This window comes from Desmodus rotundus, chromosome 3 (assembly GCF_022682495.2).
Source record: "Desmodus rotundus isolate HL8 chromosome 3, HLdesRot8A.1, whole genome shotgun sequence".
In the NCBI taxonomy this organism is placed as follows: Eukaryota; Metazoa; Chordata; class Mammalia; order Chiroptera; family Phyllostomidae; genus Desmodus; species Desmodus rotundus.
Genome location: NC_071389.1, coordinates 195,447,037 through 195,507,984, shown reverse-complemented (window position 1 = coordinate 195,507,984; position 60,948 = coordinate 195,447,037). Strand labels below are relative to the sequence as shown.

Sequence of the window (60,948 nt, the reverse complement as noted above, 5' to 3'; positions counted from 1 at the left end):
CTTCTTGAAGACTGGGGACAGGGGCTGTTACCGGCGGGGCCGGGGCCCAGCGGGGTGGGAGGCCTGACCGGGTGTTGGATCCCAGCCCCACTGTGTCCCAGGGGTCTGCATCCTCAGGTGAGCAGCAGTCTCGGGGTAGGCCTTCCAAGAGTGGCAGGACTCTTGATTGTTAGTGGTTGCAGCCCGCAGGCCACCTTAAAGCAAGGGGGGTGAGCCTGGGGAGGCTGGAACCTGCTACTCAGCCCTTCCTCTCTAAACCCTCACCTCTTCCGGAGTCTCCTCCCAGCTCCCCAATTGATCAATCCCTCTGCCCCATCGTGGAGGGAAGCAATCTAATTGGCTTGATCACTGAGACAGTAGGACCTATCAGCCTATGAAGGGGAGGTCTGTGGCTCAGGTGTTCACCTCTGTCCAATCAGAGGCCTGGGGGCACTTCCCATACAGGATTGAAGGCGGGACTTGGCAGATGGACAGGCACATGGACACGCCCAGCACCATGACAGCAGAGAGGCCAGAGGTCTCCTGCGCCCCCCACCTCTGCCACGTGGGAGTTCTTTTCACACCTACCTCACCCCCCTTTAGTCAGCCCATCACTTACTGATGGGCACTTCCTCAACTATATCTTGGCCTCGACTCTTCCCATTGCCATGGTGAGCTTTCTGTTTGAATAGCAGGCAGCAACCTCTTGACTGCCATCTGACCACCGGTGTGGTCTTTCAAAAGCTCACGCCCGGATGCTCGCTCACCCTTCTGTGGGCGTCACATCACCAAGTAGGGACCAAACCTCCTTCCGAGGCCTCAAGGCCCTGGCGGTAGGACCCGAGTGCCTTCTTGGCCTATCCCTCATTATCTCCTTCCGCCAAGCCTTCCCCGGGCCAGGGACCTCCTGTTTGCTCCTGTCTCCAGTACACTCACCAGCCCACCTCCTTGCCAGTAAAGTCCTGCTCATCCTGGGGAGCTCAAGCTCCTGGTCACTTGCCCCGGAGGGGCTACGTCCGCGCCCAGGTTTGCACCGCTTCTGCTGGCGGTCTCTCCGCACTTAGCACGATTTACGTTTTGGCTTGCATGTGAGCTCACCGTCCGTCTCCCCTGCGAGAAACGTCCCTCAAGGGCAGGGCTGTCTGCCTTGTTCATTGTTGAACTCCCGGGGCCCAGCGCAGTGCCTGGCACTTTATAGGGTCTGGATGAATGTCGTGCCTGCTGGAGGTAACTAACTTTAAAAAAGTGTCCTGCAAACATGCACCCGTAGAAGCACAGGAATGGTCTCGAAGGAATAAGGTGAGGCTCCTCATCTTGGTGGCTCCAGGGGGTGGGGAAGAGACCAGGGTAGGGAATGGTGATGTGTGTGTACACGTGTGTATGCCTGTGTGTGTGTGCACACCTACAGTTGGGGGCGTGGCCATTGGCTTCAACTGAAACGATCTTACATGTTACTAAACAAAGCACGTCCTAGGTCAGTGGAGACGGCAGATCGGCGATCCCAAGCCACACCCCCAAAACAAAAACACCATCACACACTGCAATCTGCTGGTGGGTTTTGAGTCTTCACTTTATTACTGTCACCGGAAGTCACCACCTTCACTTGGTTCACCACAAATGGACGGATGTCATAAAGGGGGTTGCCACGGGGCAGTTGGATTCACTCTTGAGAGACTTAACCAGGCGGTGGGGGAGTCCAGAGTAGGGGCCCAGGACGGGGACCACCAGTCACCACCACACACACACACACAGAGATATATTTGTGGAGCCTTATATTATACATCTTATATATAGAAAATATATATATTTATACTATACACAGGCAGTAACGCTGCAGGAGGGGCCAGGGCACCCAGACAAGGGCTGTGGGCACCAGAGGATGGGGAGTGTCACGTCAAGGGGCAGCGCTGGGAGGCAGCTGGACCAGCCCATCCTCACACAAACTCTTGGGAGGGATGCTCCCCCTTCATGCTCCTTAGAGAATCGGAAGGGATCTTGGGTCAAGGTTGGGGGCCCCCATGGGGTAACAAGTGGGGGCTCTTGGTTACATGGGGGAAGCCTGGGACCCCGAAAGAGTCTTTGAAGATCAAGAATGACCAGGGAAGGTTGGAGGAGGGAGAAAATGCCAATCTCCCAGGAATTAGTCCCTCCACTGCTGCGCCCTGGGTAGACCGAGAGCCACACCCAGGCAGGCGGCCTGTGACTACATAGGATGAGTTCAACTCAGGGACAGGAGACCTGGATCCTGAACCTCTGTCTGTGCTTGACTTTGGACATGTCACTGTCGTCCTGGCCTAGACTCTTCTGTGTCTAAGGGCCCCCGCAGCTCTCAACTTGCGTGGAACCCAGTTTTCCTGAGCTGTCTCTTGTGCTTGACGGGAGGACAAGACCCAAACTCTGCAAGGTCAGGAGGCTGGGGGGCCCTTCTCCAAGGAAAGGCTTAGAAGCAAGGGAGAGGTGGCGGCGGGCAGCAGGGAGGGAAAAGGGGATTCTGTTCGCCCGAGAGCACAGGCTTTCAGCTTGGGCCCTCCAGGGTGTCCGACAGATGCAACAGGGCTTCCCCACCGACTTCCCAGGAGGGAGTCAGGGGCCTTGGGTCTCATCCGCACCCTGCCCACTGACATCGCTCGCTCTGTTTCTCACACCCAACAAGGGCTGGCCTCTGCCTGATGGTGGGGTGTCTGGGTGGTCCCCCAGACAAGCGAGGAATGCTGAGTGAGCTAGTTCAGCAACTCTCACTCCTGGTCGGGGTCATGTAAACTTCCCAATCTGGGGTGGCAGAGAGAGTCCGCAATAAACACCCAGGGACTGGGTGCAGCTTAAATGTGCCCTGTCCTCTGGCCCCGTGCCGCCAGAGCTGGTTGGTGCTTGGGCAGAACAGATGGGTGCCCCCCTAGGGCCTCCCAGTGTCCATTAGCAGGGGAGGCTTTGGGTGAGGAGCGGGCGAGGGGCAGCGCTTCTCACAGCCTCCCACACGGACACTGAACCTCTGCCAGGAACACACCCATACCCACCCATCCCCTCGCCTGCTCCGCCAACCTCTGGTCTGGTACAGCCGGGCGGAAACCACCACTTGGACTGCCCAGGGGGGAGAACCCTCCCTCAGATGTGGGAAACTACAGCCAGCGACCCCCGGCTGTCGCTCGGGGGTCCAACCCCCTCCCTGCTGCCCCCTGGGAGGGCTTGAACAGACCTGAGTTCAGATCCACGCCCTACTGCTAACGCAGACTCTCTGAGCCTCAGTGTTCCCATCTGTTAAGTGGGGACAGTGATGCTCCTTTTCTGCCTGTGAAGTTCCTTCTCCTCCCCTCACCGCTGTGCCAATTGCTGCCGTCCTCAGCCCCCTCCTGGGGACCCTCAGCCTGCCGTGCATCCCTGGTCCAGCTATGGGCTGAGTGCTCATCTCTAACAGACTGCCAGCTCCCGGACCCCACACAGTGCCCCAATCACTGGTGCATATCACCTGCCTATCCGGGGTTTTGTGGGGGCATGGGGTGCCAGTGGTGGGAACACCCAGCACCCTGCCGCTCCACCGTCCCCTTGTCCTGCACGCCAAGGCACTGGGCCCCAGGTCTTCCCGTACCTCTTCCCACTGTTTAAGGCCTGCCTGTTCCTTAAGGCTCAGGTGGGCTCAGTGAAGAGCCCACCTTGGGCTACAGCCCCCCCCCACCTTCCCTGAACCTTGGGGGCCCCTGCTACCCTCTCCACAGCCTGTGGCCTCCCTGAGCCTATCATGCTCCAGGGGCTCTCACCGCTCGCCTCGGGGTGGTCTATACCACAGCAACAGCTCCCAGGCTGGCCGTGCAGGGCCCGAGTCCTTATCTTCTCCACCCAGCCTCCCACAGGGAGACCGGCCCCTCGGTGGGTCTTGGGGAAGACCAGGGGAAGGGCCTTCCATTCCCTTGGCTACTGGAGCCCCTAGGCTGCTGGCTGACCGCAGAGAAGGGAAAGAGGAGACAGCGTCCCAGAGCAGTTGTTTTCTGGGAGGCCACAAGAGAAGGGAATTGGGACACCTGCTGGGTGGTTGGGGCCAAGAAACACAGGCAGCCAGCCCAGCCCTGCCACTCACCCACTGGGACCTTGGGCCAGCTGCTCCCCCTGTGGGCCACCTTATCGCCTAGCCTGGGGCAGGGTCTTAATGGGCCTCTCGTAGGGGCAGGGACATCGGTCAGTCCTTCGGGAGGCCACAAAGGGGGTGCTGAGCTCCCAGAGGGACACATACAGCACAGTGTGGCATGCAGGGGAACTCCCACCCTGGGAGGGGCCGGTGGGGATGTGGGCAGAGGGCCTGTAGGCAGGGCTGTCCTGCCAGGCGGAATGGGCCCCTAGCTTGCAGTAGAATCAGGGTGTCTCCTGGGCTGAGGTCCCCAAGGCCTCCCAGAGCCCTGGGAGCACTGAGCAGTGGAGCCCCCACTGCGGGGTGCAGGAAGGCAGAGACGGGACAGCAGGTGCTCTGCAGTCAGGCAGCCTGGGCTCGGCCCCACCTCCACCGCTGGCTGCCTGAATGACCCGAGACGAGTGACCTTGACTTGTCCAGGCCTCAGTTTCCACAACCATAGAATGGAAACAGCCCTGACACTTCTAGCAGGGCAGTTGTGCCACTCCTAGCAGGTGTTAGCTCCCAGGGTGGCAGGGGTTCACCCTTACCCTGCGGCCACACCTGCCCAGTGTCACCTCGGTCTGCCCTTCCCTCTGTTCCTACCTCTGGCACCAACAGGGCCCCCTCCACATCTCATCTTTCCCTTCCCAGAGACCATTTCTCTTCCACACCCATGCCAAGCATGGGCTGAACACACAGTAGGTGCTCAATGAATGCTCGATGACACAATGAATGAATGCAAACAACCCAGGCACCTGCTGAACATACTTAAACACACATGTAGACACCCTCTGTAACACCTTGCTGCTCCCTCCCGTCCCAAGCTGCCCTGGACTCAGTGGAACAATTGGGAGGCTGAGGTGCTGGGCACGGGAGCAGGGGGCAGGGTTTGGAGGGAGGGGGAGGGGCAGGGGCAGGCAGGGGCAGGGGTGGGGAGGGGAGAGGAGGAGGCGGTCACTGCGGCTCAGTAGCCCTGCGACTGGTAGCCCTGGGGCTCGGTGTCGAAGGAGTTGGCCGGCTGCTGGTAGGTGCCGCCCATGCCGGTGGGGTCCGGCCCAGCGCTGGGCTCCACGTAGGGGGCATAAGGCATGCTGGAGTCCTGGCTGGGGTCCATGTAGTCCTGGGAGAAGAGGGCTGAGTCGGCGCCAATCTGGTACCGCTGGAAGGCCAGCACAGCCTGGCCTGCCTGGGGACGAGGGCCGGTGGGGACAAGGACAGGAGGGAGGGGGTGGTTAGAAGAGAGACAGACAAAAGCATTGGGTTAGTGGTGGTTAGTTCACTGGACACAGACAGAAGAGGGTTAAATATCCTCAAAGCACCAAAGACACCCAAACCCAGTCCTTGCAGCCAGCCCGTGAGAGGCCCAGAACCACATCGTCCAGTCAGAAAGGACTTTGGAAGTCACCGGCCCTGTGCCCCTTCATCCCGGAGGTCACACTGAGCCACTGGAAATTCTAGTCTCCACTGTGGAGTGTTAAAATGGCTCAAAAGCCCACAACTTCCTTTTCAAACTGTTCTCAGAAGTGTTGCAGAATGGGGAAAAAAAGTTTCTTGGTGGGACAGAGAACTGTCGCTGTCTCCTAAAATCGCCTGTCTCTCTTGTAGCTGTGTGCAGCCATACGACTGAATTCTGGCCAATGGATCACCCCAAGTTCTTTGTTCACCCTTTGACATGATGCCTGGAACATGGGTGTGATAGCTGGAGCTGCCATGATGGACCATGAGGTCCAGGAACCAAATTATAGAGATGAAAGAGGCCTAGGTCACTGAAGACTTCTAGAGCCTATGCCAGCCTTGCATTGTCTTCCCAGCCTTGGACGTCACTTAAACCACTGTTTTGCAACTTCTGTCATTTGCTGCCGAACCTAATTCTAACTGAGACAAGTTGGTCTAACAAGTCTGGGAAAATGAGTTGAACAGAGTGAGACAAGTTTCAGGACCATAGGACTGGTCAGAGCCTCGACCATTTAATGCACACTGGGTCCCCAGGGGGAAACTACAAGCCACATCTGCCAACTTATCTGACCTCTGAAGCCCCTTTTTCCAGCTGGGAAAAGCTTCTCTATGGTGTACATGCATAGGTGGGAAATTCTTTTTCAGTAAAAGCAATTACACTGTTATTAAGGACAAGGACATTAACCACACCAGGCTAGGGAGTGAGTTAAATCTGTCATTATGAAAACAGCTCGCAGGTTTACACTGAAAGCCTCTCCAGGGATCTTTCCAGCCCAGGGAACGTGACAGAAACATGCTAATGCCCCTCACACCCCTGGTTTTGAGCTGGGAGGATGGCAGACTGGAGCAGGGAGGCCTCAAGGCAGAGTTGGCGCCAGAACCCAGACCTGAACCCAGACCTTCCCAGGCTGGGGCCCTTCCCCACCTCCTTCCCTTTGATCAGCCCCCTAACAGGGCACCAAATCAACCAGGAACCCCAAAGGGCCATCAGGTCAGAGGCATATGCTTGGTGTTTAATTCCAGAAAGTTCCAGAAGCCCAGTGACTAGGCATTCACTTTCGATTTGTGTCACTGGAGAAAGCTGGGAGGGGCAGCCCTGGGAAGAGGAGTGCCAGGGGCCTGGGGAAGGCGGGCCTAGGGGAGTGGGCTGAGAAGATCAGGTGGGCCTCTTGTGTTTTCCACTATGTTGGTGCAAGGTCCTGGCTGCCCGGGGCTCCGACACAGGTGTCTGGAGAAGCAGGAGGGGAAAAGCCCCCTGGGGTGGCGGTCTTCGGAACCTGGAGCCACCAGCAAGCCCATAAGAGCACATGGGGAATGAATGAATGAACGAATGAATGAGTCCCTGAGAGAAACGTCTGCAGACGTGGTTCCCCGAGCTCCCCAGCTCCACTGCCCAGGCTGGTTCCCTGCACAGAGACAGAGGGCTGGAGCAGGTGGCCTCCGTGGGTGCTTTCAGGGAGAGGCCTCTGACTGCAGACACCAAGAGCTACCTCTGTGGGCACTCCTCTGTCCGCACTGAGTCACGGTCTCCCTGGCCATCCGGTTCAAGGAGCCACAGACCGGAGCAAAGGAGGGACATGGGCCCCTGCTGGACTGGGATGCAAGGGGGAGGCTGGGAGCTCTGCTCAGAGCCCAGGAACCTGGTGGCCCACCTGGCCCCGCTCCTTCAGATCAATTGCCCTCTCCTGAGCCTTTCCACCTTACCAGAAGTAGCCTGCACTTGTATGCCTCCAGCGTCAGGAAGCTCACTCTATGTGCCCTGCTCTGGGGCCTGCTTGTGCTTTATTACCTCCTCAATTGTTGCAGAGAGTGGGGGGATGGGTGGGTTCCTGCCCAGGAGCTGAGGGCCCCAAGGAGGGAACCTATGCAGGACTAGAGGCCAAAGCCCTTTGGAAGAACAAGGACTGGCCACATAAGAATCACCCTAAAGTCGAGACGGGAAGTGTCCCTGACTCCTACGGCAGAATGAGTGAATATGTGAACATGTGAATAAATGAATGCGTGAATAAATGAATGTGTGAATAAGTGAAGGAGTGAATAAATGAATGTGTGAATAAATGAATGCGTGAACAAATGCAACAACAGAAGAGCCTACATTTATTGAGCATCTCTGTGTCAGCCTTATTCTCACCCACACAACAGCCCTGAGAGCTTGGTCTGTCATCACCCCTCAGCCCAGGGATCGGACTGAGGCTCATACAGGCGCCGGGATTTGCCTGGGTCCCCTGAGACAGCACACGAGAGTGGAGCCAGTCCAGGAGTCCTCTGGTGTCCTCGGCCAGGCCCTCCTTGGCAGCCAGCCTCCACTGGGACTGTAAGATCAGCCTTCATGCCACAGGCATGCGACAGGCTCTCACACCGCGTCCACGGTTCAACGTCCTGGCAGCTCACGTAGGGAGCCACCTCCAACCCTCTAACGGCCCATGGCGGTCCTTTCGGGGAGATTCCCGTTTGTCTGTCTCCCCTCCCCAGCCTATGGGCTCCTGGGCCAGGGACCCCATCTGGTTCATCACTAGGCACAAAACAGCTGCTCAATAAATGTTTACTCAGTGAAGGAACAATGGAGAATAAACAAAGGAGGCAATGAGTAAGTGGCGAGTCTTAACTGGCCTCTCAAGCCAGCCTTCCCTGCCCTGGGTGCCCTGGCATCCTGGCCAGTCCAGGCAGTGGGCTCCCCCCCATCCTCGCCAAGGGGCAGGGCACAGGGCTCGCCGCCTCTGGAAGCCGGGCGCGCCAACTACGGCTGTGCCGAGGTGGGAAACAGCGTGTTGTATTCCTCCTGGAAGGTAAGGTCCTTGAATCTCCGCACGGCCAGGGCTGCGGTCAGGCTCTGCCAGGAGAGAGCAGGGGTGAGGCCCGCTGGGAAGGGCTAAGAAAGGCAGAGGGGCCAGCAGGGGGCAGGCTTCAGTGGGCCACGGGGGCACCATCACCTGCCCCTGAAAGCCCTGATGTGCAGCGACCCACTTGTGCTCTGTGAGCCCCAGCCCTGTCTCTGGGCTTGCTGCTCCTGGGGGGCTGGATGGCCCCCACTTCCAGGGTGTCTTCTCTGGCCTGAGATACCCTGGGGTCATCTGGTTTTCCCTTCCAGCCTTGAGGGCACAAAGATCTGGAGTGACTGTGGCTGGCCTGCTGGGGCCTGAACCACAGGTCTCCTCTTCCAAACTCCAGCTCCTGATATTATATTGGGGTGAGGGGTCTCACAGGGAAATGGCCATCCGGGGGCCCTCAAAGAGAAAGCAGCACAGGTCCAGGAGGGTGCAGGCACAGGGCTCCTCCTTGCAGAAGGCCAGGCCAAGGATGGCTCGAGGGCCTGGAGGAGGGGGGCTGCAGGCAGCAGGGGAGAGCCCTGGGGGTGGGAGCCGATGGGACCCCAGATATCGGCAGGAGGGAGATGAGGAGAGAAGAAATAAATTGAGGTGACATGGACCCTAATTCCGGGGGCAGCCTTGCTGTCACTCTGGTGGGCGCTCGGACCCCTGGGTTCGGAGCCCACAAGAGCCGTGCTCTGGCTGGTCCGGCCCAGAGACAGGCTCTCCTTGCCCCACACGAAATGCGTTTTAACTTCAATACACTGCTAACACATAAAGATTGGATTTCACACAGAAATGCAGCTTTCTGGCTTCTCTGGATAATGGAAGCCCTGGCCTCTGTAGGTCCCCATTCCTGCATCTGACCAGGGCCCGAGGACAGGGTGCCCGCGTAGGACAGGGCGGACGTGCCACCTGGCCTGCCCGCGCCTCCTCCCATCTTGCCTGCCAGGTGGGCAGCTAGGTGTGTGACACCTTCCTCCAAATCCAGTCTCCTGCCGTTACAGACGGGAAGACAGAGGCTCGGAACCTGACAGGCAGCCCTGAGGTCTCCCGACTCCTAGGCCTGGGCTCCTTCCCAGCCTCAAACCCTCAAAGCCCTATCTTGCTGTGTAGGCCTCAGCTTCCTCATCAAGGATAAATACCTGTCATTGATAGTGAATACCCACCGCCCAGCTTCTGTGGCGGGTGCTCTGCCCCTAAGCAAGAGTCCGCTGTCACCATGTGACTGTCCTCTCTGGCAATAGCAGTAGCCTTCTTGGGGGCCAGCCCCACCATGGGCATCGAGGACAGAAGCAGAACGGAGGCGCCGGGAGGCCCCAGCCCCGGGGCCCAGTTGGCAGGCCGTGTACTCACCCACGTGAAGATGGAGAAGAAGGAGAAGGCGATGGCGGCCCGGGCCGCGTCTGTCCCTTCGTTCAGTGGGTTGTCCTTGGGCTTGGAGACCTGCCACTGGTTGGCCAGGTAGCAGAAGCCCACGAACCAGAGGAAGGCCCAGAAGGCTGGGGTGTCCGCCAGGGTCAGGCAGAATGGTCCACGTGTGGGGATGGGGGCAAGTTGGGAGGAAATGGGGAAACCGAGGACCAGGCAGAGGTTCGAGAGCACATCTCCCATGCTCCCCCACCCCCAAGGGGGGGCAGAGAGGGGAGCACAGGGAAGGTGAGCGAGAACAGAGAGGCCAGTCCAATGCACAGCCGGACAGAGATCGTGGACAGGAGCCAGGAAAGGCCAGAGGAAGTGAGGGAGGAAGGGAGGGAAGGACGGAGGGAGGGGCAGACAGAGAGAAAGTCAATCAGCCAAGGCTGGCATTTCTCTAACTTCAGCCAAACAAAGATTTCTCAGCTATCCCTGACTGGCCACCCCGAGGCCTGCAGCTTTCTGAGAGGAGCACCCCAACACCCTCTCACTCCCGACTGCAGCCTCCCGGAGAACTGGGCCGGGGGAAGGTGAGGGGCTAGGACAAAGGTGTGTAGCTCAAAACCAGTGGGTCTGAGACTTGACCTCGAAAGTCTGTGCAGCCCCCCAAGTGCCCGAGGGCAGTGAGAGGCCCTGTGAGGGCCCGGGGCAGGAAGCGCAGCAGTGGGAAGCACCTAGGGTCTACCCTGGAGGACCAGAGCTGCTTGGGAGGCGCACGCGTGTGCCCAGAGGATGGGGTGCCTGGAGCCCGGCCCCTGCAGAGGCACTGCCGGGGAACCCTGGGGCTCTGTGGAACACAGTTTGAGTACTATTGACTTTGTTCTAGTTCCTTCAAGTCTAAGGGACCCCAGGCCCTGCTGCTGGGCTCATCCTCAGAGTCTCAGGCCTGGAAATGGGGGAGGCCCCTGCCACAGGCCTGACACCATGGCCTTAGGCTTGTGAGGCTGAGTCTACTACCCCTAACCTGCCCATCAGATTCTCCACACTCGCGGGATGGAGGTCGGGGCACCTCGGCCGAGGCCACTTCGGAAGGCAATGACAGTGGGTTGCCTAAGCTCCCCGCTCCGGGTTCTGACTCCCAGGGGCCCCACCAGGGAGGTGGCCATGGAGAGTACAGACGGCTCCCCGGGGTGCTGCACTCCCCTCCCTGCCGTGCCGCTGGGGCTACTCCGGGGGTGCAGGAGGGCTCAGGTCCCACCTGCCCTGCTGCCAGCTGTGTGAACCGAGCCTGCCCCTTCACACGCCTCGTAGGTGTGCGTGAGGATTAAAGGGACCAGAGCTGGGACAGCCCTCTGGGGCTGGGAACTCACCCGAGACCCCGATGTCCGACAGGACGGCTTTCTTGCGGTCCTTCACGCTGCTGATCTGCGGGAAGTACACGTCCAGGGCCAGGTAGAGCAGGCAGGTGAGGAAGGCGAGCACACCCACAGTCACTCCGTAGCTGCAGGCGCTGGGGTTGCGGTTGTAGATGCAGAACTCCTCGCCCTCCGTGGGGGTGTTGAGGTAGCCCTCGTTCACGATGGAGCCGAACACCACGATGGAGAACACCTGAGGGGGGAGGGGAAGGGGCAGGGGAAGGCCTGAGACCCAGGCCACCCCCACCCCGTGCGAGCCCCGTGTTGGGGCGAGGGGGCATCCCAACACCCCTCTGCCTGCTGCCTGCCTTTCTGTGGGCCCTCTGCTCCCCAAATAGCAGGCATTTCGGAGGGGGGGGCCAGAGAGGGAGGGCAACTTGCTTGGGGTCACACAGCACAGAGCAGGGTCAATCGCTTCCATCTGCAGCTCAGGCACTGAGAACCCTCCCGCTGCAGATGTGGCCCGCCCCCGCCAGCCCAGTCCTGAGAGGTCTCCCTGGGCCCTGACGCCAAGGTTGCTCTCGGACTGCAGCCGGCCTCCCAGAACCAGTGGTCTCATGTGCTCCTGGGCCGTGAACCTGCTGAGCCTCCACCCCCATCTCACGCACCCCTTCCTTCCGCAGAGCCATGGGCTGTTGTGGGGGCTCAGGGCCCACCCTTCCCTGTTGTCTAGGCCCTGAGTGATGAATGAAAGAATGACACCAGTCACAATCCTGCCAATCACAGACCACCCGCACCACCCTGCCCCTGAGTGAGGCACACGTGGCACCCCCTTTAACCCCACGACTACTTCGGTTCAGTAGGCAGCCAGCTAAGATGGCCCCGTGGCCCCACCTCCTGCTATCCACACGCTGGACTGTGGGCTGAGTCATGTGAACATGGCAAAAAGTGGCGGTGAGTCACTTCTGCGAGGAAGCTACGAAGACTCTGGCTCTTGGCCCATCTCGCCTGCTCACTCCAATGGAAGCGGCTGCCATGTTTTGAGCTGCCTCATGGAGAGACCTACCTGGCAGGGAATGGCAGGGATGCCTCCCACAGCCCGCAAAGAGGTGAGTCCTGCCAGCACCATGTAAGTGAACTTGAAAATGGGTCTACCTTCAGCTGTCAGATGAGCCCAGAGCCCTGGCTGCCACCACGACTGCAGCCTGCGACGGACCCTGAGGCAGTGGCACCTAGCTGTGCAGACCCTGACCACAGAAACTGTGGGACAACAAATGTTTGCTGTTTGAAGCTGGTACATTTGGGGGTAATTTGTTACACGGCAATAGCTAACTAATACAAAATCAGTATCATCAGCATTTTGCAGATGAGGCGGTTAAGGCGCAGGTATCAGTGAACGGGCCCAGCGTCACACAGCCGGTCAGTGGCAGAGCTGGCTTCAAACCCGGGGACCTGACTCGTGTTTTCCTCCTGCCTCTTGCCTGCCCTGAGGCTGCGTGAGGATGAGGAGGCCCAGCCCCACGGACACGTGCGCACGAAGGCAGAGCCTCTGCTGGAGGGGATTTTCATCATCCATTCCCCACTTCTCTTTGCTTTCCAATCGTTCTACAAAAAACTGTAATTTCAAAATAAGCCAGACATATTTGCATATTCAGCTGACACCCAGGACAGCCAGTGACTACGGGGCAGATGTGGGGGAAGTTTGAGAAGCAGTATTATCTTTCTCATTGCATCTTCTTAAGATATCTGCACTTTACGTGGGTTTTATAATGTACTGGATATATTAATATCTACATGTGTATATATACCAAATAAATCTACATTTAACAGGAGAATTGAGTCAGAAATCTTTCCTGAAGGAGGGCATGGGACCCCTGGCTCGTCACTCTGTGTTTGGAAGGGTCTGACCCGAATGTCCAGTGGGTGAATGGGGAAGCAAGTGACAGCACAGCCACACAACGGAACCTCACTGAGCCATAGGGAGGACCCCAGTTCTGATACATGCCACACACGGATGAACCTTAAAACAAGTGAAAACAGTGAAAGAGGCCAGACACAGGAAGTCAGTAGTGTGTGATGTTTTTCGTGCACCGCATCTGGGATGGAGACGGAGAGCCTCGGGGTTACGGGGGGGAGGGGGGATTACCTAATGGGTCCGGGGTATTTTATGGGGTGACAAATAGAGAGAGGTGGTCTGTATGCAACATTGTAAATGCACTAAATGCCACTAACTGCACACTGTAGAATGGTTTAGTATATGTTATGTGAATTTTTCTGCAATTAAGAACAAAGAAGAAGGAAGGATTGTGGACCTGTGTCCTGGCTTGGCCACGGGCGCAGAGACGGGCCTGAGCTGCACATTGGCCAGTCCCGACTCGGGAGGCCCGCAGACCCAGTCCATCGGACCAGCAGCCCCCGGTTCACAGTGCAGCCCGGCCCAGGCGCTCCGTACTTCACGGTCGCGCACCCGAGAGGGCGGGTTGTGCTGCCCTTCACGTACAGAGTGAAAATCGAGGTTCAGAAAGAGGTGGCGCTGTCCTTAGCAGTCCAGGCTGAACTTGAACCCAGGTCTCCTGATGCTCAGCCCTGTGCCCTTTTCCCCCTGACCGAGCTGATGCTGGGCCTCAGGAGGTGGCTCCTGGAGGAGGAGCGGTATTTCCTGAGACCTGAGGGGTCAGGCAGTGTGACACAGTGCCAGGTCTGCTGCTCAGCGGCACAGGAGGGGACAGCAGGGCGTCCTGACTTCAAAGCAATTCCCAGCACACACTCCCTGAGGTCTGCTGCCAGAGGTGGGGACAAGGATGGGCCCCTTCCAAAAGCAGGCAGAGATGGGAGGGGAAGCAAAAGGGCAGAAGTCCCTTTGGGGACAGCAGAGGAGGAACCGTTTAGACAGGGCCCTCTTGGGGGACAGGAGCAGGGAGTCCTCGGAGAAACCAGGAGGAAAGTGCTGGAGATCATGTGTCCCCGAGAGGGTAAGGAGCAAGATCAAAACACTCTCCGAGGGACATGCATGACCCAGCGCAGGGCAGAGTGGAAGAGGGCTCCGCACCAGCTCCCCGCTGCCTGCCCGCAGGCCCCCAGCCCTCCTCTCCACCCCATGTCCTCTGGCACACACGCGCCTTGGTCAGGTATCTGTCCCAGGTCAAAGGCCTCTTGGTGCCTGGCCCTGGGCTGGGAGGGGGCGCCCAGGGCTAACCACACCCATGGTGACCCTACTGTGGGGAGCAGACGTCTGGAGGGGTAGGGCGGGAGTGAAGGAGGGCGAGTCCTGGGCAGACTGCCTGGGCTGGCTGAAACCTGGCTGGGCCACTTGTCTAGCAGGTGCCCTTGGGCAAGTCCTCAGCTTCCCTGAGCCTCAGTTCCCTCGTCTGTAAAGTGGGGCGACAACAGCACCTAAACCACCGGCTGTTGTGAGGGAAGACTGAGGCCGAGGCACGCATGAGACGCGGAGCAGCACCTGCCTGTGCTGGGCTGGCACTGGACTAGCGGGATGGGCGCCCGGGCAGTGACAGCAGGCCGTGGCAGACACCGGGCAGGAGGTGGTCAGGAGGGGCCCCAATCGGTGGTTTCCTGGCCGAGCTGAGAAGGAATGCCCTGGACAAAGGGTAGGGGAACACGTGTTTCGGGCAGAGAACAGAAGGGGCAAAGGCCAAGCACTGCAGGAGCGTGGCTGGGGTGTCTGGGGGGGTGGCATGGGAGAGGTGCAGAGGACAAGGCGTGGGGGGCCACAGCGGGGACACTGAATTGAAATGGAGTGAGAAGTCATGGGGGGAGGGAGGGACAAGATCTGGCTCTGGGAACATGGACCCGCCTCTCCTGCAGCACTCAAGTCACTTCAGTGGCTCCCCACTGCCTTCTGGGTACAATTCAAGCTTGGTGGGGCTCAGGGGGGTCAAGGCCTCACCTCCCTACACTTCCCACCAACCACCTGCTCCTCCACCTCCTCACGCCCCAGGCTCTTGTCACTAATGGTTTCCACACCGCAGGTCCTGAGCTGTAACGAACTTTCCTGTTTAAGTTCCATGGAGGTGCGGGGAGCTGCCAGGGTGCCCCTCTGCTGGGCATGCCCTGTCCAACTCAGCTGCTCTGTACCCACGGGCGCCCTGTGTCCGGGGCCTGGGAGGTCTCTTCGGAGGCCAGAGAATTAGGGCTTGTCTGAGTGGTTCATTCACTCTGCAGTATTTCCCGAGCACCTAGTGTATGCCAGGCCCCAGGCGGGCGGCAAAGGAAGAGGCAAGGTCCCTGTTCTCACCAAGGCAGACAGACAGTAGCTGATAAATAGGAAGTCCTGAGAAGTGTCCTGAAAAGGCACAAAGCAGGGTGACAGGAGACAGCGAGGCCACTGGGGGGGAGGGGCTCCGCTGATGGGACCTTTGAGCAGAAGACCAGTATCACAAGGAGAAGTAACCACAAGTGCAAAGGCCCCGGGGCACAAGTGGCTCGGGTTACTGAGGGGGCACATGGAGGCCAGTGCAGCTGGGGCACAGCCAGTGAGGTGAGCGAGCTGAGGTAGCCAGGGGCTGGCCCCTGCGCCTTGAGGAGTAGGGTGAGTTCAGGAGCCACTTCAGTTTGAGGTTTGAAAAGAATTACCCTGGCTGCGATGGAGCCAACAGACTGTAGGGGCAAAGGTGAGAGCAGCGCCCAGGGGAGGGTGAGGGGCCAGGGCCCAGTGGGCAGCGTGAATGAAGGTGGGAAGCGGTGGGGTGCGGAATGTATTTGAAGGTAAAGCCACAGGCACCTGCTGACAGGTCTGCTGCAGGGAGTGAGGCCACAACACTGCTGCCAGCAGGGTGGGGAGGGGCTGACGATGAGAGGTGTGCGTGCCAGCCCACCTGCCTGCAGGCTGCAGGGGTGGGCCGGACTGGCAGCCTCGCCTGGGCAGGGCCCCATAGTCTACACATGGAGAAACTGAGGCTTGGGGGAGGGAAGAAATGTTGCCAAGGACACACCGCCTGCCCCTTGCGGCCTCCCAAACTCCCTCCAGGACCCTAAGCCCCAGTTTAATGTCTGCCTTGAGCGGCCACCTCCCCACCCTGTGTGGGAGGGAGCACCCCAAGAGCTGGCATGGGCCTCAGTTTCTGTTCCTCAGCTGCTTCCAGCCCATGGCAAGACAAAGGGGGACTCCCTCAGGCCCACTATGTGACTCTTAATTAACTCCACGTGGTCCATGTCCTTCTTCTCATCTTACAGCTCACTTTACAGCTGCTTCTGGGAGCCTGCCCAGGTCACGTGGCTGGTTAGGGTGAATCCAGCCTCAGACCCGAGTCTCTAAATCCAAGCCGGGGCTCTGTGGCCTGTGGGATGACTTCCCGGTAGGGCCAGATCTGCAGGGGCAGCAAGGAGCACACAGAGCAGCCAGTGGCCAACCGGAAATCAGGCCAGAATGAAATTCCATGCTGTGCAGGGGAGGCCGGGGGAACTCATTCCGAGGAGCGTGTCTATGCAGGGACCAAGACAGGTCTGCAGCAGTGGGGCAGGGGGCCCCCCGGAGAGGCCGCTGGCCACACTGCAGGCACAAGAAAAATAATCTCCTTCCTTCGTGCTACAAACGCTAAAAAAACCAACCAAACAAAAAAACCTACCAAGGTAAATGGGCCAAGGCACTTTTTTTTTTTTTTGGCCATCTTTATAAGACACCAATCCTGGATCTTTTTAAAAATGGATTCCAGATGGCACTTGGAGCAGAGCTGTGCTAAACTCAGAAAAACAAACTGGAAGGAATTTCACAATCTCAAAATTTCAGGATCTTGGAATACTGGATCCAGCTAGGAACAGAAGCAGACTCAGCCCTGGCCTCCCCTCCCTGCCCCTACTCAGCCACCCCGGGGGGCCGCGGTGGGCACTGCTTGATGATTTGCAGCTGCTGGTCCCAACTCCCCAAATACCCTTCCCCAGGTTTTTCATCTTTCGAATAGGAACAAACTCCTTCTCACCCTTCAAAACCTTACCAGGAGGTGGTGACTCCTTGCTGCCTTCCAGGACACCCTCCTTCCCAGTCACTCTCCCCAACCCTGGCCCCGCACACACTCCTGCTTGAGACTCACTGACTGGCCTGTCTCCCCCATGACTCCCTGAGACAGCCCGCCGCCTCCACAGGGGCCTTGCACCCATGGGTGCGCCGGACAAGAATCATCTCATTTACTCCTCACCAAATCCTCTAAATATAAAATAAACCCAAAAACACCCCCTCAAAGCAAGCTTACTTAGCCCATTTCACTGAGAGGGAAGCTGAGCCTCAGAAAGCCCTAGACTCCGGCCGGCCCACAGCAGGCGAGCAGGGTCTGGGTCTCCTGCCCAGGCCTGCCCCTCAGCCTCATTCCTGAATGGGAGCCAAGCCTCCGAAGGAGCGGATTCCAGATCCCAAACCCTAGGATCAGTGTGAGACCTAGGAGGGCCGCCTGCTGTCCCCGTGCAGTGTCACCTATCCACAGTGTGGGAGGGGCCAGGCCCACCTTACTCCACATCTGCACACAGAGCTGGCAGGCTGTTGGGGGCCACGGAGCTAACCTAGGCTCCGGGCAAGCTGGGCCCTGCCAGTGTTGGGGGGTGGGGGCGGGGCAGGCCCAGAGGGCCCCGCTGTTCTCCTGGCACTTCCCAGAGGCTGAGTTTGCCCAGATAAGCCGTAGAGGCCCGTCTATCTCGCCCAGCACAAGCGACTGGGAGGAGTCCCCTGGCACTTAGCTGGTCAGCTCATGGGCTCTCCACCTCGCAGTTGCAACTGTGTCTGCTTCCACGCGGCTGACCCAGGACAGCTGCCCCTCTGGCCTGCAAGCCTGCTCCAGCTCACCAACCCCACTCTCACCAGTCCCTCCCCCAGGCGGGCTCTGCAATCCTCCTACTTGGGCTCCTGGCTGCACCTCCAGCCTCTCCCAGCCTCCCAGTGACCTCACGCTGCCCTCACTCTGGTTTCCACCTAGCTGCTCAGACCCCAGACGCGGGCTCCTCCTCAAACCCACCCGATGTGGCAGTCAGGCCTACAGCTTTCTCCTCCTGCAAGTGACTCCTGAATCACTCCCTGTCCCATGCTGGTCCCCACCAGCATCACCTCTTGCTAGGCAATGACAGCTGCTTCCCAGTCTGTGTCCACTCCTGCCCCCTTCACTGTCCCCTTTACAGCAGTCGGAAGACTCTCTTTAGGCCTACGTCAGACCAAGTCACCTGCCCCTGCTCCATCCCACCTATCCACCCCCACCCCCAGGCGACATTCCCTACCCTCTCAGGGCTCAGGCTCCTTTCCTAGCACTCTCCTCTTCTGGCCACCTCCCAGGCTATTGCCTCGGCTGGGGACACCTAGAGTCCCCAGGTCTTTCTGGCTGGCTCCCACTGGTCCCTTCTCAACACCCTAATCTCAGGACACGACACCTCCTCAGAGAAGCCCTCCAGACCAGGCTCCCAGATCTACAATATTCTCCAGTAACGCAGTGTATTTTCTTGATAATTTCATTAACTAATTCTTTTTGCCACTTATTGGTTCACTTGTTGGGTACATCCCCAGAGTCAGGGAAGGGCCAGGAAAGGCTGTGAGGGGGCGAACAGTAACCCTGATAGGTGGAGAGAGGCACAGGCAGTGCAGAAGCCAGGCAGAAGGCGCATTCTCTCCTCAGCATCCCTGGCTGTGCCCCCACTTGCACACCTGCGACCACAGGGAGCTCACTCAGTCTGTAACCAGGGGGTGGCTGAGTCCAGCTGAACCTGCCTGCCTGCCAGGGGCCCTGCTGAAGTCCTCCACCCTGCCTTCGGGGCTCCAGGGAAGGACTGAGTGAAGAAGGGAGCCTCAGGCTTTTGAGGGATGAGTCAGGCTGCCAAGAGCCCCCCTTCATGGGAATGGGGCCCCTTCTCCCCCAAGGTCATGTGAGGAAAACGGCTGAAGCCAAGGCAGAGGCATGTGATGGGCACTGAGCAGCCACTTGCTTCCTGAAGAGCCCCGTGCAGAGCCACAGGGCTGAGGCAGGGTGGCTGGGGTGCCCAGGGTCCCTTTGCTCCTCTCCTGCCCAGGCACCACCTTCTGCAGCCTTGGGTGTGACCTGCTGGGGATTAAGCTATAATCTTCCCGCAACCTGTCCCCTCGGGTTCTGGGCGGTGGGGGTGGGGAATGGGCTCTGCTGGGCGGGGGCCTGGTGAGCAACCCCTTGTCCCCAAAGTGCTGAGACTTGGCTTGGGTGATCTGAAGGCTCCCCCTTCTCCCTACACAGTCCCCATCCTCAGCCTCCTGTGGCCGTGTAACAAGGGGGCCAGTAGGCTTATCAGAAAGGGGGAGACTTGAGACCCAGGAGGGGCCAGGGGTCACGCTCAGTGGCAGAATTATCTGGATGCTCACCTAACAAATCTACACCCGGGCGGGGAGCAGGTGGGCTGTGGTTAGCAACCGTGGAAGGAGGTTGTAACACCAACCGAGCCCGGCTGAGCCCTTCCCAGGCAGGACCTCAGGGCGCTCCCCTCTTACAGGTGGGGAAGCCCAGGCTCTCTGAGGTCCCTCAGCTGGTAAGGCGGGCAGAATAAACCACCCAGTGCCATCTGCTCCTCTGCACCTCAGTGCCTGCCTCCGCCCCGCCGGCCCCTGCGTGCCTGCCGCTGTTCCCTGCGTCTCTCCCTCTGTGAACATTCTAGGTCTGCAGAGAGACAGTCTGGGCCCAGGCCTTGCCTCGCATTCTAGAAGAGGAGACAGACACAAGGGGGAAAAGCCCTCCGCTGTGAGAGTTCTTACAGCCACGCAGAGCACAAGGGAAGGGGGAGGACAAAGGGAGAGTGCAGGAGTCCTGGAAGGCTTTGGGGGGAGGCGATATGTGAGTTGGGCCTGTAAGGCCTGGTGGGAAGCTCGCATAGGGACCGCGGGTCAGAGGAGGAGGGCGGAGCAGTGCACTTCACAACGAGGTCCACCCATGTGAAGAGTCCCCACGAGACACCGGGCACGGTCTAGCCCTGGGGATGCGACAATAAAGGCAGCCTCTCAGCCTTTATTGTGCCTTTCCATCTGCCAGGAACTCCTTCATCCTTCTTCCCCAGCGGGCCCCACCCCTCTCAACTCCACTGTCACCTCCTACCCCTGACCCGAGGGAACGCCCCTCGCTGTGTCTGGTGCTCACCTCCACATCGTCTGCTTTCTCCACCACAGCCCCTTGCTCAAGAGCAGGCGCCCAGCATGTGCTCGCTGTGCACACACACAGAAGACGTCAGGGTGTCTGTCCTGCGGCTGCGGGTGGGAGGGGAGGATACACACACCCCTCCCTGCCTGCCAGATGCGCTGAGAGATCCTTGAATAACAACCAGCCACGGGATTTGGCAACGTGAAGGTCATGGATGAGGGACAGCTGGGAAGAAAGCCCGGTGAGGTGCATGTGAGAGAAAAGAGACTGAGAAGCCCTGGAGATGGGGGCCAGAGACACCTTCTGGACCAGGGGATGGGGGGGAGGGGGCGAGACGATGGAAATAAGCCATTGTAAGGTGATGGAAAGAGCCAGACGGGGAAGGCAAAACTGAGGGTGGAGGACAGAGAGGTAGAGGGAGATGGGCAGGCCACTGGATCTGAGTCCATGAGCAGGTGGGAGGGCGGGGTCTAGTGAGAGGGAGGACCACCTGTGACAGGGTGCACAGCAGGAGGGTCACTGGCCCCCGAGGACACAGGCCCAATGACCGCTGGAATCAGGGCAGGCGAGGGGGAGCTGGAAAGGCAGAGGAGGACAAGGTTGTGGGAGGAGGGGAGGCCGAGGAAGCGAGAGGCCAGGCGTGAGAAGGGTCGCAGCAGGCTGGCGGGCACTGCGATGACCAGGAAGGAAGGCGGGATGGTGCTGGAGAAAGCGGATGCCCAGTTCAAACATCGCAGAGGGAGAGGGGAGTGGCCTGGGGCTGGCTTAGCACAGGGAGTGCTGGATCCTGGACTGGCCTGAGATGCAAAGCTAGTGAAGCACCCTGTCCCCCTCCAGGCCCAGCAAAGGCAGCATAAGGGGGAAAGAACACCCCACCCCCAAGAGAGAGCAGCCCAGAAGCAGGGTGGTGGGGGGAGGGGAAGGCCAGGTTCCAGGGCAACCTACAATTGGGAGTGCTAGGAGGGGGCTGAAGACCCAGGACACAGGCCACGTCCTCTTGCTCCCCCCGAGTTACCTGAGGAGCCCCGGGTTGTTGGGGTTCCCGGACGTTCCTAAACAGTCCGGGTCTCAGAGCCTGCAGCCCCACTGGCTCTGCTCTGCTCACATCCAAGGGCCCGGGGCCCAGGCCCCCACCGAGCACTGGGGGGCGGGGCTGTGCTTTTGACACAGCCTCTTTCAACACCAGCCAGTCCAACGTTTCCCAACCCACAATCCTCTAGGGGCAAGAGAGGGGTTCTTTGAGTGTGGAAAGGCTGGAAACCATCAGCCCCACTGGGACTACCCTTTTCCAATCTGACAGGTGGGGAAACTGAGGCCCCATCTGAGAGCACGGCATCTTTCTCAAGTCAGCTGCTGCTCAGGGTCCGAGTGGGCGCAGAAAGTGGCCCCAGACACTTCCCAGCGCTCTGCCCTGCCCCTTCTTCCCCCTGGGCGACTGCTGGATCTTCCCTGGGTACTGAGTGTGGCTCCCTCACCAGCGCTGCCATCTGCCCTCTCCTGTCCCTCTCTCCCCCTCCAGGCATCAACTCCTCTCCGCCCCTCCTCCCCCAGCCCCTGTTCCCTCTCTCCAGACTCTGCCTAACAGCTTCACACAAGCAGACCCCTGTGGCTCCAGACTCTCTGCAGCAGGAAGCAGGGCCCGTCCTCGAAGTCCGCTTGGGCTGTGATCCCAGAAACACGTTAACTTCTCTGGGCCTCAGCTTCTCACCTAAAGTGGGGGCCATGGAACCCACTTTGACCAGGACGTCCCTTGCCTAGGAGGAGTGGATCGCGTGGCAGGCCTTTTAAATGCTCACTTCTACAAACTTCACATCTACGCCAACCCAGGCTCCACAATCCCATGTTGCAGATGAGGTAACAGGCTCAGAGAGGCCTGGGATTTTCAAAGGTCCCGCTCTGGGGGGCTCTGCTCTTGGGGGGTCCTGCTCTTGGTGCCCAGCTCTCCCGGGCTCCCCGAGCTCCTGCGCTGCCCCTGTACACAGGAAATGCCAAGACATTGGCAGGATGCATCTCCTGAAGCCCACCTTGCAGCTGACCCCACCCTACACCTGAGAGATGGGCCAGCCAAGGCTTAGCCACAGGCAGGCGAAGAGGCGAGAAAGCGACAAATGCCAAAGCAGCGTTGGACCCGCCTCCATGGACCTAGCTGTCAGAGTGAGGGACAGGGGCAGGCCTGGTGCTGGGAGAGGACAGGTTAGATAAGGCCACACATTTCCTGCCAGGACACCTGCCCCAGAGCCCTCTCCAAGCCACATTTCCACATGGCAGCTACGGGGAGCTTTAGAAACACACCTCTTCTCAGCTAAAACCCCCTCTCTGTGGCTCCCATGGCCCTCAGGTGAAGTCCAGCTTGTGTATCTGTCACCCGAGGCCCTTCCTGGGCTGTCCACCCCCTACCTGTCCCTATGGCCTTATATACCTGGGGCCTCTAAGAACTCACTATCATTTCTAAAACCCACTCAGACCTTGTGCAAATTCTGTTCCTCCCACCTAAAATGCCCCTCTCTCCGTCTTTATCAGAATCAGCTCAGGAGTCACCTCCCCCTAGGAGCCCTCCATGCTTCCACCCTGCAGAGGTAGTTATGCCCCACTGGGTCTCCCTGTAGCATCCCAAGCCTCCTGGCCGGTGCTTGTCAACTCAGTGCTGTCCTCATTGGACTGAGACATCTCTGGTGGGACACACAGGCTGGCACTGACAGGGACGTGGTACGTGTGGAATGAGTGAATCAGGGCCAGAGCTGGCCAGAGGCTCTGTCTCCACCTGGACCCCTCCTACTACCCTTCTGATGCATGAGGACAAGGCTGTGCAATCTGGCTGGGAGCCGTAATAAGGGGTCTCATCTTGAAACTGCTGTGTTTGCAAAGCGAGGTCAGCTTTCATACTCCATGCTCACTTGGGATGATTTAGGGGCTGATAAAAAAAAAAGGGTGTAAAGCCTCCCTCCACCCCGAGTCACCGCTCGGTGCCCTGGGGAGCATACTGAGCGGGGACCCTGCAGGCCAGGTTCACATAGCAACTCTGACAGCAGACCCTTCAGCCAGGAGACGCGTCCCCTCCGTCCTGTGCCTGATTTGCCTTCTGGGGGTATGACACACCCCCCTACAGAATCCTGGGTGTCACAGCCAGTGCCCTTAAGAGATCAACCCTGAAAATGGCACATTTTCAAACCTTTTATTTTGCCAAAACAGAGCATTCATTTAAAAACCCCTCTCATCTATCAGCACCAATGCTTTCTTCCCCCTCATAGGTTGTTTCAACCCTCTTAAAGTTAAGATTATAAATTCCAAATAGAAAGTGGTCCTTTATGTTAAATCCGTGCCCTTTGGGATGCCCGTTTCCCCCTCGGCTCCAGCATGCGAAAGGAGGCAGTACAGGCTGCGGACATGGAGCAGTGGTACCCAGCAGCCTGGGCCTCCTCGTGCACTGGGGGAGACCGAGGCACAGGGGGCGGTCTCCTGGCCCCCCGCCAGCACAGCCCCATTCCCCCCCACATGGGCCAGAGGCAGCAGCTCTGGACACTGTCCCGACTCAGCCATCCCCTCCTTGCTCAGGGCAGAATCTGGCAGAGGGATCGCCACCTTTAATCAGTGTGGTTGATTCCTCAGTTCTTGCTGTGAATAATTAATTACCCTGACAGGTGTAGGGGTGTGTGTGTGTGTTGTGGGGGGCGCACAGAGGCAGAGGGGAGCTGCAAAAGCCTCAGTCAAGAGACAAGGGGGTCCCAGAATCTGCTTCTATCCCAACAGGACCTGGGGGCTGAGGGGGCTCGAGTTCCAGGGTGGGCCCAGGGTTGGTGAGGCCCCGGAGCTTACATGGTGTGGGGGAACCCTCTTTCAGAAAAAGATTTTTAAACAAATTTTACAAACTTAGGGGCCCACTGTACACACGTTGGTGCCCCCTCCCCCCAGGGCTGCACAGGAGCCCTTGACAGAGAGTCCACCGGTGGGCTGTCTGAGACTGGGGGTGGGGGGCTCCCAGGACGTGGCACTTTGGGCAGTACACCTGGGAAAGCACCCGCACACCAGGATGAATCGGTCACCCTCGCACTGGGGTTCAGGTCCACAGCGAAGGCAAAGCTTACGGCCAGCCTGCCGGCCCCCACCCAGTGTGCTGAGGCGGCAGCAGGGTGAGGGGTACGCCCCGCAACATGTTGAAATGTCTCAGCACACCCCTTATTTCTGAGAAAGACTGCAGGGAGGCAGCAGCCCTTCTCGCATGATGTTTTTTCCAATTTTTTTTTTTGTGGTAAAATACACGTAACAAAATTTATCTCCTTCACCGTTTTAAGTGTACAGTTCAGAGATATTAAGTACATTGTGTTGTTACGCAACCATCTCAAGTGATTTTTATATTTTCTAAAAACTGACAGGTATTATTACTTTTATAATCAGAAAAAAAAACTCCTATATCTTATTTATGTACTTATTTCTTAGAGAGGGGGGAGGGGAGGGAGAAAGAGGTAGAGAAACATCGATGTGAGAGAGAAACATCAATTGGCTGCCTTCTGTACGCACCCAGACCAGGGAGTGAACCCACAACCTAGGCACGTGCCCTGACCGGGAACTGAACCCGCAACCTTTTGGTGTGTGGGATGATGGGCAACCAACCGAGCCACACAGGCCAGGGCAGACCCCTGTATTTTAAAGGTGTCAGGGATAGCAGGCTGTGGGGGCAGGAAGATCTGGGTTCCAATTCTCTACCTGCCACTCACATGCTCAGTCACCGTGGACTTCTCTGAGCCTCAGTTTATTCAAGTGAGACACAGGCTGTTGGGGCAACTGGCTGGGTCCCAGCGACAGCGCCCCTGTCTACGGCGGGCACTCATTCAAAGTTACTGCCTCCTGCTCCTGCTCCTGCTCCGGCAAGGACGGTTTCCCCGCACCCCGACGTGCACATATGTAAACCCTCCTCACCCTTCCAGGCCCAGACTGACATCGCTTTCCCCACGAAGGCTCTCCGATTCCCAGGGCGGGGAGGAGACCCCTCTCCTAGCTCTCACCCCCCTGCCTGGGGTGACTGGCTGGCTCCGCAGTGGGGCAGAGGGCTGTGTCTGACTCATGCTGCCTTCCCTCAGGGCCCAGCAGACTCAGTAAGGCTTTGCTAAATGAAGCCATCACAAGCAGAAGTGACCCAAGCAGCCAAACTGCCCACGCCCCCTCATAAAGCCAGTGGCTTCGTCCTCCCAGGCCAGTGACCCAGAAGCCAGCAAAGGGGAGCAACAACGCACACAGCCGCTCCACCCGATCAGGCAGGTGGCACCCAGAACTCTACCTTTGCCAACGGCCTGTTGGGTCTCTGGGGAGCTGGAGGCTGGCACAGACGAAGGAATTCAGTGCCATAACCGTCATGGATGTGCCAGGGGAGCCAGGCCTTGTGCCAGCACCAGGAACCCAAATACTAACAAAACAGGGCTTCCCTGTGCTCAAAGAACGCCCCACGCGGTGGGCACCCCTCTTGTGACAGCAGCAGGTTTGAGTGGGTTTAGACACGCATAAACACATACACCAAGCAGCTCCATCGGACTCTCGAATGGCCCTGAAAACCCAGGAAATGAGGGAGTTTGAGCATGTTGAGGCCTCAGCTGGCTTTAGGTATAGCCGTCACCAACAGTGCCACTGGCCACCATCCCCAATACAGGATCTTCTGGTCTGGGCACCCAGGAACTGGCCCTGGGGCCTGGGGTAGCAAGACCTGCTAGTGAGGGTGTCTGGGCCATGGCCAGCCCACCCTCGGGAGCCCCAGGCATCTCCTCCCCAGGCAATAGCAGGCCTTCTTTCCCGGGGGAGCTGCGTGGCCACGTGACCCCTTCCCCCAGGTCTGCACAGGGACCCCACTCAGCCCTCTGCACTAGGGTATTCTGCCCCCCACCAGGGTGGAGGTCCAGAACAGGCCTTTATGTTTTTCACTGTGGGGAGGGGACCTTTTCCTGGGTCTCCCAACCCCCACAGGGATCCAGGTGTGTGTTGTGGGGGGGGGGCCGCTGTCACAGATTCATCAAATATCAGAACTCAAGGAGGCCTCAAGGGGGCTCCTCCCACCTCTCTACAAATCAGGAAACTGAGGCAGGAGAGTGGAGGTGACCACGCTCCCACCTCGGAATTTAACTCCTGGTTTCCCGTGAACATTTTTTGGGTGGTTTCCAGCCCAAGGTCACGCTGCGAAGGAGAGGCAGTTCCCGGGCGGACGCCAGGTATCAGGCTCCAGCCGCATCGCTCCACACCGTCCCGACCAAGCCATAAAAACCGGGTTCCCCGTCCTCTCCTCTTCAACGTCCACCGCAGGCGCGGCGTGCATCTCCGCAAAATGTTCCACGCCCTGATCCACCCCTCAAAAAAGGCCACCTGAAACCCGGGCTCCGTCTCCACGGTCGCCGGTCCACCCGGGCGGCCGCGCGCAACCCGAGCCGCGAGCTGCAGGGCCGCGGCTTGGAGGTCACGGCGATGGGGGGTAGGGAAGTGTGCGAACTGGGGGCACCGGGACGCAAGGACCCCGGGAGGGGCAGGGGGCGCCCCCGCGAGGGTCGAGACCCCCGCCCTCGGGGCCCAGGAAGGAGGGAGAGGCGGTACCGGCACCCCGCAGGACGCCTCCCCTCCGACTGCCGCGGCTCTGCCCAGGGTCCGGTGGAGTTGGGGTCCCTTCGGACGCGCCGCCGCCCTTGCCCGCGCCCCCACCCTTCTCCCGCCTGGGAGGGTAACCCAGACGTCCTTACCCAGGACACGACGCGCAGGATGGTGTGCGGCTGCCGGACCAGGGTGTGGGGGTCGAAGGCGCCCCCGGCTTTGCCCGCTCCGTACGCACCCCCTTCCATCGTGCCTGCACCCGCGCGGTGCCCCCCGCTCGGCGCGCGCCGCCGACCCGTGCGCGTGCGCAGCGCCCCCGCCCCGTCCCCTGTTCGTGGGGCCCGTGCGGCCGGCGTGGCCCAGCGCTCCCGCGAGGGGGCGTTGTGCGCGGAGGGCGTGGACTGCCGTGGGCGGGCCGCGCGCGCCCTCGTGCGCCGGGCGCGTCTGCTGCAGACCCTGTGGAGGGCGCGCTCATCGTTACCTTGGTGACCTCTTTGGGAAATTGGGGGTTGAGGGACGAAGGTGTGGGCAGCAGATGCAGGATGTGTCCCCGCCGCCGGGCTGCGGGTCTAACTGGCTGCCCGGCCCCTAGCACGGCCTCTCCGAGTCTAAGGTTCCGGCTGAAACGGTCTTCGTTTTTTATTGGCTTGTTTCCTGGCGCTGTCTACCTCCAATACAGTGAGGGGCAGGGGCGGCGTTTGTCCTCCTCAGCGGGTGCTCGGCACACAGTAGGTGCCACATGAAGATTTCGCGAAGGAATGAAGGAATTACGACGGAATAAGCCTTCTCTCAGAGCCCTCCAAAACACAGCCCCACCCCCTGGAAGACCTTCCCACCTTGCTCTTGCCCTGACGTCATGCGGGTCCCTAAGTCTGCGCACCTCCCACGCCCAGCCTAGATGGGCCAGACACTGAGCACAGAGGTGGAAGCTGAGGGGGGAGCAATAAACTATTTAGAAGACATCTCCTCAACCCTTACTGACCCCTTTCTTAATCCAGTAATTAATTATGTAATTATTCGTTCGTTTTTTCCTCTGCCAGCCTGTGGGTTTTGTCTATCTTGTTCACTGCTATAGCCAAGGGTACTCATTAAATAGATCCTAGCCCCATCACCCCATCACCCCATCACAGGTTAGGCCAGAGCTCCAGGTCTCATGGAAACTGGGGCTGGATGGTGGAGTGCTCGCTGCAAAGGGAAGAGCCACCACCCAGGTCTGGCCTTCTGACGACCTGCATAGTCTTCAGGGCGTCTCTCTATGCCTCTGGTTACTTCTGTTGGTTCCAGGAGCAGTTCGGACACGGATATCCGCGGAGGCTTTTGCCACGGCGGTGATGACAGGACATCCTGCATTCTGTGATGACAGAGGCAATGTGTGGTGGGCGTGAGGGCACCTCTTATAAACATAGCAGAAGCCAATGTCCATCTGAGGCCCTGTATTGAGTATCAACTCTGTGTCAGGCCCTGTGCTAGGGGATTACATCCACTATTTGATTTATTACTGCAACCTTATTTTTAGAATTAATTTTTTTAATTGTAAAATAGGAGAAAAAAGTGTGCAAGTGTGATGGGCCAAATAAGTGAGTAATATTCAGACAAGTGACTAATATTCATTCATTTATTCATTCAATAAATATTTACTTGAAGCTCACCTTGCACAAGGCTTTGTGCTGTGCGTGGGGGCATAAGGACTGGAGAGTTTAGACACCGCCCCTAATCTGCCAGCATTTAAGTTCGATCACACTAATGAATTGCATCTCAGAAAGGATGGCATTTAGGAACCTGAGCTTCAAACTCCTGGCTTCCCACCCCCACCCACAGTCACTGTGTGACCTTGGGCAAATGGTTTCTCCTCTCTGGGCCTGTTTCCTCATCTGAAAAAAGTAGAAATAAGCATAGTAGCTACCTCTGAGGATTTTTGTCAGACTTAAATGAGACAATGCACAAAATGTGCTTAGAATAGTGCCTGATGCAAAGAATGAGCTTAATGTAATTAGCCTCCCCATCCCAGCTGTACGTAAAACAAGGGTATGTAAGCATTTTCTTAGAAACACGAATTTTGAGTTGGTTCCCAGGCTTCTCCGTGATCACTGCAGTTTATAGAAACACCCTCCTCTCCCGCCGTCCGTGTGTGTGTTCTGCGCTAGCGGCAAGGCTAAAGGAGGAAGTCAGGCAGTTCTTTGTAGGTCAGCCCTTTGCAAACTTAGAGCTTCCTACCATTCGTCATATTGTGCCTGGGAATTGGAGTCCCAGCCCAGGCCAAGCAGCACTTGCCTTTGCTTCTCTTCTGCCCTCTTGAGGCTACTTTTGTATAGAAGGTGTTAGGTCTGTTTTCTGTGAGTTTAGAGTTGCCTGGGTAGAGGGGAAATGCATTCATTGCGTTTGAGTGGATGAGCCACAGCATAAAGGCAAACTTAAAAATTTGCCTCTGGTACCTTTCAGGAGAACTGTTTGGCAACACATTTCGGTTGACTAAAGAATGTGCCGAATGACCAAGCAATCCCATTCTTTTCTCAGGGAAATGAACACTTAGCGAATTAAGTGAACACTTAGCTCTAAGCCTAGGTATTGCACATTTGTCTAGATCAGCGATTTTCAACTGGTGTGCTGTGGTTAAAACATGCAATGCCTGACCATTTAGTCAGGTGTACTGACCTCTTTTCTCTTACATTGTCAAGTTAAAAAAAAAAAAAAGACAACCGCCAACGCAACAATAGCTGTTGGTGTGAATGAATCAAAATTATATGTATTTTTTGTCAGATTGGCAAAAAAGATATTTTCTGGTGTGCCGCAGACTCGTCGTAACTAGTTCATGTGTGCCGTGAGGTGAAGAAGGCTGAGCCTGGCAGACCTAGACATCCGTTCAGTGTTCCCGTGACATCATTGTGTGCCAGGCCAGTGAGGGCCCGACAGCAACAGAGCAGTTTCTGCCCTAAAGGATCTTAGGGTCCAGGGCATGGTGTCAACCTCATTTTCACCAGGGGCCACATCAGCCTTGAGGGTGCCTTCAAAGGGCCAAATGTAACTTTAGGACTGTATGTATGTAACTACTCATTAACTAGGGGCAAGGAGCTCGGCGCTGCCGCCAGGTAGAAACAAGGCGCCGGGCCAGATAAAACAAGGTGGAGGGCTGGATTCAGCCCTCGGGCCTTATGTTTGCCACCTGTGGTCCAGGGGAAGGAACAAAAAGGGTGGCCAATGAAATATGATCACAAATTCTTTGACCTTCTTCTCTTCCATGTAAGAAAGCTTGCAATTGGCTGGTCAATAAAATGACATGGTGCCATTTTCCTGGTCTAGGACTTAAGAAAGTATCGGCTTTCACCTTCCATCTCTTGAGACACTCTCAGCCCTGAGCTGTCACGGAAGAACTCCAGCTGGGTTGAGGTCACCAAGACCTTATTCATATTCATATGCAGGTCAAGAGTCCCAGATGAGCCCAGCCTTCCAGCCATCACCTTCAAGCCACCACCACCGTCCTGAACCCTGCAGACCGACCCATGTCCCAGCTGAAAACACCAAATGACCTCAGTTGATGTTAAGACAGGACAGTAAGCAGCTAGGAAAGTCCCTTGGCAAGTGGAATAGGGAAACTGAGACAGACAGCTGAACAAACTGGGCGAGAAATGTACAGGCAGACACAGAAGGTCACCTCCCTAGAGATAACATCTAGGACTCAGCTGCATTTCAGCTCCAGGCCCAGAAAAGCAGCAAAACCAAGTGGGCAACCCCAGGACCAACTGCAGTGAGAAACGACCCCCTGCCCTGTCACTGTCATTCAGTGGGGACCACAACCCTGAAAAAGCACACCTGGAAAACTGATGAATATTCTGCTGCAACCCTTCCCCTGAGACCTCGGAGCCTGTGCAAAAGAGGTAAAAGTGTGAAGACAAAGGACCCAGTGAGTGCTCCCCTGGAGCCCTAGATCTACACTCGCAGAAAAGGAACTGAGGCTGAGAAGGGTGGAGGGACACATAGTAGTGACGGGGCTGAGACCAGGTCCCCCAGCCCAGCCCCTGGTGTGCATGTGGCTTGCATATTGCATACCGCCCACGCTTGCCCCCAGCCAAGTAAAGGCCCAGGGGGCAGGTCTGATGCCCTTCCATCTCTCACTGACAAAGTAATCCAGGCACAGACCGAAGGCTTTCACACTGGATCATTTATTTTAAGATTTGCACGAAGAGAGACGCGGCACAGATATACAGAAGAATGATGAGAACACAGGTCACCTTGACTTGCTGTGTGAGCGCCTGCTTGGATGGAGACCTAAAGGCCATCTTGCTTGTCCTATTGATCTGGAACCTGGTGCTAATGGGCACCTTAGCAGCCCCAAAGCCGCAGCCTCCTTTTCCCTTGCTGGCATCCTTGCCCCCACCCACGAGGCACGTGATGATGGAGGCTGCCATGAGCCTGCTCAGGGTGGCCGGGTCAGGTCCAGGGAAGCGCTGGCTGAAAGGGACAGTGGTGGCTGGAAGGATGGTGGTAACTGCATCCAGGTCTTTGGAGGTCGCCCCAGATAGCCTGGCCCATTCCAGGGGTTGAAGGCCACTGTACCATGTGGCCTGGGCCACCCACCCCAGGGCCACCCACAGCTTGTCCAGGCAGCGAACGAGTAGTGATACAGTCACCTGCTTCAGCACAGCCCATAGCAACTTCTTCAAGGCCTTGCTGTTCTCATAGCGGAAGCTGGCCAGGCCATAGTAGGCCCACTAGGCCACAGAGAGCAGGACCAGGCCGGCCTCCCACCGCAGGAGCCTCAGGATGCCACAACGGGTTCTGTGGATCAGGGTGGCAAGCCGCTGAAGGCCCCAGGTTCTCGCGATGATCAGTGGCTGCCACAAGGCCTGTTGGATGGGCAGCAGCACCTCCATGCACAGCTTGCAGGTCAGGATGAGGGCGAGCCCACCACCCAGCTGCATGCTGCTGTACCACAGGATGGAGAGGCCCAGCAAATAGACTGAGAGGCTGTGAGAAGCCATATTTGCCATGGCCGCCTGCAGCCCCAGCAGGGGTGCATAGAATCTCACCAACCTGGGGCTGAGCAGGAGCAGGAGCAGGAGCCTCCAGGCACCCCTGGCCAGCCGGCTCCCATTCTGAGGGACATCTCTCCAGCAGCTGGTGGTGGAAGAGCAGGGGATGGGGTCCTTCATGACCCAGAGCTCTGTGCCCAGGCTCCTGCCCCAGGGACATAGGACTGTGCTTATGCCACAAGCTCATATTATCTGACCCTCTGGCCCAAATGCCCTGTCCTGTCATCTAAGCCAGGTGGTTTCGCAACAATCAATGACAGCACAGAAGCTCATAATGTGAGCTCACGTCAAAGAGGGGGCCATTACTGCTTCAACGGGCCAGGGAAGCAGCCTTTGTAAGTGAAACTGTGGTGGTGTGGCTGGGGCCTGCTGTGTCCGTGCCCTCGTCCGACCAGTGTGGACCAGAGACTCCTCTGTGTCAGGACCTGCACTGGGGCCGAGCACACGGGAGGACAGTCTCCACCGACAGGAAGCTTCCAGCCTGACAGGGGAGGTGAATGTGGAAATACTCTCAGGACTAAAGCTGCCTCCCCGTTCCTTCTGCCCCTCCTCACATCCTCCTAACCTTCGCCACGTTAGACGGCACTTCGGGTTTTACCTGGCCGCAGAGAACATCTGACTTTCAGGTATTTGAGCAAAACCTTGGACCCTTTTCTGCTTTTGTAAACACAATCTATCCACTTCCTTCCAGACTCTGGGTTTTATCTTTGGATTAAACCAGCAATCCGGGATCAGGTAACCCAAGCCCCTTGTTTTGGTCCCTTGTAAACAGCTCGCACAGATCCCATCAGCAAGGCGTCAGGAGTTCACCGGTCTGTGCTAAGAGTGCGCGGCCACTGCGGGTTCACTGTGGGCATGACGTTCGGGGCCTCACGGGCGGCATTCCACTCTGCCCCTTTAGGAGAATCTTGTTTCCCCAGAGGTTTGTTTCAAGTCTTATTTCAGGCACAGTGAACTCCTGGCCACTGGTTTGTTTTTATCATGTGGATATTACAAATCATGTTACTAGTCATATCCATCTTTTTCATCTGGGCTCTCAGAGGCTTGGAACACACGGGGCAACTATTCTAGCATAATCCGAGTTCCACAATGTGAGTTTCGGTGTGATTCCTCTCTGGCTTCATCTTATTTCCCTTCCCCCACTTCCTTACTTTTTTCGTGGTATGTAGCCTTAGACACTTACTTGGAAGGAGAAAAAATGCAGTTAGCCTCATAAATGAATCCAAACCCACGCATATAAATTAACCTCCTCCTTCTAAAAGTAACTCTACCCACCCAATATTCCAAAATGGGTATCCTGACTCAGGCCCTACTTGCTTCCTCTCTGCACCCCCAGCCCCAGCAACTCAGTTTCCAGCTTCCGTGCATCCTAAATAGCTCCCGATTCTGCTTCTTTATGTCCACCTTCAGTGCCCCTTTTCAGGTCACCCACCACGACGGCTTGCACGGGATAATGAAAGCCCTTCTGCTTTAACCCCACCTCCTAGCTGGTCTCTCTTAATCCAGTGGGCCCCTTAGTGGCATTCTTAGGCAGAGCAGGCTTAGTGTACATTTGCTGAATGAATAAATCCCTTATTTGACAGATGGGGAAACTGAGGCCATCCTTTCTCATGACTGCAGAGAGGGAACTCCTTTCGGGAATAGTTTGTCCAGGACCTCCAGTGACAGTGTCCGTTTAATCCTTTTTAACCCTCATGGCAATTATAAATAGTCTTATTTGGTCTGTGATGGTGGCCATCTTGACCCCCTTTGCAACCCCGCAGCCGGGCGCCAAACAGGCTCAGGAAGAATTTCTTGTTGAGTGAGTGGCTTAGGACCCAGACCTCCTTTTCCAGTGAGGGAGCTACTGCACCCGGAGTCCAATGTCGCAGAGGAGCCAGTCTGGAGTCAGTCAGACCTGAGCTCTGTTCTTCATGAATTGAGGGATTTTTGTCCAATTATTTCCTCTTGGCCTAAAGCTTAGTTTTCTTGCCAAGAGGGGACAGTATGGGTCGTAATCCCTTTCCACATTCTCATGTAAAAAAACTCCCTAAGTCATTCAGTGACAAAACCCAAATTGACCTTAATTTTTTAGGCAGCTAAGTAAGTCTTAAACTGATTGATGGGAGGCTATTTATATTTATCCCACTTCATGTGAATATTCATGTTTCTTTATAGAATTAATTAGTGTGTTTCAGCAAAGAGTTTGGGAAGGATTACATAATAAACAGTATGTTCGCCATATTGCACGGTATTATCTAAAACATGAGAAGTGCTGAATTTGGAAACACATCTGGCCCCAAAGATTTCCAGTAAGGGACTGAGGATCTGTCAGCGCTGCGGCTCAGGGACGATGCGAATGTCAAATGAGAGACTGTGTTTTAACAACGGTGTGAGCGAAGGCCTGGCCCAGAGTCGAAGAGCAGAGAGTCGGCGCTCGCCCTCGGCCAAGAGACACGAGTAGCCAGTTAGGGGCGCAGCCTCAGGAGTGAATGCTTTATCCTCCCGAGGGCGTGGGAAGCAACAAGAAACTTGATTCTTAGAAAGGCTTGGAGGGTCCAGCCTGGGGACTGGGAGAGCAGTTAGAAGCCGCCCGCGTCACCAGGGAGCCGGCACAGACTTCAGAGGGTCCTTTCTGCACAGGCTCTGGAAGGCAGGGGAGACTAGGTCCGTGCTGGACTCCTGGTCCCGGGTCGCGAGGCACGTATGCCACCTCTGAGACCGTCGGGGCCAAGCCACGGGAGCTGGGCAGTGGGCGGAATGGCAAGATGGGTTTTGAAGGAGGGGTGCCCGGAATCAGAACACAGTAAAAGCAAGCTTGTGTCGTGGAGGCGGCTCTGGGTTTGGGAGCCAGAAAACCAGGGATTCAGGCTTTTCTCTCGAACTTAAGAGCAGGTGAGAGCAGGGCAACTGGTTTTGCAGGGCAACCTGCAAAATGGCGGCCACGCGGATCCGCAGTGGGGGGACAGACGTGGGTGGCACGTGCGCAACTGCTTTGGACTGAAGCCCACGGCTGGGTCATTCAATTCCAGAGGTGACTGCATTTCCTACGCAAAGCAGCGACTCAGTCATCTTCCTTAGGCGGAAGGGCGTCTCACAGAACCGGCCTCCGCCCGCCGCTGTAGGTCTGCGGAGGCTTTTCACTACACTTCACGCGGATGCTCGCAGCGGGGCCTTGACTCCAGCCTCCGAAACTCCCGTCTAGCTGGCAACGAGCGTAGGGCGCGCACGAGCGTGCGCGGAAACGGCCCCCGGTATCCGCCCCCCGACCCGACGCCCGCCGCGGGTGCGCGCTCGCACGCCGGAAGGGGCGGGGCCAGGCCGGGCTTTATATATTGCGAGTTGCACACCACCCGACCTCTACCGGCGGCGTTTGGCGGCGGGATGGTACGTAACGAGGAGGCTCCTTCCTCCCTTTCTGTAGTGGTGGCGTGGCTTGAGCCCGCGGCGCATCTCCGCCATCTCGGCTCGCCCAGCGACGGGGGCCTGCTCTGCTAGCTCAGGGTACTCGGCGCGATCCACAGTCAGGCCTATTTTCGGGAAGCGCCGGAGATCTGTTATTATTGGCCTTGGGCCTACCGGCCGGCCGGCAAAAAACCTGGCGGCCGGAGCTGGGCTGGGGTCCCGGGCATGACGGTTTACAAGCCATGGATTATTTCTGGGTCTCGGTCTCCTCGTTTTAGGACTAGTCGAGATTGGAGTGCATGAGCACTTGGGCCCACAGGACCCGGAGTAGGGGCGCTAACCTGGGAGGTGTAGAAATCAAAGCAGTAGGCAGGAGGGGAGGCCTTCAGTCGGTGTGGGGGGGATTTTGTTGAGTCCTCATTCCGAATCGTCCGGAACGGTGTGGGCAGCACAACTCCTCAGGCCTCTAGAGTTCCCAGAAACCACAGATGATGAACTTACTGACGGGCGGACAGAGACTCTGTGCTGATTGTCATGTTCTGATTTGGCTCTGTCGGAGTTCTAGTGGCCTATGTACCGTCGTAGCCAGGGGAGCCTTTGGTTACTTGCTACCCAGCCATTTGTCCCAGAAGTCCCTTTCGTGGTCAGACTCCTTCTGACTCAATCACAAAGCCACCTGTTAAGCTATTTTAAAATCGGGTGTGGGTTTTTGATGTAGAGAAAAAGGGGATGGTTCATCTTGCTAGATTATTATAACAGGAGGACTTGACATAAAAGTTCAATATACTGAGTTGAATGCAGCTTCAGGGTGTGTGGCCCTGCATGAAGCAAACCCAGTTCAGCGTTTACCTGGGGTTGCTGGGTCTCAGGTTTGGTTCCACATTGCTGAGGCTCCTCACAGGACCATGTAGGCAGCTGGGAATCAAGAAGTGAGGTACAGGCTCACTACTAACATTGGTGATCTTATCCTAGTCTCACAGGAAGTTCTCCGCTCCCAGACATGGGTCCCTGGGCTTCTTGCCTCGGAAGCGCAGCAGCCGGCACCGCGGGAAGGTGAAGAGCTTCCCCAAGGATGACTCTTCCAAGCCTGTCCACCTCACAGCCTTCCTGGGCTACAAGGCTGGCATGACCCACATCGTGCGTGAGGTCGATAGGCCAGGATCCAGTACGTACACGCTGTGTCCTCCAGGCTGGTGGGGGGTGAGGAATACAGGGTGGGGACGGACCAGTTGGGGCCAGGCTTTCACAGGGCAGACCTGAGATCGACTGAGTATTTCGATAGTGGGATGGAGATGAATATATTTGAGGATTGATTAATATTCCCAGGCTACTGCCATTCGTAGGTGGAAGGATGTATTGAAGTTAAGGATCGTGATGTGGGTAAATTTGTCAAGAGCCACAGTGCCAGGGAAGTATGCTAACCTTGAATACTGCCCATGTCCCTGGGCTGTGAGGTTTGAAGTAGAAAAGTCACCGAGTGGGAGGACACAGCACTGGTTACTTTAGGTGGTCAGTACCTACCTGAGCGCAGAGCTGTTATGACGCTCCATTGCGCTTCTTTAGTTCTCGTGTATTATCTGGAGAACGGGGAGTCTCTGCTCCAGAGATCTCAGTGACAGAGAAGAACTGAAGCTAGGCTGTTACTCTGCTTTACGAGGGTCCTGTGTTGTTTATTTGAGTTGAAAATGTCAGCGCATGCAGACAAGTGCGCAGTGAGGGCAGCCCGCGAGAGTCCAAGCTGCTGATGTGCACCCTGCTTCGGTGACCTTCCCTCTTACCTGAAGCAGGTTGCCCTCTTGGCCTATGCGAGCACCTCACATTTTGCACAAAACACCCCTGGTTGGGGATTCTGGTTAGCCACTCAAGTCCTACTCCAGGTTTTCTTTGCAGAGGTGAACAAGAAGGAAGTTGTGGAGGCCGTGACCATTGTGGAGACACCGCCCATGGTGATCGTGGGCATTGTGGGCTACGTGGAGACCCCTCGAGGCCTCCGCACCTTCAAAACCATCTTTGCCGAGCACATCAGTGATGAATGCAAGAGACGCTTCTATAAGAACTGGTAAGAGAGGGTGACACCGAGCACACCCTACCTAGGCCAGGGCTGGAGAGAGGCACTCCTCTGCGGGGTTCTCGGCTCCAGCCGGGTAGGGGCTGCTCTGGTGGTGGGTTCCTTGCCTCTGGAGCAGAACATTTCCTGGGGGCAGAGCTTGGTTAACTGAGCTGGGAGCAGCACCTCCAGACCTCCTTTCAGGTTCAGCTTAGTGGGTGCTGGAAAGTATTGAGAGTCCAGTTAGAAACCAAGAGATAGCAGTGTTAACTCCCCCAGTCCTTTTGCCTGGGCAGTGGCTAGACCAGAGCAAGAAACTGTGTGTGTTCAAATGTGTGTGACCTGCATTAACCTTGTGGACCTCTGCTCAGCTCCGCTCGGCTTTGCCCGATGAGCTCCTTCCAGGCTCCGCTTGCCGGTGGAAAAGGCTCCTTAAAAGCCGGCAATGAGCCCCATCCCCATGTGGTGCCCGTGTGCCTTCCTCTCGCCCCTTGGGTGATGAAGGCCTGCACCCGGCCCTCCTCCCCAACTCTGCTCTGCTCCTGAAGGCATAAATCTAAGAAGAAGGCCTTCACCAAGTACTGCAAGAAGTGGCAGGATGACGATGGCAAGAAGCAGCTGGAGAAGGACTTCAACAGCATGAAAAAGTACTGCCAGGTTATCCGCGTCATCGCCCACACCCAGGTGAGCACTCGCCAGTGTGCCCAGGTACGCAGCTTCCCTGCTGCTTCCTGTCATGGAGGTGACTTTGATCGTGCCGGGTTTGAATGTCAGGTGCCGTTGATTTGGAAGCTTCGCTTGTTTTCTGAGTCATCTCTCAGTTCCAGCTGATTCTGTGCCAAGTCTCTGATTTTAGGGGGTTGGCTAGACTGGTTTAGATTCCCCAGACTTATTCCCCCATGGAGGGAATAGGCCAGTGAGCAGCCTGGGGGTTGTGTGAAGTTACATAGCAACACAGGCCAGACGCTGTCTGCCCTTGAAGCCTGGGTTCCTGGGGCCAGGTGAAGGCCTGTCGGACAGTGGCCTGTGCAAGGCCTCCGGTGCCCCTTCACTTGCCAGCAGAGGGCACTGCGTCCCTGTCGGCTCTTCATTAGGGAACCCATAGCCCATTTTAAGGGAAACTGGTTGAAGGAATTGGTGACTCACGATGAACCCTGTTAGGGGCCTAACTGAATACTGTGCATCTCACACCTGGCCCAAGGAGCTCTCGCTGGCTGGGGTAGAGGGGGCGCCCCTTTGCGGTCTAGGCAAACACCGTTCTGGCTGTACACCCTGATTCCTATGTGCTCGTGGCCTTGTGCAGTTAGCGATGGCCGCGTTACCCCAGATTTATAGCAGTCCACCACTGAAGAAAGTTCTGTGGGATTACACTGGGCACCTTGTAACTGAAAGCTTTAGGCTTGAACTTACTTCCTTTTCTAACTCTTGCAGTTGATACTGTTGGCTGCAGAGCCATCCTGCTTTCTAAAGTGTGTGTCTGTGGGTAGCTAATAGAGCACAGTAGGTGGCCAAGGTGGATGAGGGCAGTACGCAGAGGTACTGGCCAAGGACAGTGATCAGGAGCATTTGGCTAGTCGGGGCCAGCATCTGGCTGAGTTGACCTGTGTTGGTGGGGGCCCTGTGCGTCTGTTCAGAGTTGGAAGGGGAGTTGGACCCAGTGGGGAGTCAGAACATGAGAAGGTTGTTTTCTCCATGGGAGAAGAGCTTACAGCTCAGGGAGCTAAGCTGCATCCATTTCCCCCCAGATGCGCCTGCTTCCTCTGCGCCAGAAGAAGGCTCACCTCATGGAGATCCAGGTGAATGGAGGCACGGTGGCCGAAAAACTGGACTGGGCCCGTGAGAGGCTGGAGCAGCAGGTCCCTGTGAGCCAGGTGTTTGGACAAGATGAGATGATCGATGTCATTGGGGTGACCAAGGGCAAAGGCTACAAAGGTGAGCTTTGCAGTGGCCCAGATTGCTGTGCTTCGACTCTCGGGAGCAGGGGTCTCTCTCTGACCCAGCCGTTCGGTGATGAGGCTCTGGAATGCGCGCTGGGCACAGCGCCCGAGTCAGACTGCGGAAACATTCCTTGCTGCCTTCCTTCTGAGAACAGCCCTGTGGTCGGGTGGCCAGGGGGCTGGGGATGTGGCCTCTGGTTGAGGGCTGATTCTCCAAGGCCTGTCCTTTGCACATTTAGAACTGAAGATTTCACGTCTAGACAGGTATTCAGCCTGGGATGATGGAACCGTTAGAGGGTGCCATGCAGATTAAACCCACCTTTGTCCACACACAGGACTTCCCACTCATTTGAACTCAAGTGGGCCTTCCCAGCAGGAAAGGGCCAATGGCACGGGTGCCGGGCACCCCAGTAACAGGATGTGTCTATTCCAGGGGTCACCAGCCGCTGGCACACCAAGAAGCTGCCCCGCAAGACCCACCGAGGTCTGCGTAAGGTGGCCTGTATCGGGGCGTGGCATCCTGCCCGTGTGGCCTTCTCCGTGGCCCGGGCTGGGCAGAAGGGCTACCACCACCGCACTGAGATCAACAAGAAGGTGAGGTGCTTGGGGGAGGGGCCATGGGAGTTCGCCCTGGGAGGGGGAGGCGACCCTGTACCTGGGGTCAAGGAGTTCTAGTCCATGCCACACCGCTGGAGGCAGAGCTTCTGGGCATCCCAGGGATTTAGCTGCTCGAGTGATGGGCATATCCCTGGCTCTTGGGTGGTAGGGTTTGTGAGGTGCAGCCCTCAAGGGTGGTTCTGTGCCCCTGGCCCTTGGCATGACCGGCGTTGAGAGCTTGTCCTTTCTTGCCGTGAAGTGTTGGAGAGGCCTCCATCCACTGTCTCGGGGAGCAGTGTCTTGTTTAGAGCCAGCCAGCTTTTCTATATATTCTGAGGCTAGAGCTGAGGTCAGAGCTGCTTTCCCAAAGTCCTTTGCAGGCTAGCCTACTGCCAAGTGGGGTGACTTTGTCCCTAGTGGCAGCCTTGCGGTCCTGCTCGTCTAGGGGAGGAGCATGTGTGTGAGTGTCCTGCCCTGTTTCCTCTTCCCCAAGTGTTTACACTCGTTCCTTGTTCAGATCTACAAGATTGGCCAGGGCTACCTCATCAAGGATGGCAAACTGATCAAGAACAACGCCTCCACCGATTACGACCTGTCTGACAAGAGCATCAACCCGCTGGTGAGTAATGGGAGCTGACTTCTCAAAGCCTTTGATGTTACAGGGCTGGGCTCCCCGTGTGCTGTTGGGTCCTGGCTGGTGCGTGAGGCTGTGTTTGCAGTCATTTAACTGGTCCTTGCCCAGCAGCCAGCTCTCTGCTTCCTGTAGTGGCCTGTCATCCGCCCGCTGGAGTCAGACTGCAAACGTTCCCTGCTGCTTTCCTTCTGAGAACAGCCTTGTGGTCGGGTGGCTGCGGACTCCCTGAATCGGAAGGGGTCCTGCCTGTATGGTGTGTTTCTAGCCCCATGCTTGAACTCTGCTGACCTGACCCGACGGCATTGCTTTTCCCAGGGTGGCTTTGTCCACTACGGCGAAGTGACCAATGACTTTGTCATGCTGAAAGGCTGTGTGGTGGGAACCAAGAAGCGAGTGCTCACCCTCCGCAAGGTGAGACGGGAGCCAAGGGTGGCGCTGCACCGGGCACCTGTGGAGGAGGGGAGAGAAGTTTATTAGCACAAGGAACGCAGTCCACAGACAGGCTGAGCTTTGTTAGGGAGGGGAGTTCAAAGGAAAAGGGGGTTTGCTGCTCCTTTAACATGGTCTTTGAAGTCCCGGGAGGAGGAAATTCCAGTCTGGCCAGGCTGTTTTGTTTCTGTTTTCACGTGTGGAGGCCAGTTCCTTGGGCACAGCCCCCCCCAGATGATAAGAGCTGATGCTTTGCCCTCTCAGGCCTGTGAAGTAAGAGGTGTGGAGAAAGCCCTACTCCTCAGAACCAACCTTTTCTCCTCTTGGCCCACAGTCCTTGCTGGTGCAGACCAAACGGCGGGCCCTGGAGAAGATCGACCTGAAGTTTATTGACACTACCTCTAAGTTTGGCCACGGCCGCTTCCAGACAGTGGAGGAGAAGAAAGCATTCATGGTGAGCGCCTGCCCGCTGGGCTGGGGCTGGGGCCGGGCCGGGGCTGGGGCCGTGGCCGTCCCCCAGCTGCTGTCACCTGCCAGCCTGCCCTCCTGCCCATCTGGGGCTGGGGAGACGGGCCCAGACCCTGATCCCGCGGGGCTGTGGCTTTTTCTTACCAACAGCCTGGCTCCCTCCGCCACTAACCTTGTCGCCTGCACCTTTTCCCACAGGGACCACTTAAGAAAGACCGAATTGCAAAGGAAGAAGGAGCCTAATGCCAGGATCAAATTGTGCAGCTGGTGGGATCTCAATAAAAATTATTTTCCAGTGATACCTGCCTCTGACTTGACCTTCCCCTGTCTCGGTTGCTTCCACGTGGCCATTGTGGTTCCAGAGGCTTGTTGCCCTTGACCTCTTAGTCTCTTAGCTCCATTTGGTCTCCTTTTCCCTGCCAGCTCCATGACCTGGAGCCAGGCTCGGCATAGGGGTAGGCTGAAGCTGAGCCTGGGACTGCCCCTGGCTTTGGAAGTCAGCCTGGGAAAATAAGCTTTGTGTGAAATGGTTGTCACCGTGGTGAGGTTGCTGGGGCTCGGCTGTGGAAGTGTTTGCACAGCTTGGGTGGCAGCTGTGGAGAGGGGAAGGAGGTGACGAGGACTTGCTGTCCCTGATGCTCTTGGTGGCTGACAGGCTCGGCAGGGCAGACCCTGGGTCTACTGGGTGTGCACTTGAGCTGTTACTAATCCACGCAGGAGCAGATACCAGTCAAGGCTTGTTGGGGTTCTTTTGTGACCTGCAGCCCAGTTCTGGCCCTGGGACAGGCTGCACTGCACCTGGAACCGGGAAGAAACACCTTGGTGTTTACTCGGAGGAAGGCCCTGGTGGATTTAATGGGCTCACCCAGGGAGTGTGGCCATGCTCACCCAGCTGAGTGAGGTCATTGGACCCATTCTGTGCTGACATGCAAGTCAGCACAGCACAGACTGGGCTCATCAAACGCCCCCCCCCCCCCCAGGAGGTGCCCACCCTGTGCTGTGCTGACTTAGCATGTTGAGCACCTGCCATGGACCAGGCTTGACCCCAGAATGAGCGTTTTGGCTTCTCTAAGCTCACAGCAGCCAGGTGGATGATCTTGGAACTACACTGTTGGGGATCAGCTTGGCTTCAGTGAGCCTGGCACAGCTGGTGGATTGAGGCTGCTCTCCACACCTGGCTGTGGCGTGTTTAGCTCCAGCCAGCTGGGACCGCAGCTGGAGCAGCACTACCCTGTCCCACAGTCTGGTCACCAGCAGGTTCTGGTACCCCTGAACCTTTAATCTGAAAAGGGGGTAGTGATGGGGTGAGTGGACCGAGACCCCGTGTACTGGAGGTACTTACTGGAGCCCCAAATTGTCTCTGGTTCCCAGTGAACATGGCACTCCTGTGAACAAAGGCCCTAAGTGTAGGGCGAAGTCCAGAGGGGGTGGATTGTGGATCCTGAGGCAGAGTGAGGCTTGGAGAGTGGTGTGCAGCAGTTAGCCTGGGACTCCCAAGTGTCTGTTTCTGCACCCCCTTTGGAACCCCTGGGCTAACGCAGAACCCTGCTCCCCCCAACTCTGCCTTCCATCTGCTCAGGATTCAGGACCCCCAGGGGCTGGAGATGCACTTAAGGATGGAGCCACCAGGGGGTGAGAGTGGGTACCAGTCTGGGCCCGCCCCTCAGCCCTGAAGGATGGCCTCCCTACCAGCTTTATAGGGGGCAGAGTCCCCTCCCTGCAGGGTGTCTTCTGCTCACTCCTGGGACTGAAGTCCACAGGCAGAGTGGTGGGGACCTGCTCAAGGCATGGGGCCTACCTGTCTGGTCAGATCCAGGGCAGGCCCCACCTGCTCATCCCAGTGGGCCTCCCATGGTTAGGTCAGCCCGGAGCCCAGCCGTCCACTCAGCCCAGGTGGGAAGGGCTTTGCTGGTCTGACATTGTGGCCAGGGCTCTGTCCCTTTGGGGTTGTAGATATCCACGGTGGTTCTGCAGATGCAGGGTCTGGAGAACAACCCCCCCCCCCAAGTGTGTGCTCCCAGGCTGGGAATGTGCACCCGTACCACACGCACCCAGCACTGCAGATACGCCTCCAGGTGATGGGCGGTCACAACTCATGTCCCCACATGTGAGATGCGTGCACAGAAAGTTGTTTTCAGGGGCAGACTCACTTGACCTGGAGGCTTGCCCCCTGGCTGCTGACCATCCCCCTGCCCCATCCTCATTTCCACCCTGACCCTGGCCAGTGAGTGACCTTGGGCACCCGGAACAGTTCCACGCCTTAGTCACATCTGGTGGTGACTCGCTACCTCAGTGGTGGTTGTGGCACCAAATGAGGAAGGCCCAGTGGGTGCACTGAACAAGAATGGTTTCCTGGCGGTAGTGTGAAAGCTCAACCTCTGTTGGGGGGGGGGGGGGCGGGGAGATCAGCCCACTGAAGAATCCCTGAGTGCTACCTGGATGCAGCCATCCTCCAGGTGCTGGGAGTGGTGGCAAGCGCAAAGCCCTCTCAAGGAGCTCAAGAGTCTAGTTGGGGGTGGCTAACGGTAAACACTGGTAAACAAGGCCGTTTTTAGAAGTAACAAGTGCTGTGAAGAAATGGAATAGGCCACTGGGGTAGAGAGGAGGGGCAGGGGAGGCCTCTCTGAGACCTGGGAGTGCTGAGGAACCAGCCTGCTGGAGCTCTCTGGGGAGAACTAGCCAAGCAGTAGGAACGGCAGGTGCAAAGGCCCTGAGAAAGTCTGGGTTCAGATTCCTGGGAAGCAGTTCAATGAAGGAAGGGCTTGGATCCCTCCTGCCTCCCTAGCCAGGGCCTGGCCTGTAGTAGGTGCTCAATAAATGTTATTCCCCACATCCCTGGGACTCACCGATGCTTGTGCAGGTGTCTGGGGTCACAGACCAGGGTCCCCAGGCATTTCTGTGGGCCTGTGGTGGGGGGGGGGTCTGTGCCTGGAGGGTGAGACTCTGAGTGCCTGCTGGAGTGTGCTTCCTGTCACCAGAACCCCCAGACAGGCCTCGCTGCTGGAGTCCTGCGGTGACAGAACAAAGAGTCTCATTCCATTCCTCCTGGAAAAAAAAATAACCTGCTGGGAATGTCTGAGCAAGTGGGAACAAGGAGATGGTGGGAGCCGCCATCGCCTTAAAAGGCAGGACAGCCAGTGACTTCTCTGAGCTCACCTGGGGATGGCCCCGGGGCGGAGGGGGGTTGGGCAGCTGGCTGCCACCTCCTGGGCTCACCCAAAATGCTTTCCCCTGGATCTCCACTGACAACCTTGACAGCGTGGGCTGCCCTCTGGGCCCTCTGTTCTCCTGCCCGCACCCCCCGCACCCCAGGTGCCCGGCCCCCTCCTGTTGGCTCTCAGCAAGCAGCTACTTGTCTGAATCTTCCGTGGGTCCCCTGGCCTCCATGCGATGTCTCCCAGCTCAGGCCAGCACCCAAGGCCTCCAGCATCACGCCTCCTGCCGCCAGGTCGAGACTGCTGGCCTGCTCCCCGGAGCCCTAACAGCGTTCCCGGCCCTTTCAGCAGCAGGCTCAGAAGCAGGGCTGGACAGCTGACTGGAGAGGGGCCTGACCCAAACATCGCCAGAGGCAGGAGAGGAAGGCGCATGAGCCCAGGAGTGAGGGAAGCAGCATCCAGGGACCTTCCAGGGCCTATTAACACATCAGAGCTGTTAAAATGCCAGGGCTGTTACCATGTCCTGAGCACCCACCAGACCCCTGGGCCCAGCAGCACACCACCGCCCAGGGCTCAACCCCACCAGCCCCTGGCCCACAATCACCAGTGTTCCCAATGGCTTTGAATGCCCCCAGAGGGCAGTGCCCAAGCCGGTGAATACCTTACCCCTTTCAGGCACATCCTAAGTACTGGCTGCAATGCAACATTGGTCTTCTGCCCCTCGAGGCAGCTTTTATTACTGCCCCATTTCACAGACGAGAAACTGAGGCTCAGAAAGGGTGAGCAGCTTGCCCAGGGGCACACAGTGTACAACTAGCAGGGCTGGACTTTGAGCTTGGCCCCCCTTCACCCTGACCCCCCTGATGCTATTGGGGGTCAGTAAAGCACATTTTAGCTCAAGGGAGAAGGACCGGGGTGCTCATTTGTTGAGCACCTACTGTGTGCCGAGCCCTTTCAGAGCTCCTTTCTCTACTCCGTACAGGCTCTATTCCCACTTCACGGCTGAGGAACGTGGGGGCCCAGGGAGAGTCACAGAGCCCTCTGAGGTCACAGAGCCAGAATAGGTCCTGCCAGGCATCTTAGATGCTGCGTCTTACTGAGTGGTCAGAACAGCCCCATGAGCTGCGAGCCAGTGCCCCCGTTATTACTCCTGCTTTCACAATGAGGAAACCAAGGCACGGAGTGACAGCCAGACTCTCGGGAGTGGTGAAGCAGGGATTCAAATCCCAGCCTTGGAAACCCAGTGTTAACTGCTGTACTGCACTACCCTCAGCTGTGGGGCCTGGAGGCTCCGGTGAAATGGGGGGACGCCATTTCCCAGCAGCTGCTAGAGCCCCTCCCTGTGTTCTTTTGCCCCAGTCCCTCACAGGCTCATATGGGCTCCTGCATGCCTCATAGATGGGGCGGTAGTGGGTACTGCCCTAGGGGCTGTGGGCAGACAGGTGGGGGTGGGGAGCTGGCCACAGCCAGCCCCACCCTCCCCAGGCCCTGGCCCCACCCACCTCGGGCCTCCAGGTCACTGCCTGCATGTGACTTTGGAGAAGTGGCGTCTCAGAGCCCCAGCCCCACAGAGCCCGAAGAGGAAAGTGCTGTGAGAGAAGGTGCTAAAGATAGCCAGCTCGCTGACTTCCCCATCCTTGCTGGCCCCCACCTCGTCCCGTGGCTCCTTCAGCAGGCCCCCACCCAGCGCCAGGCTTCTCCACCATGGAGCCTGGCCGTCCAGCCTGGGGGCACAACACAAGGAGCAAGGCAAAGGTCACAGTGTGGAGACCCACCACCCTGTGGGCACCCCGCCAGGCAGGGCTGTGCCTTGTCCTGCTTGTGCAACCCCCTTGACAGGGGGCAGGAGCGTCATTATCACCCCACTTTACGGTGCGGGGAGGGGGGGGGAGCCTGAGCAGAGGGGCCCCCGGCCCACTCACACAGCAGGGCTTGAGGGCCCAGCGCGGCAAAGATGCTCGCACTCCATTTTTCATCGTGGCTGGGGCCCTGAACGCGGGGTGTGGCGACACTTGGGCCCAGTAAGACATTGTGCTGTCACTCGTTCCTCTGTGAGTCCCTCTGCCCCATGTGGAAGCGTTTCCACCAGGGAAATGGGGGACACCACACCCGTTGGCTGAACCCAGCTGGAAGGCGGCAACGCAGCTGGGCTGAGGCAGTCCCCAGAGGCAGGCATCCTGGGGTTCCACGGAGCTGGGGAGGAAGGGGGGATCGAGGGTCTGGAGACGCAGTGTCCCACTTTCTCTGTGAGGCATGATCCAGTGCCATGCCTCACACCTTGCTCTTCCTCCTTGGGCCAGGCCCTGTCCCGAGCACTTTGCAGAAACACTCCGTCAAAGGCAGGCCCTCCCTGCTCCAAAGCTTTCCATGGCTCCCATTGCACGTGCTCTGATTCGTGTGCGCAAAACATGCATTAAGCACCTGCTAGGCTCCAGGCACCTTGGTGTGGCATTCAAGGCTCCTCACAGTTTGGCCCCAGAATGAATACCTTCCAGCTCATCATCACAGGCCTCTGTGCCTCCTCCACGTGGGGCTACCAGAGTTGTGCTGCCCACGCCTCCTGGCTGAGCCGAGGTGGCTCCGTGTGGTGGGGCAGGGCCAGCAGGGACTGGTCCTGGCTCAGTCTGCTCCCAGGGCGCGGAGGCACTCCTAGGGCAGGGGGGCGTGTTCAAGGGGGCCCTGCACAGGATGTGCACAGCCAGGCTCCCGGCCTGGGGTCCACACTCAGTGTGAGGCCCTCACTCTCCATCAGTAAGTTATGAGTGGGTGGCGGCTGCATGAGAAGGCACTATTACTGCCTTTTCACAGATGACAAGGCCAGGGCTCAGAGAGGGTGGTCGACTCGCCCAGGCCCACACAGCCAGCGGGTGGCTCTGCCTGCTCTGGTACCCACCACCGTGAAGCCAGAGGCTGTGATCTGCTTCCCTAGCCCATCAGCCCCCAGCTATTAGTTTGGCTTTCAGGGTGGGCTTGATCTACAGGAGGCTTTGAGTCTGGGGGTCTGCAGGTCGCTTTTATCTTTAGAAGCCTGATCGACAACACAGACCCGGACACAATGTAAAGGTCTGGACCCGAGAGTCGCTAAAGGAAAGCCAGGTCTCCTCAGCCTGGCGGACAAGGAGTATTTTCCAGAGGAGTCTTGAGGCGTGGAGGCTGCCCACATTTCCTTTGTACGTGTGAATGAACACTGGTGGTAAGTCGAGTCCACACTGGCAGGATGTTGTGCTGGGCAGTGACTGGCCTGGGCATTGGGGTGGCTTGGCCCCTGTCCCAGCTGCCCTGAGAACTCGGTGTGCGGGCCTCAGTTTTCTCATTTGAAGCATAGGGGCTCAGGGAGGGCTGGGTCGGACAATTTCGTGGGGCCCTTGCAGCTCTGAGGTAGGGACTCTGAAGGCCAAAGGCCGGTGCAGAATGAGGAGAGACAGACACAGAAGGAGCCTAAGCATGCTGCAACAATCAGGGAAGGCTTCCTGAAAGAGGGGGGCTTGAGCTGACCTGTGAAAGCTTGAGCAGTACCCTGACTGGGTCTAACCTGAATAGGAATGGATGGTTCTGGAGGGGCGGTAAAGCACAATCCAAAGAAATGAGTTGGTAATCGAGAGATTTCAGGCGCATCAGCAAGCAAGTTGTGGGGGTTGAGGGTGGGTTGTGAGAGGTCTTCCCTGAGAGCCTCCCTTACACCTCATCACAGGGGCCCCATTTCCCCAGACCAGGATGTGGCGGGTGGGGGTGGGGAGTCGACCTCGTGGCTCCTAGTACACTGTGTGCAGGCACCACCCCCGGGCTTGCCCGGCATTGGCCCTTTTACGCCTCGTGCAGGGAAGCAGGCACTGAGAGGACCCCCACCGCACAGGGGTGCTCCCCTCATTCGTTCGTCATTCGTGTTGCTTTTGGCTCCCTGTCTGTCTTCCCAGGGGGGCTGTGTCGGTCCTGCTATTTTTGTGCCCCCCGCACCCAGCACGTAGTAGGTATTTAACACCTATCTGTTGAAAGACCAGTCGACTGAAGGCACGAATAAACAAATTTAAGAATGAATGAAGTGATTTTTCTGAAGTTCACCCAGACGGTCAGGGAAGCACTGGGAGGAACCCAGGGGTCCTGCCTCCGGGGCAGTGCCCCACCCTCTCTTGCCTTCTGTCTGGTCTCCCTGCTTCCGTTCTGGTTGCCCAGGTCTATTCTCTGCCCAGCAGCCAGAACGATCCTGATAAAACTCAAGTCAGCTTGCATTCCTCCATACTGAGTTTCAGTTTTATAAGATGAGTTATAAAAATGTATATACAGTTATATTTGATACCACTAAAATGTACACTGAAAAATAGTTAAGGTGGTAACTTTAAAAAAACTTTTAATTTATTGATTTTACAGAGAGAGGAAGGGAGACAGAGAGAGAGAAACATTTTTTTAAATTTCTGCATTCATTGGGTGATTCTTGTATGTGCCCTCACTGGGCATTGAACCCACAACCTTGGTGCATCGGGAAGACGCTCCAGCCAACTCAGCTGCCCGGCCAGGGCAAGATAGTAAGTTTTGTGTTACATGTATTTTACCACAATAATAAAAAAAATGCATCCCTCCTCTGCTGTAAACCCCGAAGAGTCCCCCACTGGAGGCAGAGGGAGAGCCAGTGTGCCCCACGGTGGGCCAGCCTCCCTCACTCTCTCCACACTCGTTGGTAGCCACTCTGTCATCCTCTCCAAAATGTTCCCCCAACAGGGCAGGCTTGCTCCTGCCTCAGGGCCTTCCCGCTGGCTCTCCCTCTTTCTGGAATGTCCCTCCTCTAGAAATTTGCAGAGACCCACTTTCTCCGTGAGGCCTCCCCTAAGCGCCGAGTTTACTGCTGCACCCTGTGCCCCCCCAGCATGGGCCAACCTTGTCTCTTCCACCGAGGGGCCGCCTGCTGCCCTCTTTGTGATGCACTTACTCCTCGTGTTTACTGCCTCTCCCCTACTCCCTTTCTTTTCGTCACTGTTCTTCAGGTTTCCAGAGAATCGGGGTGGGAAGAGATGTGGTCTGGAGCGCGTGAGGGAGCGGGGAAAACTCCAAGGCGGCAGCAACTTCCTCAAAGCATTTTTAGGAAAAGTTGAAGTGAAAAAGGCTTGGGCAGCTAAGTGCTTCCTGCAGCTGGTCCCAGAGGCCAAGGGCATGTATCTGTCTCCGGGCCTCTCTCTCTGTGGTGTACGTGGGGGGAGGGTTTCTGAAGCAAGGGACATGCCCTCTCAGGTCTGCGGCACTGAGCTCTGCGTGCTCCGGCTCCTGGGTGCTCCGACTGCCCAGTGCGGTGGGCCCTGTCCTTCCGCTCCCTGGATGGTGCGACCTTGTGGGATGGCACCTGGGCTCTGGAGCCAGACTTTCAGGGCCCTGACCCCAGCTCGGCCACTGACTAGCGGTGCGGCCTTGAGGAAGCACTTTGGCCACCATGTCCTCCAGTCTCATAATCTAAAAAATGGGGTGATCGGACAAGAAGCCATTTCTTCTCATTTTTGCCAGGATTTGATGAGTGGAGGCGTGTGTGGGGCTGAGGCCAGTGGCCCACAGTAAGCATTCGCAGTTGGTGTTGGTCTCAGATCCAGCTTGGGTGAGACCCAGCCCAGACTCAGGGTGCGGGCACCCAGGCAAAGGCCAACAGCCATGGAGTGGGGGCTGCAGAGGGAAGCCCAACGTGGCCCAGAGGAGGCACCGGCCCCTGGCAGGTGGTCTCAGGTGAGGTCTTAGGGATGCTCTGGCCAAGGCAGGAAGGAGGAGGGAAGGGGCTGCAGGAAGTGGGTGATGAGGGAGAGAGATGGCCTGGTGGGGGCTGTAAGGGACTCCATGAGACCCATGCCCCAGGAGACCCAGCGAGGAGGCCGGAGTGCAGATGCAGGGCTGTCCTTCGCTGAGTGCCAGGTTGTGGGGACTTTGGGGCAGACGGGAGCCATTGCGGGGGTGGGGGTGGGGGGCGGATTTGAACAGAGGCATGGGGCCTTCAGCCCAAGGCTTCTGGTCCTAGGCTGATGGGCAGACACCGTGATAGCACAGGCTGTGTAGATGGATTATTCTTGTACAAAATATTGTACTCAGAGAGCAAGGCCTGGGTAGTTAAAGCACACTGTGTGGTAGAGTGGTAAAGTCTTCAGGGGCAAAGGGCCCAGGGGAGTGTGATCCATGAAGGCTTCCTGGAGGAAGAGGCCCTGGACGTGAGCCTTCATGGAGGTAAAAAGGGACTCAGCTACAGTGTGCTGGCTGACTGTGGGCAATACGCTGCCCTCTCTGGTCCCTGCCCTTCGAGGGCAGAGCCTGGCCCCTCCCCTGAGACTCCCTCAGCTCTGACATTCTGGGGTCAGGGATGGCGACCACTGGAATCTGCCAGAGGCAACTGCAGCTTCTTGGTTTAGACAGAGCCCCCTCCTGCCTCGGTTTCCCCTCTGCCCTGGACTGGGAGGGGGTGACAGGGAGGATAATAATGCTTAATTGTTAAAAATCTTGCACACCTCAGGGGCCAGATGCCAAGGATTGTTTTCATTCATGAGGGGGTGGGCCTTTTCTGCCAGAAGAAAATTCCAACCTCCTGTAGCTGGGGAGGGGGGACCCTGTCACCCCCTGTGACCACATACCCGCCGCCCAAAACTATGGCATCAATGGCATTTGTTTCTTCCTTCTTCCCTCTCTCGGCAAAGGTAGCAGCCCAGGGCCCCAAACCGAGGCCCTCAGTTCCTTCTGTTTGCTCCGAAGCGCCCCTTCCCCTCTCCCTTACCACAAGTGCTGTTCCAAAGCAGGGGCCACGTGGCATGGCCCCCACCGGGGTCCGCCTTGTCCCGTCCTTGATGCCTGTCATCTGGGGAAGGGAAGAACGCAGGGCTCGTGTCCTCTGGGACAATGGGATTGTTGTTTGGGAATTTTCTGCTTCGAGGAGCCCATGCTCCCAGAATTCCCTAAATCCATTTCCGTGGTTTTGATCTTTTGTGGCAAAATGCAGCATTTCTGAAATTACTCAGTTCTAAGCATCCTTGGTCCTGGCATGAAAAATGTTCCAATACTTGATGGTCTTGGAATTTTCTGGTTGTGAGAACCCATGGTTCTAAACTTTCCGACTTCACAGGCACTGTGATTCTAGAAGTCGCACCCAGTTGTCCACAGTTCTGATGCCACACCTTGGGTTCACAGTGCCACAGGGGCTGGGGGCTGGGAGGAGGACCTGGGGGGCAGATGGTGGCGGGTGGCGCGGTGGCGGGCCAGGTGTGCTGGTGTGGGCGTTGTTGGCCGCTCCGGTGCTGACAGCTGGGCAGGGGCCACTGCCTGAGCTCTTGGCACCTGGCCCTGACCAGGGACCAGGAGGGGATGGTTGGGGGGGGCGGGGGTGGGGGAGGACCCAGAAGAGGCCAGGCGGACAGGCTTGCACAAGGTCTGTCACATCCTTCTCTCTCTGGGACCCCTCCCCTGTTGCCCACTGAACTCAGCAGTGGCTGAGAGTTCTGGGCTCTGCAGTGGGGACTCCAGGCCCAGCCAGGGGTGAGGGGCTTTCCTGGTCCCACCAAGGGCAGGGGCAGCACAAGACCTACCCCTCCTGGCACCTGCTGCCAGTTCAGGGTTCTTTCCAGAGGGTCTCATGTTAACTAGCCCCTCAGACACCCCTCTTTTCTCTGGATATTTGGTCTCTGGTTCACAGAGTGACTCCCCCACCCTCTGGCCCCCACGACACCCCTGTTCCCCAGGATCTGTGATGGGGAAGAGTCAGGAACTCAGAGTGTGGCACCAGGGACCTCGGTCTTCCCATCCGGGCTCTGGGGCGTGGTGAGCTGGCGCCTCCAGGGCTCTGACCAGGGCCACTCCGACTGCTGCTTCCATCCCCAGGCCCTTCCGCAGGCTCCCCAGTGCCCTGGCCATGAGGAGGGGCTCCCGGCCCCTCCCTGGCCCCACTTGGCATGCTCCCAGCAGGCTCGTGGGAGCTGGAATTTGGAGCGGTCCCTGGCGTGTGTGTGCTGTCTCCCGCCTGCTGGGGCACCTCCCCTGACTCAGGGCCAGACATTCCTCCTGACTGCTCCCAACAAGCCCCCGGGAAAGGAGGAGCTGTGGGAAGGGGCAGGGAACAGGCTGGATGTCAGGACTGTGTTGGGGGTCGGAGGGCGCCGCAGTCTGGGGACATCCAAGGCAGGACAGCCGGTGGGGGCAGAGGGAGAGCGGAGCCTGGGCTTTGATCACTCCCCCCAACCTGTGCGTTTGATCCGGTCGTGGGTACAGACGATGGCAGTTTTGGAGTTCCTCTATGACCTCTGTGGATTCCCTCACTGATTCAAGTATTTATTGAGCACCTACTATGTTCTGGGCATTGCACCAGGTGCTGGGGACACAGCCATGAGCGGAACAGAGAGGATGTCCGCATGGGGCTCACGTTCTGTGTGAGGCATGGGAGTAAGAAGCCAGGAAAATTCCTTGGCAAGAGAAATGGGAAAACCGAGACAGCTGAACAAACTAACCGCGCGATTTGCAGCCAGATGCAGATGACCACCTCCCTCTCGATAACATCTAGGCCTCAGTTGCAGTTCAGCTCCAGGACCAGCTGCAGTGACTAGTGACCCCCGTCTGGCACTGACCAATCAGAAGAGACCATGAACCTGAAAAGGGCATACCTGGTGAACTGATGAATATGCTGCTGAAACCCTCCCTGGAGACCTCCCTTAGGGTTCCTGCCTGCGAGAGAGAGAAAACCCCTCAAGACAAAGGACCCAGGGCGTGTGTGGGAGTGAGCATCTCCTCAACTCTAAGGGTCCCCAAGAGACTTGCAACCAGGGGAGCAACGGGCAGCAGCAGCTTGTCCTGGGCTAATCCCCTGCACCTGCCCCCGTTTTCTGATGTCCCATTGAGTGAAGCAGCCCCACCTGGGCTCTCCTGTTGCTTCTTCTGTCCTAAGCCAGCCCTTGTTTCACTGTCCCCAGCTTTAGTAAACACCCTCAAAGTCTCCTGTTGTGAAATCTTTCCTGCACAGAGTCAAGAATCCACATACCAGCTGCTTGTCCCAGGCAGACCCGCGCAGGGCCCTTGGGAGGGGCAGGCGGCGGGGAAGATTCTGAGTCGTGCTCTGCGTCCCCACTCCATGAGTTCCTGAGGGCATGGGCCACCGGCCTGGCCTTGCAGCCTCTGGGCCCCTCTTGAACACAGAACCTGTGCTCTTGCACTCAGGAAGAGTGGCCCGCAGCTGGGCACCATGTCCCAGGGAACACGCTCAGAGGTGGAGCCCTGTGCTGGCAGACCAGAGGGCCGGGTCCCTCCCCATTCTGCCCCTCACTTGCTCTGTGACCTTGGGAGAGGCACTGGGCCTCTGTTTTCTTGTCTGCACAGTGAGGGGCTTGAACCCAAGGTGATGGGCACTTTGATGGCTTTTTCTCTGGTTTCCAAGTCACCCAGGGGCTTTGCCTGCTGATGGGGGCTGGCCCCATCAGGGCTGGTGACATATTTCCATCTGCCCACATGGACCCATCCCAGCACACTGAGTCCTTCAGCTGTGTGGCCCAGAGCCATCTTACTTGCCAGTGATGTCACTGTTGGGGAGACAGTGACTTCAGGTGGGGTTTTCCCTGACCCAGGATCCAGGCCCAGTGCCAGGCCTGCTTCCTGCGGGAAGCCCTCATGGGTTACTCTGCTACTTGGAACACCTCCCAGCTAATCCAGATCATCACTGTCAGCTAGATCTCCTTTTGGGTGGGAGTTGGACCTCCCCAAGCTGACCTGGTGCACCCAGAGAGCAGGAAAGCTTCTTGGGGCAGAGTAAGGGGTCCTGACTCAACCTTACCCAGCTGTGTGACCTTGGGCAAGTCACTGTTCCTTGCAGGGCCTCAGTGCCTCTCCTGAAATATGAGTAAGCTTCCAAACCAGGTACCTCCGGGCAAAGAGCCCTGAGTCTGTGGCAGCAAGAGACGACTCCCTGGCAGTGCAGGTAAGTTGCCCACTCCCCATCTCAGGGCTTCAACGTCACCGAGGAGCTTACATCCCAGCTGCCTGCCTCACACCTACGGCTCCCAGAACAGAACTCTGGACGCCCCCCCCTGCCCATGCTTCTCCTGCTTGGCTGTCCCCAGCCCAGTAAATGGCACCATGGCCCATCTAGCTGCTGAAGTGAGATTCCCCGTCACCCAGCAGTTTGATCACACTTCACACGGACAAAAAGCCAGGGTGTGAAAGGAATACCTGCGTGGCTGTGGCCATGAAGGCCAAGAACTGTGGGGCATGAGGATGGTTCCCCTTGGACAGGGGGTGGGGACTGACCAGATTGAGGATGAGGAAACTTCAGGGGGCCGGACAGGATCTGTGTCTTTACCTTGGAGCCGGTTTTGCGGCCGCGCTGGGTTAAAACATTCTCATCGTCAGCTGAGATATTCCTCTTCCCTCATCTACTCCATACAGCAGGAGAGAGAAATCCCATCTGTCACACACCTCCCATCCTAGCAGGGGCGAGTGGCAGTGAGTGGGTGGGCAAGAGAGACAGGTGAATTTGTCATAAATCAGAGATCAGACCACCCAGGGGGAGAAGGACGAGGGTCAGGGAGGGACAGCAGGCACAGAAGGGAAACCAGCACACACATGCTGATGAATACTGTAGTGTGTTCGAGTAGGTCGCCGTCAGTACGAAGGAGAAATAGAATAGAAACTGGGGGAGGGCAATCAGAAGTTGTCATTTCAGGGGCTGACATTGGAAGGTGATATATTTGGTGGCTGATATTCTAGCCCCTGGTTTTATTGCCTGGAGAGCACTTATCTGACTCACCTGAGACGATTTTCTCCTAAACTGACCACCCCAAGCCCTCCCTGCTGAAGCGCAGCCTTCAGCCCTGCCTCCCCAGGAGTGGGGTTGATACGCATGTCATGGACGAGCGAACCAACGTGGACAGGCCGGCCTGCCTTTGTGGATTGGGCACACGTCCTCACGGCGAGGTTTGGCGTGGACACTACCTGCCCCTGGGTGCTCGCTCCGTGCCGCCCACCAGGCCTACGTTGTGCCAGGCTGTTCCCTGCAGGAGGTTTGGGGCGTGGGCCCGATCTCATCTCGGTGCTTCCTCGCTGGGTGGCCTTGGCAAGCTCCTTCCCTCTCTGAGTTGGCTTCCTGGGCTGCAGAATGGGGAGTTACATGTGGGCAGGGGACAGAAAGGGCCAGCACAGGCCTGGCCCACGGCAGGGGATGTGAGCTGTGGTGCCCAGCAGCCCACCAGATGGGTGTAGGGGTGGGGAGAGGAGGGGTTCTTAGGGAAGAGTCATTAACTGGGGGCTCTGGGATTTGGATTTCGGCCTGTGTAACTTGGGCAAGTCACCTCCCCTCTTGGATCCTAGCTTGGTTCCAAGATAAATGCATGGCTGATTTTGGGGCTGGGCACCAGGACGGGGGCGCTTCAGCTTGTGGAACCCCACCTGGAGACGGGAAGGCATGGGGCGGGGTCGGAGGCCGGGGGCAGTGGCAACACAAAGTGTCTGGGGCAGACAATGGGCACAGTGTGTGGGGGCACAGGGCGGGGTCCAGTGGCACCCCAGCTGGAATGTGCTGGCCTGTCTGGGGATTTGAGCACATGGCTCCCCTCGTGGCCAGCTCCCTCACTGGCCTCGCCCACCCTGTCACATGTGGTTGAGAGCCTGGAAGGGCCAAGGGAGGCGCTGACAGACCGGAAGTTCCTCAGTCCCCACCCCCTGCAAGCCTGAGTGACCTCTGGAGGCCTGGGCAGAATGATAGGGGTTGGGCACATGGGGCTTCCCCATGCGACTGACCTGCTAGGTGACCTTGGGCGGGTCCCTGTCTCCCTCCAGACCTCAGTTTCCCCATCTGTGGTCTCTGATCACCCTATAGGGAGGGACTTCTTTGGGTTAAAACATCTCTCGAGGCCCAGTCGCTCACTGCCTCCTCACCACCCCCCCCAACCCATGGAGACGGGTCGTGGTCTTGGTTACCACTCTGCCCCCTGGGCCCAGGACAGAACCTGGCCAAGGCTGTGCTCAGTGACCAGTTGCTGAACGAAGGCCTCTTTCTTATCTTTCAGATTGCTCTCTGCTGGCTGCCCTCGGCGCTCTCGCCGCCCTTGTCATCCTGCCCCATCGGCTGCCTTTGACCGTGGGTTCTCGGGGCGCTGGGCTTCCCTCAGCAGTTTCTAGTGGGGCTCAGCCTGTGGAGGCCCTGGCACACAGGAGGGTGGGGGCAGACAGCAGGGGGCATCTCTTTCTTTCTCTCTCCCTTTTTGCAGGTAAACCAGAAGTACAATAAAAATGAAAAACATGATGCAGCTGGCTGGCGACAGGCTACTTTAGAAGGTCAGAGGTGTAGGTCGGCCGACACGCTGACACCATTGGGTTCCAGGAGGCCACAGCATTGGTCCCTCACACCCCACAGTTCCCTTCACTTCCTCGGCTTGTCCCCAGAGGGAAGGCCTCTGTCCTCCTGGTGTCATTTGTGACCAGGCTGGTTCTGAACTCCCTCGTCCTGTGAGGAAGACTGCCTGAGTCTGACCTTCACCCCTGATGACGATGTTCATTTACATTGTCTCCTTGAGTCCACACCTGTACCCCAGTTTCCCGGGCTGGCCTACAGGTGAGAGCCTGGAGAATAAGAGCTCTGGGACCAGGAGTGGGTATTTCTCCCCCGCTCCCCTCCTGGGTCCCAGCTGTGGGTACCGAGCTTCCATGGCTGTAGCCCCTCTGTGTGCGGCCTTCCTGCCCCTCTCTCCCGGGCTTTCGGGCCCCTCAGCCCCTCCATGCCCCTCAGCTCTGGGGTGGTCGTAGGCACTCCTCCTCCACCCGATGCTTCCCACCCCATCTGCCCACTGCTCAGAGTGCTCCCTCCCCCAAGATTTCTTCCCCCAAAGCCCCTGATGTCTGTTTCTTGCCAGGATGTGGACTGTGCCTCTGGGCAGGGAGCTTTCCTGCTCTCCCCATTCACAGATAAGAACCCTGAGGCCCAGAGCAGCGCTGTGAATGGCTTTAAGCCTTGTAGCCAGGCACGCTGAGGTTTGAACCCACACCGCCTTACCCCCGTGTCTGGGGCCTTTGGTCCTGGGCAACACTTGATTTTTAGCTTCTCTGATGACCACAGCGCTGAAAGCTTGGAGTGCTCCGGTGGAATGCCCAGCAAGTAATAAAAACGGTCACGGGCATGGACCCAGGCCCACTCGGGCAAAGCTCTGGGTCCCGGCCAGGGCTTGCGCCAGGCGCCTGCGCCCCTCTCTGCAGCAGGGGCTGTGGTAAAAGGAGCCCCGGAGGGAGGGGACTGCAGCCTGGCCAGGAGGGGTGGGGGCTGGCAGTCTCCAAGGCTGGTCCCCGTGGGTCAGCGTCTGTCACCATCCTGCAGCCAGGGCAGCAGACGGCCTTGTTCTGGGGGAAATTCCTCAGCTGGTGAGTTCAGGGGCCAGACAGGCTCCTGAACTCCCAAGGTGGCCCGGGCTGCTGGGTGACGTCACGGGCCTTTCCCACTCATGAGTCACTTGTGCCTCACTCCCTGACCCCTGGGGCACCTTTGAAGGGAGGGGAGATGGCCAAAGTGCTGGTGGGCAGGGCTGGACTGTCACCTAACGGTGCCGGGGGAGGGAGGAGGGGATGGCCGTGGTGTGGCCCCTGGAGTGCTGTGTGGAGGGGCACCCCAGCCCGTCTGGAGCCTCAGGGACCACATCGCCCCTTCTGGGGGCTTCATCTAGAGCCCTCCCCTTTGTTCTAGCGTGGGTCTGCTGGAATGGGCCAGCTTGGGACCTTGGATGTGACTGCACCACAGTGAAGGAATATGTCCCTGTCTGTCTGTCTCCTCCCTGCCCCAGAACAGGTGTGAATCAGCCCAGGTGAGGAAGTTGACTCACTTTCCCCACCTGGCCCTGGAGAAAGGGCCACTTTCTCTTTTCTTTGGTTTGGAACAGAACTTGAACTTGACTGTTATCCTCAGAAGAGAGTTATTCTGCCATGGGGGTAAGGAGGGACACAATGCCAGGACTTACGGTCTTAGGTCTCTAGAAGGAAGGCATTGAACGCCTAAGAAGCTCCGGGCTGATGGCCTCCACATTATCTTGGAGAATCACACACCAACCTGCTGTCTGTGCCCTCATTTGCAGATGAGGAAACTGAGGCTCGGAGCAGGGAGTGACCGACCCAAGGTCACGCTGCCCAGATACATGCCTGTGGATGGAGGTCTGACCAAGCCTGGGATTCTTGTCCTTGGAAAAACTTTCTTGCCCCATTTGCCTCCCGAGCGCCCCAGCCTCCCTGGAGCCCAAGGGATATGGGGAGGGGCCGAGGCAGGGAGGAATGGGGGTGCAGAGCCAGTGGCTTCTTTATACCCCCACCCATGTCACATGGTCCAGGGGCCACCAGGGAAAGGGGCAGCTCCTCTTCTGTGCTCCCATCATGGGTTATCCTATCCCTCACCATCCAACTGGCTGTCGTTAATCTTTAAACAGCCTGATGGTTAATTAATTACCAAGACCCAGGGGGCTCGGTTGAGTGCACCTCGAGTTGGTGACCATGGTGCTGTCTTCCCAGCCTCAGTTACGTGGGGTCTGTTTGAACCTGCAGGGCACTCTGGGAGCTCTGTGTCCTTGAGTCCAGCACCACTGACTGGACAGGATGGGCCCAGTCTGAGCCTCAGTTTCCCTCATCTACTTCACTGTCCTGCCTACCTCCTAGGGTAAAATGGGAAGAATGACTCTCATGTGGAAACACGGGGGCTGTAGCTGGTGGGAGCGGGGAGATCTGGGGACAGGATTCTTGCTGAGAAACAGTAGGACCGGGCAAATGCTCCTAATACTGGAGGTGACTTTGGCCACGTCCTTTCTCCTCTTTCCGCCTTGGTTTTCCCATCTGTGAAAGGAAGGGTGGGGGATCAATGAATGCCCAAGCCCCTGAGAGGCCCCTCGTGGGTGAGCTGGTCCTTGATGCCACGCAGAGCCCCCAGTCTACAGCCCTGTCCCCTGTGCCCCACCACACCCCAGGTGCTCAGTTCATCCCCCAGGGAGGTACCGGGCTGTGAATGTCAGTCGGTCTCTCCAGGGACACGGAAGGCCCATTATCTGGAGGTGGAGAACCCCAGGTGGCTTGTAGCCCTGTCAGCTGGGGTAGGGGTGGGAGAAACGCTGGCCCTGTCCACTTGGCCCGTTTGCACATTATCCCTGAGGAAATTGCCCAGAAAACCCGAGATACTGACCCTGGGAGGCGAGGGGTCTTTGGGATCATCAGGTTTTCTGGGATTTTAGAATTTTTAAAACCGGCAATGAAATAACACAGGTAACGCCTTCACTCATGAGCACACTTTCATAGTTAGAGGGCGCATTTGCCTCCCCAATGTGTAGGGTTGAACAGTGGTCCCCGCAGAGGTTCCGGTCTACCCAGAACCTCGGAATTGGAGAGCGCAAGGTTCTCCAAATAAGATCATATTGGGGTTGGGGGAGCCCTAAATCCAACAATAGCGTCCTCATAAGAGAAAGTAGAGGGCAGTGTGAAAGCGAAGACACAGGAAAAGCCACATGGGACAGAGGCCGTGACTGGAGCGACACAGCCACGAGCGAAGGGTGGCTGGGACTGGCCAGGAGCTGGAAAGGCAGGAAGGATTCTCCCCCAGAGCCTCGGACTTCAGCCTCCAGAGCTGTGAGAATAAATGTCTGTTGTTTAGGCCCCCAGTCTGTGGGACTTTGTTACCAGCTGCCTCAGGAGACCAACCCCCCCACCCCCCGCCCCCGATCTCAGGGCCCTTCACAATCTGTTGCCTGTCCCTCCCCTCTGCTCTCCACATGCAAATAACTGTATTATACACACAGAACTTGTGTGCTTTTAAAGCTTAATAGGCACACAGCTCACAGAATGTTCCGTGGCTGGCTCACACCCTGCCCTGTGCATCCAGGAGAAGGCTCCAGGTTCTTACTCCCACAGCCGACCTTGTCCCCTTGAGTGGCCACAGAGAGTCCGTTGTGTCCCTCTGCCCTCCCTTATTTAAGGAGCCCTCGCTGATGGACATGAGGTAGTTTCCAGCTTCTCTCGATGACACCCAATGCCCGAGTGGACAGCTTTGCTCTGTCTCTTCTGCACCCGCCTAGGGATTTCCGGAGCATAGAAGATTCCTTAGGAGGATCGCTGGGTCCACGGGTAAGCTCCTTTACAATTTAATTCATTTTGTCAAATTGAGTCAAAAGGAACTGAGAACTTAGACTCTTGAGAGAAGCATGCAAATACACTCAGATTATATGGTGTAGGATACTTCCAACCCCAGAATCATGAAAATTTAGGGCATAGGGGGTAGGGGCCTTGGCAAGGACATTTGTGCTGGGGTCTCACTGCGGGGGACCAAATCCCGCCTGGGTCTCTGTCCCCTTGGGGTAGGCGAAGAGAAAGCAGAGGAGATAGGGGACCCTGGGACCCTGGGACCCAGGGTGGGGGTCTGAGGGACCTCTGGCAGGGGGTGAGGCACCTCTCCAGTCTGGGCATCCAGTCCCTCTGTCCCACAAGGCTGCCCCTCTCCAGCCGAGGTGCCAGGCCAGTTGAGCCTCTGTAGCCACCCTCAGTGGCCCCTCTGTGTGTGGCACGGAAGAAGATGGGAACGGGGAAGGCCGGGGAGGGGCAGAGGAAATGGGCCGTTTGCTCCAGGAGTCATCTGCT

General features: G+C 57.6%; 2 protein-coding genes and 3 non-coding genes across 8 annotated transcripts; 4 read left to right on the top strand and 1 right to left on the bottom strand.

Annotated features, from left to right (window-relative positions):
- Window positions 1-1,528: 1,528 nt before the first annotated feature.
- Window positions 1,529-27,059, bottom strand: SYNGR1 (synaptogyrin 1). Of its 4 annotated transcripts, none has more exons than XM_053919594.2 (4): window positions 26,845-27,059; window positions 11,067-11,304; window positions 9,697-9,842; window positions 1,529-5,260 (listed from the first exon to the last, which is right to left on the bottom strand). In XM_053919594.2, the coding sequence occupies exons 1-4, from the start codon at window positions 26,941-26,943 to the stop codon at window positions 5,033-5,035; spliced, it is 711 nt and encodes a 236-aa protein (XP_053775569.1). In that variant the 5' UTR covers window positions 26,944-27,059; the 3' UTR covers window positions 1,529-5,032. The 4 variants fall into 4 exon arrangements, with proteins under 4 accessions (XP_053775569.1, XP_024434884.2, XP_053775570.1 ...); XM_024579116.4 differs by having other exon boundaries at window positions 1,529-5,264; window positions 26,845-27,058; XM_053919595.2 differs by having other exon boundaries at window positions 1,529-5,198; window positions 26,845-27,058.
- A 7,999-nt stretch (window positions 27,060-35,058) lies between these two features.
- RPL3 (ribosomal protein L3) lies at window positions 35,059-41,517 on the top strand. The gene is made up of 10 exons (XM_053919591.2): window positions 35,059-35,088; window positions 36,079-36,271; window positions 36,997-37,165; window positions 37,702-37,837; window positions 38,899-39,085; window positions 39,524-39,684; window positions 40,205-40,306; window positions 40,637-40,732; window positions 41,085-41,204; window positions 41,417-41,517. The coding sequence occupies exons 1-10, from the start codon at window positions 35,086-35,088 to the stop codon at window positions 41,459-41,461; spliced, it is 1,212 nt and encodes a 403-aa protein (XP_053775566.1). The 5' UTR covers window positions 35,059-35,085; the 3' UTR covers window positions 41,462-41,517.
- Window positions 35,590-35,653, top strand: LOC112322106 (small nucleolar RNA SNORD43). Its single transcript, XR_002976598.1, has one exon. It is a non-coding gene; the product is annotated as a small nucleolar RNA SNORD43 (small nucleolar RNA).
- LOC112322115 (small nucleolar RNA U82P) lies at window positions 37,646-37,701 on the top strand. Its single transcript, XR_002976606.1, has one exon. It is a non-coding gene; the product is annotated as a small nucleolar RNA U82P (small nucleolar RNA).
- Window positions 39,153-39,246, top strand: LOC112322113 (small nucleolar RNA U83B). Its single transcript, XR_002976604.1, has one exon. It is a non-coding gene; the product is annotated as a small nucleolar RNA U83B (small nucleolar RNA).
- Window positions 41,518-60,948: the final 19,431 nt, after the last annotated feature.

Excerpts from the sequence above, each read along its gene's own strand:
- RPL3 (XM_053919591.2), top strand. Across the intron at positions 40,307-40,636 it reads ACAAGAGCATCAACCCGCTG|GGTGGCTTTGTCCACTACGG; the intron begins GTGAGTAATGGG and ends TGCTTTTCCCAG. Across the intron at positions 40,733-41,084 it reads GAGTGCTCACCCTCCGCAAG|TCCTTGCTGGTGCAGACCAA; the intron begins GTGAGACGGGAG and ends CTTGGCCCACAG.
- SYNGR1 (XM_053919594.2), bottom strand. The coding sequence starts at position 26,943 with ATGGAAGGGGGTGCGTACGGAGCGGGCAAAGCCGGGGGCGCCTTCGAC. Across the intron at positions 11,305-26,844 it reads TCCTGCGCGTCGTGTCCTGG|GTGTTCTCCATCGTGGTGTT; the intron begins GTAAGGACGTCT and ends CTCCCCCCTCAG. Across the intron at positions 9,843-11,066 it reads GTCGGACATCGGGGTCTCGG|CCTTCTGGGCCTTCCTCTGG; the intron begins GTGAGTTCCCAG and ends CGGACACCCCAG.